General features: G+C 39.2%; 3 protein-coding genes and 1 long non-coding RNA gene across 8 annotated transcripts; 3 read left to right on the forward strand and 1 right to left on the reverse strand.

The window, feature by feature from the left end:
* Nucleotides 1–19,670: 19,670 nt before the first annotated feature.
* On the forward strand, nt 19,671–20,486 carry LOC149676463 (uncharacterized). Its single transcript, XM_089838749.1, has one exon. It carries the CDS (start codon nt 19,671–19,673, stop codon nt 20,484–20,486), a length of 816 nt encoding a protein of 271 aa, XP_089694875.1.
* A 1,217-nt stretch (nt 20,487–21,703) lies between these two features.
* On the reverse strand, nt 21,704–22,834 carry LOC149676464 (uncharacterized). The gene has a single exon (XM_089838750.1). The coding sequence runs from the start codon at nt 22,832–22,834 to the stop codon at nt 21,704–21,706; it is 1,131 nt and encodes a 376-aa protein (XP_089694876.1).
* Nucleotides 22,835–33,344: 10,510 nt separating this feature from the next.
* Nucleotides 33,345–42,273, forward strand: LOC149676465 (uncharacterized). 5 transcript variants are annotated; one of them, XM_089838693.1, is made up of 8 exons: nt 33,345–33,484; nt 33,550–34,101; nt 34,169–34,265; nt 38,383–38,529; nt 38,618–38,763; nt 39,574–39,694; nt 39,802–39,904; nt 40,011–42,273. In XM_089838693.1, exon 8 carries the CDS (start codon nt 40,251–40,253, stop codon nt 42,150–42,152), a length of 1,902 nt encoding a protein of 633 aa, XP_089694819.1. In that variant the 5' UTR covers nt 33,345–33,484; nt 33,550–34,101; nt 34,169–34,265; nt 38,383–38,529; nt 38,618–38,763; nt 39,574–39,694; nt 39,802–39,904; nt 40,011–40,250; the 3' UTR covers nt 42,153–42,273. The 5 variants fall into 5 exon arrangements, with proteins under 5 accessions (XP_089694819.1, XP_089694818.1, XP_089694822.1 ...); XM_089838692.1 differs by having other exon boundaries at nt 33,550–33,995; XM_089838696.1 differs by having other exon boundaries at nt 33,550–33,701.
* A 69-nt stretch (nt 42,274–42,342) lies between these two features.
* On the forward strand, nt 42,343–43,867 carry LOC149676466 (uncharacterized). Its single transcript, XR_016366669.1, has 3 exons — nt 42,343–42,374; nt 43,034–43,124; nt 43,196–43,867. It is a non-coding gene; the product is annotated as an uncharacterized LOC149676466 (long non-coding RNA).
* Nucleotides 43,868–72,089: the final 28,222 nt, after the last annotated feature.

Genomic DNA, 72,089 nt, shown 5'->3' on the forward strand with positions numbered 1-72,089 from the left:
GAATTCGGCAACTTCAATTGCCAAACGAAACATAAAAATCGGCACCGTGCACAGGCCTTGATTAACGTAGGCAACGTATAAATTACCAGAATAGGTAAAGTGAAGTCATTAAGTCAAAAGACGGTTGGGATTGAAAGACATTCAGTTGATTGAATTTATTTAACCGTTTTTTTCGGCTAAAGCCAAATAGGGCGACTTGTTACTAATCAGAGTTATTCTTTGAAGTTACAAACGGGAACTATGGTTTTGATTGTTCAGTCGGTCGGGAATTCACTTTATATTATGGAAAAAGTGAATATTAAGGTTCTGTAGGATTTCTTAACACATCAAAACAAAGCGAACTGCTACCTCGGCGCACTAGTGTGACAACGGACAGACACACACAGACAAAAAGATAGACTGCTTTTTAACTCTTTCCGTATTAATTTTGAATTGAGAAAAGAGATTATCTTAAATATTAAAATAAATATAATTAATATTTAATATTTTCTTCGTTAGTTGGTCGCCTTATTGAGCGTTACATCGTTTTAAAAAAGAATAATTAAACAACCTTCAGAGACTTGACTAATATTGACGTTTGAATTGAAGGATATGACTGTTGTTTCGCCTTACTCAAATAGGTAGTATATAAAGGATTCGAATCGCAGCTGTAGATAAGAACATCGCAATTGCGTGAACCTTGGAGGAAGACCCCTCCATTGGATGGCTAGACGTTTCTCGTAACCCTAGCCGATCGCCGCGTATGTCTTAACCTTAAGGATGATGGTGGTGCTAGAAGCCAGGTGTACAAACTGGTGTCCATGTGGGATGGACAAAAACAAAGACCAGAAGATGGTGGTGTTAGAAGCCAGGTGTACAGACTGGTGTCCTTGTGGAATGGACAAAGACGAGAAGATGGTGGTGTTTAGAAGCGAGAAAGTTCAGACTGGTGTCCATGTGGGGTGGACAAATGAACAGAGTTGTTAGACAGGCAATGGAGTAACAGCCTGTAAGTGGAATACAATTTCCGGGACTGTAAATGCGGTCTGGAAATTGAATACGTTTGCTCCGATTTGCAAACTGCGAACGCGGTCACGTGGGTGTAACAACGGACAGACAGTCACACAGACACGTCGAAATTAGAACCTCTCCGTGACATACGTCACTCGGAGAGGTAAAAAAACGTAAAAAACTATTAGCTTTAAACCGTGACGACGGTCCGGGTAGCTGTATTATTGAACTTTGGAATACGGTTAATCTCAGACCATCGCCCGGAAATCATCATCACAGGTGACTTTAACTTCCCCGCCATCTGTTGGCATACCGCAACGCCAAACCCGGGTTCGTCCCCTCTCCACAATGAATTTCCCAATCTTCTACACTCAGCAGCATTGACCCAACACGTCACGTTTCCGACAAGATTCCGATTGAACAGGCGTGGACTTTCTTCAAAACTACGCTCTTCACGTGCATCTCAGAAGCGGTACCACTCTACGATCACCAGGCCTCTCGCACTTCCCGACCTTGGATACCGCTTTATACTAAACGCGCCATACGGAAAAAAGAACGTCTGTGGAAGAAACTCCGTCGTGCTATCTCTTCTAAAGACAGCCTCACCCATGCCCGCCTTCAACCATTGTATAAATCCCAAGTGGGTCTAGTCAAATCTCTTCTCCGTAAGGCTGTTTCCAGGACCCAAGCGCGTAAATTGTCAACAATCAAGACAAACCCACGGGCTTTCTACCGCTTCATCCGTCATCAATTACGTTACCTGCCTTCGCGCCTCAATATCCTTTTGAACAATGGTACACCCACAGACTCTGATAAAGAAATGGCAAACTGCCTCAATGAAACCCTCTCTAAAAACTTTAACTCGAACCCTCCGGACCTAACTGACTTACCTACAAGCCTTCCAGCCCAAATGTCTGATTTTCTTCCTACATTAGCCGATCTAAAACTCATCCTCCGTAACCTTGACATAAAAAGCGCCTCTGGTCCCGACGGGATACCGAACTGTATTCTGAACCATTGCTCATCCTCAATAGCTATCCCTCTTTTAACCCTTTTTACAACATCCCTTACTGAAGGCACTCTACCATCCGAATGGCGCGTTGCGCACGTAACCTCCAAGGGTAGCAAAAGTGACGCCCACAACTATAGGCCCATTAGTTTAACCTCAACAGTCTGCAAAGTCCTCGAAAAGTGCATTCGTTTGCCACTCCTTCAGTTTGTCACACCCTACCTAAGCGAGTACCAACATGGCTTCCTCAATAATCGATCTGTGGAGTCAAACTTACTCACGGCTTTTTCTACCTGGCTTTTGGCCTATGATGAGGGTCATCAAGTCGAAGCATTATATTCAATTTACATTTCCAAAAAACAAAGTCATTCTTCAGATGAAAATCTTGAAGACTACCAAAATCTATCCAAATTAATAGAAAAGGTCAATGCGTGGTTTCAAATTTTCAATTCCTACACTGAAAATGATCCTGTTAAAATTAAATATGCGTTTGGTGTTCATTTAACAGAGCAGTTAGAGGTATTAAATGAAATGTCTAATGTAATGGATTGCATTAGGTGTAAAGGAACGAAATGCCTACACATTTTTAATAAAGGGTTGCTGATCTCTATTAAGTCTCTTAAAGACTTATATTAGTAGTAGGGACTATACAAATACGCATGAATCCAAGATGGCCGCCACCCCAAGATGGCTGCCAGATCTTTATCCAACAAACTTCCAACCAAAGATTAAGCTAAATTCCTACCTGATCAACCCTACCTTCTAGCATGCTATGACTCTTTAGAGGGGTTTTACCCATTTTTTCTCCCAAACAAGCCCGGCTTAACCCTCTGAGGGTGTAGTTCTTATTGCAAGATCCCCGTTTAAATTTAAGACCAAAGATTACGTTATTGTATGAGAAAATCTTACCTGACATACCCTGCCTTCCACCGTGCTATGTCGCCGTCTATGAATATTAACGGGGGTGGGTTTAACCCATTTTTCCCCAAACAAGCCCGGATTAACCCTCCAACCAAAGATTGGGCCATAAAAAAATCCTACCTGACTTACCCTGCCTTCCACCATGCTATTAAGGGGGGTTTAACCCACTTTTAATAGCCCCAGACTACCACGAGTTCCTACCTTGTGTTATTTTCAACACCCATGACGTCATCTTCTTAATCAAAACAAAAACAAGCTATATTCAATCTTAACGTCATCCCCCAATCTTACTCTGCCTGCTAGGGTGCTAGTAATGGGCGGTACCCCTTTAATAAACCCAAACCAGCCCGGAATTTGAAAAAGCTTACCTTCAGTCCTACCTTCCAGCGTGCTATTAAGGGGAAATAACCTATTTAATAACCCCCCAAACAAGCTAGGACTACCAGCCCTACTGGTAAAGCTGCTTTTAACCTGGGCGTCTATGACATCATCCTTCCAACTCAAACTAATATGAAATTATTGGCGCCATATTTAAAAAACTTCTCTCCAGCCCCTCCTAGCGGACTATTTTAGTAACCATTAATAGCTGTGACCCGTTCAATGGTCATGAACAAGTTCGAACCAGCCCTACTAGTAAAAGGTACCAAATTTAAAAAACTTACAACCAGACCCTCCTTCTAGCGGATTATTTTAGTAACTAATAAGGTAATTTACCCATAGAATCAATTAAAAACAAGTCAGGACCAGCCCTAATCGTAGAGGGTGCTTTCAACCTGGGTGACTATGACGTCATCCTCCAGACTCAAACCAAAACTAAAATATATTAATTATATAATTATACGAGCCATGCCTTCTAGCGGGCTATTTTAGTAACTATTAAGGGTATTTACCCATTGAACAAGTCAAAAACTAGCCCGGATCAGTCTAGGCTTATTGATGTAGAGGTTGTAGCCCAAGAAAAAAAAACCGAAACAAGTTCAATCCCTGCCTTTCAGCCTGCTATTTTATGCTTTAAACTGTACTTTAAATAGATGTCACCCATTGTGTTACGCGGGTTTTTAAAAATTAGAGAGAGATTGCAACTTTAGAGAACACGATTTATTTTCTGACCATCTTTCTTAAAATCAAAAATACAAGTGAAGTTGTTTACCCCATTTCGGTACAGTTGGGTATTTTTTTAGTCTCCTGTGGGGCCCAGGTTATTTTCCACTCCAGAGGGAAAGAGTTGAAGTGTCAATAAAAAAGGGGGGAGGGGATACCGACCCCTGTTAAAAAAAGGAACGCTTGTGTCAATAAAAAAAAGAGGGGAAAAAAGGAAAGCTTAGAAAGTGAGCGTGACAACTCTTCCCCACCAGAAAAGAAAACTGGCTGTCCTCAGACACGAAAAATTAAACAATGGATAAAATAAATTAAGAAGATAATCAAGAACAATGTGGCCATGGTGGCATTTTACCAGTATCAATGGTACTTAAAACTCGCGACAGCAACATCAATTTATAGTTATTATTCTTAGAATCCAAAGGAAATTACTGGATTAAATTACATTTGAAAAACCAATACAGTGGGAGTTAATTTCTAGCGTAACCGTTCTAACTATGCTAGTTCTAAACAATTCACCCCTCAAAAAAAATATAAATAATAATAATAACAAGAACAAAAATAAAAATGAGCGAAATTCAAAACGAAGGGATAAGAAAACTAATTAAAAATATACTAGTTAGGTTAAACGTGAATTCCATATCGTTCTGGTGCTTTTGTATTTCTTAAACTGCGTCTAAGACTCTGTTGGTGTTCTGAAGTAGTAATTGCGGGTTCGTCTTCGGGTTTTTGAGCTGGAAAGTTCGCTTCATCCTCAAAGTTCGCTTCATCCTCGCTGATCTGGGTATCTGAGTCGGAGTACCACTCTGTACCAGAATCGTTATCGGAACCGCTATCCAGGTTGGAGAAATTGTCATCGTATTTGTCTAGGTCATGAGTGTCTCGGAGGTGAAAAGGCTTCATGTGACACACGTTCACTGTAAAAATTCGGTGGGTCTTTCTGGTACGAGTGGAAGGAGGGTCCTGAACCTGGTACGTCAGGTTGTTTACGCGTCTAATGACTTGGTAAGGGCCTTTAAATTTTGCTAGTAACTTGGTTGATTTTCCTTTAATACGCCTAAAGTCCCGTACCATGATCAGATCTCCCTCTTGGTACGAGGTAGCTTCCTCCCGTCTTTTGTTATATTGATTGGCTTGTTTGTCTTGGGCTAAACAGATGTTTTCCCTCGCGATTTTTCGCATTTCGTCTAAAGCGTGCTCAAATGTGTCAGACCGAAAGTCACTAATTTGATCGTCGCTAGGATGCTGGATGGCGTTTTCTCCCGGTATTACTGGTAAGCGTCCGTAGACCAGTTCGAACGGGCTTCTTCGAGTAGTGTCTTGCTTAGCGGTATTTAGCGCGAAACAAGCGTAGTGCATTTGCTTGTCCCAGTCTGATTGATCATTGCGAACGAAATGAGCCACGATATTTGTTAAGGACCCGTTTGTTTTTTCCGTTAAGCCGTTAGTTTGAGGGTGATAACTTGTCGTAGGTAGGTGTTTTATATGGTGGGTGGAGAGGGTATCCGCCGTTTTCTTTCCCAGGAAGGCAGAGCCACGATCGCTTATCACTGCTTCCGGGGTACCATGCTGAAGAATAATTTTGGTTTCAAGAAAATCGGCCACGTAAGCGGATTCCGTTGTGGGAACGGCTTCAACTATGATCCACTTAGTTAGATAATCGACGGCTACCAATAGATGTTTGTTCCCCGAAGGTGTGGTAGGAAATGGTCCAAGGTGGTCGATTCCTATGACTTGAAAAGGTCTAGAAGGTGGGGGAATCGGTTGTAAAAACCCTTCTGGTTTTCTATTTGGAGCTCTTCGTAATTGACATTTAGGACAACTGGCCACATATTTCTGTATATATTTTCGGCATCGTGGCCACCAGTAACGATCGACAATTTTAAAAAAGGTTTTTTCTACGCCCAGGTGACCACCCGTTTCGCAGTCGTGGGCTAGACTCATGACTTCTCGCCGCATGCTTGGAGGGATTACCAAAAGGCTGGTTCGACCACCCCTATTTTTATAAGGGTTTTTACGGAATAGTATGCCCTGTCTCAGAGAAAACGGAGTATCTTCGTCACGAAGCTCGTAGGCCATGTCTGGCGGTGACTCCAATTGACTTTGTAGACGATCCATAATCCCCTTTAGCTTTGGTAAAGATTGTTGCGCTAGTGCAATTTCGGCTGGCGTATAACCCTTGACATGAGTGAATAAGAGAGGGATCTCTTCTGCAAGACATGTGTACGTCGGTGGGTCCACTGGAGCCCGTGATAATATGTCCGCGTTTTGGTGTAATTTTCCTGGTCGATGAATAATACTGAAGGTATACTCTTGAAGTCGTAAGGCCCATCTAGCGTACTTTGAAGTTAATTCCTTCTTCTTATCAAGCCAGGTTAGTGCGCTATTATCGGTAATGGCTTTAAATTCTTTTCCGTAGAGGTAGGGGCGGAAACGTTCCACAGCCCAAATAAGGGCCAAAGCTTCTAATTCAGAGGAGTGATACTTTTCTTTGGCAGTATTTAATCGTCGACTTGCATAACTAACTACGCGCTCTCTTCCAGTAAGGTCTTGTTGTGTAGCGGGCAATCGCGTATTGAGCAGCGAGAGGGGTTTATTTGCCTTAGAACTACAAAATAATTGAGTCCAACCGCACGTTGAGGATATAAAAAAAAACATAAGTTTATTTACATGAATTTAGTCAAAGAAAAACCTTTTAACCTCTCTCAACCATCTCTTGGTTAGAACTGTCTTTTCCTCTCCCTCAACCCCGGCTTAACGCCTCTCGCGGACAAAAGGGGTTTTGGGATGATAGGCGAAAAAACTTTCCATCACGTGGTCAGCGCGCAAAGCGCTGGACCCGTGGGTTTTTTGGGGCATCTCTCTTGAGATGACTAAGAGGTATTTTTCAGTAGGAAAAATACCTTTTCGATACTTTTATATTGCTTGGGGAGGGGAGCCAAATACGGGTGTTACAATACCCCCCCACCAAGCTTGGTTATACAGAGGATAAGCAAGGTGTAATAACTTAAAAACTATACATTAGCCAAGCCGATTAAAAGTAGATTAACAAGGCGTTATCATAAACCGACAAAACAAAACGAAAACAAAAGATTAAAACAACGACACACTATTGGGCGATTTGAGAAATTTTAACAATAGTGAGCACTAATAAAACACTTCGCGACAAAAATTTAAACAAACAAAATAAAACAAAAAACAATACGACCGAGCAAGGCGAGAAATTTCAATTCGGGTATCTTTTGATTGGGTTTGTAACGCGACGTGGCCTACCCGTACCAACGGGTGCGTGAGAAGGGGTTTTATCTCTAGTGGTTTTCGTTTGAATAGTAGCCTTAGTTTTACTAGTAGATTTAGTTTTACAGGTAGTGTTAGCTGGGGAATTTAGGGTGTCATCGGTAGAAACGACCGTAAGGTTCGAATCAGGAGGGACTGTTTGCAAGAGGTCGGACGTTCTGGCGTCATAGCGTTTTAGGTTTGTTACGTGATGGGTTCCTAACTTAACTACTTTGCTACCTCTCCTATCAATCAGAGAGTAATTAACGTCGGACGACTGTCCCTCAATTTCGTATGGGCCGTCAAAGCGTGGACACAGCTTTTTAGCAATTCTATCGTCTTTGTTAGACAAGGGGTGAGTTTTTAGGAGTACAAGGTCACCAATGTCATATGAAACGGGAACGTGTTTGGCATCGTATAAAGCCTTTTGTTTATCGTGGGCTGTAGCTCGAGCGGCCAGGACAACGTCACCGATCATTCCGGAGCGACTAACAAGCTCCTCGACGTAATGAGCTAAGCTTTCGGGTTCAGCTGACCCATCCTTTTCTAACACTCTTTGCAAGGGAAGTTTCATATCCCTCCCAGTTAACATAAAATAAGGGCTTAGGCCCGTTGTGGTGTTCATGGCGGAACGCATCGCCATTGCAAGAAGGGGTAAATTTTCATCCCACTTCTGATGTTGGTCTTCGACGTAGGTTGCGAGCATAGGCTTAATGGTTCTATTTTCTCTCTCCGTCGGATTGGATTGGGGGTGATAGGTTGTGGTATTGCTAATCTTAACGCCCCAATCGGTACAAACTGTCTTAAAATATTTCGAATTAAACTGACTTCCATTGTCAACGATTAGTCTACGTGGAACCCCATAGCGTGTGAACACCTCGTCTGTCATTTTGCGAGCTATTGAGACAGAGGTCCCAACGCGGCGAGGAAACAGTTCCACGTATTTCGAAAAATTGTCTACGAAGACTAAAAGAAACGTATTTCGCTTAGAGCTTTTTGGAAGGGGACCCATCAGGTCCGCTGCTATTACTTCCCAGGGCTCCGTGGGTATGATCGTACCTAACAAGCCAGCCGGCTGTTGGTTAGGCGCTTTATATTTTTGGCATTTATCGCAGGAAGCCACGTATTTTATGCAATCCGCGGCCATATTGTCCCAGTAAACCGTCTGTCGCAATCGCCATAGTGTTTTCTCCATTCCGAAGTGTCCTGACGTAGGATGGTCGTGGAGTTCAAACAAAACATTGGGACGGAGAGCGACTGGAATTACTGGGCGCCAAGCTATAGGGTTAGACAAACGTCCCGCGTGTTGACAAGAGCGGCTTTCCGCAAGAAAATAAAGGACACCATCCTCTGAGACGCTATAATGGGGCGCTTTACGCATAATGCGGCGCGTTAGCTTTGATCTTGGCGGAAGGTTACCTGTCAACAAATACACTTTTAAAGGACCTAATTGTGGGTCAACGTCTTGGGCAGAAGCCAAGAGTTTAAGGTCGCGGAGTAGAGCTGGCGTAATGGGCGGAGTTGTGGCACAAATTACTGGATTATCCGATACTCGGAAATCATTTGTGTCTGTAAAACTGCAGATATCTTCGAATCTCTCTGATTCGGTGTAAGATTGATCTGGGGTATCTATAGGGTTGCGCGACAACGCGTCAGCCACTAAGTTTTCTTTCCCTTTTCGGTGTACTACTTTAAAGTTGAACTCCTGGAGTTCGACCGCCCACCTTGTTAGTTTAGAAGAGGAGTTTTTCATTCGGGCTAACCATTGCAATGCGCTGTTATCAGTTACTAACGTAAAAGGAACACTGTCGACGTAATGGCGGTACTTATTAATACTCCATACGACTGCTAATAATTCTCGTTCCGTCGCATGGTAACGAGTTTCAGTGTCCTTTAATTTTTTACTTCCGAATGAAATAACTCTTTCTTTACCGCGGGGGTCAATTTGGTACAGCACGGCGCCTAGGCCTATCAAGCTAGCGTCCGTTCTTAGGAAAAAGGGGAGACCATAATCAGGAAAGGTGAGAATGGGGGGTTGGATGAGGGCGTCTTTAAGGGACTCAAAACTCTTTTCGCATTCATCTGTCCATTCGATTTTGGTAGTTTTGGCGCCCTTTGTGAGATTTGTCAAGGGGAGGGCCAACTCCGCGAAATGGTCGATGAACTCTCGGTACCAACCACACATTCCCAAAAAGGATCTAACCTCCTTCAGATTAGTAGGTCTCGGGTTTTTCCTGATAGCCAAGGTCTTTGAGTTCTCAGTTTCTATCCCCTCTTCACTAACCATGAAGCCCAGATACTTAATCTTTTTTAGTAGAAAATTGCATTTTTCTCTCTTACAAGTTAATCCAACCTGGCGCATGCGCTCTAACACCTGCTCTAGTACTTCCAAATGCTTCTCTATCGTTTGGGTTTTTGTCAGAAAGTCATCGAAATAAATTTCGGCACGCTCAGTCAAAAAGTCTTTGAAAACAAATTCCATAAGCCTTTGGAAAGTCGCAGGTGCGTTAATCAATCCAAAGGGCATGACATTAAATTCGAATAACCCTTTGTGGGTTACAAAAGCTGTGTATTGTTTGCTTTCTTCGCTGAGTTCTACCTGCCAAAACCCGTCTTTGAGATCGAGGACAGAGAAATATTTGTTTCCTAGCAATCTGTCTAGTTGAGCCCTAATTAATGGAATAGGATAGACATCGGGAATAGTTACGCTATTTAACTTTCTAAAATCTCCGCAGAAGCGAAAGCTAGGAGGCGGTGCTTCGGTAGTTGGATCCTTGGGAGGAACACTTTTCTTTTTAATTAGTAGGATTGGGGATTAATAAGAATGGAATATTAGTCCATTAAAATGAATTAAAAAGAATGCAATAATTTTGGTGTCATTGAAAACCTGTTTCTCAATTAAAAAACTCCATTCTTTAAAAGGTTTGTTCTAAACGTTTGAAAGCCTAATGAAGCATTACGTTCATCAATCTCTCCTCATATGTGAAATTCTGGAGACGTCTTTCATTCTCTGGACAATCGTTAAAGTCTACTGAGCCTTTCATTTCGAAAAAGCATCGCAATCTTTTAATACGACGTTTTGTATTGAAGACAATTATGATAATGTTAAATTTTGATATATGTTAATGGTTTTTTCCCCATTTGGGTTTTCCCAGAATCTTTTTTCCCGCGTGCAAGTGGGTTTTTTGATTCAAATTAACTTTTAAGCAGATTTACTTGTTGTTCGTTGTAATGTAAGTTAGAGAAAGGGAACATTTAAATATGATATACTGTTTAAATGAAATGACAAATGTTATGTAGAGTTCGAAGGTTCATATCCCAGGTGTGAGACAATGATGCAGGCTTTTCACGGATAAAGTTGGATTTCCAAGGTTGGTGAATCCTAGAACTTCCGTGAGAATAACCTACAAGTGGTGTTATCATACGGGATATGATACTCTATATTAGGTGTGATTCACAGATGTGGTTTTTTCACGGATAAAGTTGGATTTCCAAGGTTGGTGAATCCTAGAACTTCCGTGGAATTACCTATATAGGGTGATATCACACGGAATGTGATACTCTACATTGGAAAATATTAAATACTTCGTCGCTAAGTTTGATGTTTCAGAATCCAGCTGTGATACACAGATGCGGGCCCTTCACGGATAAAGTTGGATTACCAAGGTTGGTGAATCCTAGAAATTTCGTGAAAATGCCAACATATAGTGATATCACAGGGGATATGATTCACGATGTTATTGTTAGGTTTAGGGAAGTCAGCGCTTAAATAAAATGTTTATGAGTTGAAAATGGACATCTTAATTACCGAGGTAAACACTGAGCAGTAGGCCTATATAAAAATGTAACCCTTTTGTTAAATAACCCTGAAAATTATTCGAGGAAAGTTTATAGACGTCTTAAGAAAGGAAATAAAGTATTCTCGTGTAGACAACCATAGCTGCTTAACTGGAATAGTTGTCTTTCCATTCCAATAGTAGTTTCTCTGCTGCTTGGCTGACCTTTTGCGTTGTCGGTGTGTAAAAATAACACACCTGGAAATTTATCGGACTCAAGTAGTTATTTTTAGTAAAATTCCTAGCCGTGTACTAATTAACCTTCAGCGATACTCGAACATAGTTGTTACGCCTAATTCTAATATCGCGTGAGCCCAATTGAAATTTCAAGTGAGAGTTAATAATTGTCACCTCTAGTTTCACTCGACAGATGGCGTTTTATACGGCTACCGAAAAATCGTGGTTGTCTGCTCGTTAATTGTCACTTCCGCGTTTTTTCGTTAAGTCTAACCCAGGGAAGTGGATCTAGACCTTTTATAGTTTTACTATATCTATGGCTTTGATATGGAAAAATGTTACCAATCATACTGGCAAACCAAGAAAATTGTTGGAGTATAGCGAGAGAGTAGTTTCCACATGCAAGTTAGAGATATTGAAAACGTTTGAACAATTTACTATTTTAAAATAAACTTCCTGAGGTTGCAAAGCAATAAAAAGCGATAGATGCATATTTAGGTTGTTTAATGGGGTAGTGAAAGTCTTCTCGACACGGAGAGGTAATATTTTGGTTTTCTCAACTTGCAAATATTACAATGCTTTACCTCCTAATTTCATTAGAGTTTATGTCTTTCTTTTAGAATACGATTAAGAATGTGTTTAATGGGAGGGTATATAATAAAAAAATCAAATAATTTTTTATCGATTCTTCTACTAATTATAAGACCATTCTGCATAGTGAAACATCCAGGAAATATCTCCGAATGATTTTGAAATTCCAATTAGGTTCAGATTTTACGGAAACTTTTAAATAATGACCTCCGACCCATCGCGTAACGCCCTGCCTTCCTATTGACAAAATTCTCGTGGCACGCTCCATGCCGAATGAAATTTATCGCGATATTTAATAAAAGTTGCTTGCGATGTGACTATCGTGGCGCGAGATATACAGCGTGCAACGGAAATTTTGTTAACAGGAAAGCAGGGCGTTAAGCTATTAGTCAGTGGTGCTTATTTCAAATTATCTTAAAAATCTGAACCTAATTTGAATTTTAAAATCATTCGGAGACTGTAATTCCTGGATGTTTCACTGCGCATATAATAGTCTTATAATAAGAAAAATTTCTTTATTTTCCTCTTCATCCTTCCTTTAACGGCTAGGGGATGTCCAATAAAAGCAACAATTGAAACTGAGTGTGACTGTCTTTTATGTAAAAAATAGTTCAATAAAGCACACGAAAATTCTTCAATTTGAAACTCAAAGGAAGTCTTGTTATTTAAAAATTTTCGTCCAAATTTTATAAATAAATTTCAACTTTTAACTAAATATTAAAATTTATCCAAAGTTTCTTTAAACAGGGTCGTTTTCTTTCCTACACAATAAAAGCCTTAAAACACAAAATGACCTAATATCCCAATACCTCCCAAAGTTAGTATTTTTGCCATAGAAAATAAACGAAAGGAGTAGCAGACCAGCAGCGCAGAGAGACCAACTTCAAGTTTTTACCGTTCGGGTTCGTTTTAGCTGTTAGCTGTTATTTTCAGTTGTGATCATTCTTACCGGCATTAATTTTTTTTTCATTTAATTTTTAGGCTTTTCCATTTGAACGTCAGTTGTGAAATACGCCTTTGCCCATGCTTTGGTTGCGGTCGGCTTTATTATTAAGCCTCAACAGAGATAGATTTAATTTTAGAGGTAGGAATAGAGAACGGTTAGCGTTTAATTCAGTCCGACTCATAGCCCAGTATAGAGCCCCTCCCTCCAACACGTAATAAAAAGTTTAAAATTTCAGATTGGTTCACTTAAACTAGGCTTTTATGACGTTGCTTACTGGGACGGCGAAAAATACGTAATTCCTTTTTACCTTTGTCGCTATGACAAGCTTCTTCTTTCATATCCCACCGTCCGAGGAAAGGGGTCCGGAACTTTGACGGGCGCCCAGATTACTCTGTTGCCTATTTCTGCTTCTAAAATAAAAATCTTTCAATTGCCTCACATTTGCGCTAAACGCGGGAGGCTGTGGGCAACCCCAGGCTCCGTTTAGCGAAGCTCAATCGCGTAGCCAACCTTCCTAGCATAGAAGCCATTTCCTCTGAAGTGGTTTCTTAAATGGAATAGTCGAATATGTCTATTTGAAGGGATCTCGTGAAGCGCATATGCCATCATGAATGAGATTTTCACTAGGCTGCAATGAGTCGGGCTGAAGACCTAGGCGTAATTAATACGAGTTCTAAATATTATGATATCATGGCCTAAATAACAATATTTTCAAACCGCTTATCCTCTTCAAAAGACGCGAGTTTTCTCTTAAAGGGAGGGGAAGTGGAAATTAAAGTGATTTTTTATCGGTTCTTATAAGTCCAGTCTGCATAATGAAAAATTTAGGAAATACCTCCCATTGATTTTAATATTCAAATTCGGCTAAGATTTTAAGAATAATTTTAAATAAGGACCTCCGACCAATCGCGTAACGCCGTGCCTTTTTGTTAACAAAATTCTCGTGGCACGCTCCATGTCTCGCGCCGCAAATTGTCACATCACGCAAATTTTTTAAAATCTTGCGATAAATTGATTCAACACGGAACGTGCCACGAGAAAATTGTTTATAAAAGGACAGGGCTCTACACGAATGGTCGGAGATCCTTGTTTAAAATTATCCATGAAACTTCAAACTAATTGACGTATAAAAATCGTTCGGTGTTATTTCCTGATAATTCACTATGCAGATTGGTCTTATAGAAGAATCAATAAAAAATTACTTAATTTTCCACTTCACCATCCCTTTAACGAGCGTCTGAATTGTTTCAAAGTATCGCGCCACAAGACCAATAATTTATATATGCATAAAGTGCCATAAGATCTAACAAGCATTATTACGACAAAGATTCGATACTCGATTATGAATTATCGCCATTTAAATCGAAGTTGCCAGATTTTGAATAAAGGCTGATTACTCGTGACCTATTCATCCGAATTGAATTTGGTGAAAACTTTTCAAATATGAATCGACCCCATGGAATCCAAAAATCGAAATTATAACCTCGAGAATCCAATATTTTCAAAGTTGATAAATTTGACACTTCCGGTTTCCGGTAAAAGTATGAAAAGAACAACTGTGAAACGGGTAAAATATGAAAGGGAAATGCAAAACTTTTATAACGCACTTTATTCCAGAGCGCTAGCTTGAATAGTTTTTGAAATATAGTAAAATATGTGCGAAAACTGCAACGCGCAAAGACTTTTTTAACAGTCTGTACGCCACCAACGCCGGCGAGACCGACGTAAAAAGTTCAACTTGGCGAACATTTTTTCTCTCTTCGCCTCCTTCGCCCAGCGCGGTGGCGCGAAAATTTGCCAAGTGCGGACAGTGGTTTTTCTCGGCGTGCGTGGCGAGCGTAGCGTACGTAGCGTGGCGAGGGAAAATTTACGCCTAGTGCGGACGTACCTTTAGTCTCTAAGAACCTACGTCTCAAATTGCAACCTCTAAACTGTTTGGTAAACAACTCAACGTAAATATTCAAAGTGTCTACCATTGTGGTTGAGGCACTCTTCCAGAGGATTTTACGTGTCTTGCATTACATTTGCAACCACTAAACTCATGACGCATGGTAAGACTAATGGTATTGCCGTTAAGGCTTGATGTAGGGGATATGATTATGCCGGTAGTAATGCCCTTGTAAACTGGCACGAACAGTAGAATGGCTTAGTGCAACTTCATGTTCCACCGCTCTACTACTAGCATGAGATTGGCTTCATAACTATCTACGATGTCAAAGTCTCTATCCTCATTACAGACTATACAGTCTCTTCTACGTTCACGATCTTGCACTACCGAAATCACGAAGGTGCTCGCATCCGAATGCTGTCGGTGTGAAGACCGTTCGGCATAAAGCACTGCCTTTAGTTGAACGTTACCGCGAACTTCACCCAAAATAAACGTGCTGTCCAATTTGTCCTAGTTAGAACAGGTTGGCATTTTGCTAGGAAACGAGACTAACTACTGTAATTCTACTACTTAGCTGCTACACTGAAAGACCCTGAACATCAACTCAAAGTTGAGTTTTCAAAGATTGCCAGCTTGAGCAGGTCATGGTGTGTATAATGGTGAAGGTCGCTTTAACGTTCGACACGTGACACCACGGTATGTTTGGTCCTCCAATGTCCTGACCTAATAGGTCCAAACAATTACCATCCTGGTTTTTCGGCTCAGTGTTGCGGCTTTGGTTGCGGTATTGCCGGTCCCATTAGAAATACAAGGTCTGTAGTGTTACAATTGTAACAATACGCCAGTTAAAAAGGCACAAATACTGTAAAAAAACCATTGTAATAATGGTTGGCCAATTTTTAAACACTCCTAACCTTAAACTTTGGACAAAATAAGGAAAACATAAAGGTTTCTTTGGGAATAACTTTGAAGAAGGTCCGAGTTGTCTGTGCAACCGAGAAAAAAGGCCGTAGTGAAAAGTAATCGTCGTTACGTAGCAGTTAGGTTCGAATTTAATTAGTCTCGTCTCTTAGCAAAATGCCAGTGTATTCAAACCAGGGCAAATTGAATATGATGTTTACGAGGATTACTCAAGACGGCAAAACCTTGCGTGAAATAGTTGAAGCCGATCCATTATTTTTAGAAAGGTACTGTTCTCTGACGAGGCTATTTAGGGATGGTACCTTAATCCTTCATAACGTGCATTTTTGGGTGGGCATTCTTGGAAACCAAATTTTCAGACCCTCTCTCTCTGAAGGCATTTACTTGGACTTCCTGCGTCATGAGTTCGTTGCTTGTAAAGTTATTGGGAGACATGAACAGATGAAGAGTGCCTGCACCACAATGGTAGTCGCATTGAACATTTACGTTGACGTTGATGAGTACCAAACAGATTAGAGGTTGTAATTTGAGGCCCAAATTCCAAGACTTTTCGTAAGACTGCTTTAAAATTTTCTGTTGCTCCGCCCACTTGACTGGTATGCTAGGTGATATTTCAGAAGAAGAAAATTTAATAAATTAGGGATAGAGAGAGATGGCTAGCGATGTGGCTTAGTTATGGGCTAGAGACCCTGGTTTTATTGGCAACATTATTACATTGAATGTTGCCAGATAAAATTGTTGCTGGTGATTTTGCGAACTATGTAAATGATATATTAAAATTTAAATGTAAAAGTTTCATTTTGACACATTCCTTACCCTAAAATTTTGTATTTGGAGCCTATTAATGTATTATAGTGATAATGTAATTAATTTTAGCGATAAATAGGAAAAAATTTAGGCTGAAAGAACAAGTCGCGTAGTTTGATCTTATTTTATTATTTCAGTTCAGGGTTATCTATAGTTACCCAAAAAACATATTGTTTTCAATTAATTTCACGTTAAATATGGTTATTAAATTGAAATTAACGGCTTATCTTCTTTTACTAGTGTTATTTCAGTTTATTATACGAGTTTGAACAAGAAATTCTCCCTAACTGCAAACTTTAGAGGCGTGACTGTTTGACTCTTGCGGAACGATCACTATTTTGCCCCATAACTTTTAAATATCGCTCCTTTTCAATGGCTCTCTTTTCAAAATGGGGAAAAATGCTTTTAAATGACAATTTAATTAATCGTAAGAATTAAACAGGAAAGTGGAGGCTGGGTGAAAGATAAGTGTAGTTTTAATTTTAATTTGTTAGTTTAATTATAAGGTATCCATGAATTTACCCAAAACATTCGTATTTTGGGTTAATTTCACATTAATTATACTTGATCGAGTTTAATTTAACGGCTTATCTTAATTATCTAGTGTGGATTTAGTTTATAATACAAGTTTCAATAAAATATTAGCTTTAATTGCAATTACCCTAAAATTTTAATGTTTGCGCTTTTGATATATTTTAATGATCATTTAAATTAATTTGAAAGTGAAATAGGAAACTACTGTGGCTGTACGAAAAACTTGTGATGTTTTAATCTTAATTTGAGCGTGGTGCGTTAGAGTGGATTAAGCTTAAAATTTATTTGAATTTTTAACCCTAATTGCAATGTTTAGTGCAGTTTAATATTTTTGCCATATACTCATCATTATGGTACCCTAAACTTTTGAATTTCGCGGCAATTACTGTACTTAAAAGATAGTTTAAATTAACTTAAGTGTGAAATAGAAAATGTTGGGCTTTACCAATGGCTTGGGTAGTTTTAATCATAATTAAACAGTTTATTTAAATGTTATTTGAGCTTTTATCTAAAAATGTATATTTTGGTTTAATTTCACGTTAATTATATTAAATTGAGTTAAAAATAACGTAGGATTGTGTTTTGGCAGCGTACATTTAGGTTATAAAATGAGTTTAAATGTATGCATCACCTAAATTGCAATTTTTAGTGGAGTTTTCGATTCTCATTTTACGCTAAACTTTTGAATTTCGCGCCTATTATGGTACTTTGGAGATAATTTAAATTAGCTTAAGCGTGAAAGAGAAAACATGGGGCTTTACCAACGGCTTGGGTAGATACAATCTTAATCAAGAACATCATTTAAGAGTTATCTGAGTTTTCATCCAAAAAATGTATATTTGGGGTTTAATTTCACGTTAATTATACTTAATTACGTTGAAATTGACTTGTCGTCAGTGCTCATTAAGCTTATAAAATGATTTTCAACAATTAATTCACCTTAATTCTAATGTTTAGAGGAGTTTTTGATTATTTCCAACACATTGCGTTCAATTTTTATCATATCCTGTTCTAGGTTTGTGATAATATGTTAATGAATGATGTTATTATATAGTTTAGCTTGGATACCAGTAATTAAATCAAATACCTATACAATTCATAGCAATTTAAACCAATAAACAACGGCAATGTGGACTGTGGAAATAGCAAACAACGTAACCCTCCGTTTCTAACGTGGTTACGTTGAGAGAATCTGCTATGTAAACCTGAAAATTATTTCACTAATTAACTTATATAACGACACTGTCCTCCTGGATTAACCAGTACCACTGTTACTTATGAATTAAACAATCCACTGTTGGTAACAAATAGTTTATAAAATGATAACGTAACATCACAGTATGACTGATTCAATAGGATCAAAATTGTTTTAACGAATAGAGTAGTATCAGCCCAATTTTGTCGTCTGCTTATAGATAGATCCATAAACGATATGCCTATACTTCGGGACTAGCACACATGAAAATCTGTGGTCTTTGTAATTTTTTAGTGATTGGAAAAAGGTGCCGCCATTTTAATCGCAAGTTTCTATGCCTTGTACAGTAAACCATGGGCTTTTAGATTGATTATTGACTCCTTAGCCATCAACATGGAAAAGTCGGATTATTTTAATAGTTTAGAGGCACATGTTCAAAACAGATACAAGGTAAAAATTGAGTACATTAATAATGTAGACCCATATTTGTTGAAGAACCAAGATTGTAAAGTAGTGAAGCCTGATCAACATGAAACTTTCCAATACCTGCCACCTGTTTCCTTTTCTGATATTTACTGCTATTTAATCGAAGGAATATCGCCCTATAGCAAGGAGCAATTGAAAAACTATAAAAGTTTAACGGGTTATAATCAGTTTGTCAGTGGGTTTGTACGAGAGGTACTGGTGAAAACGTTTGATAGTCACATTCTAGTCCAAGGCACTGTAAGTATTTAGAAAGCTTTTTGGTTTTAAAGTGAACTGTTGTTCATTTATACCTATATATTCTAGGTTATGCACTCCCAAAGATTAAACGAGCCACCACTTAAACCCTGGGTGATTGTGAATGCCAATAACTCATCTATAACCTGCGGCCATTGCAATTGCATGGCTGGGTTAGATGAATCTTGCTCCCACGTTGCAGCCTTATTTTTTACGTGGATTATGCAGTCAGATTTCGGGAAAAAACAACCGTAACTGGAGTTAAAGCATATTGGTCAGTCCCCATCTTGAAGAATGTTTTATATGTGCCAGTTGCCGAAATGAATGTTAGTTCTGCCACAGCAAGGAGGAAACATTTGGACTCACTCGTAGCCCCCATAGAAACTGTAGAAAATTCATCTGTCATAGAAGATCCGGACAATTCTTTAACTGGTCACTCATCCAAAAAAGTATCTTGTGTATTGGTTCAAAACCATGTACCAATGGCCACTGACGCTGATCATAAAAGGCTTGCCGACAAGTTATTTAGTCATGGTGAGAAGGCGGCGTATTTCAGCACGAATCGAAATTACCAGGCCGAATATATTCCAAAATGTATTAACGAGGCTTTCCCTATTCTGTTAACGGAGCTCTTTGATGAGAAAACCAAGGGACTATCTTTCGATGATCTTTTAAAACATTGTGAAAGTATCAAGATCGATTTTACCGCGGAACAAGCCAAGAAGGTTTAGGAAAAAAGCAAACTGCAAAGCAAAAGCAAAATGTGGAATCATTTTCGAGCAGGTAGAATTACCGCCTCAAATTTCCATAGAGCCTGCCATAGCAACCCTGAAAACCCATCGGCTTCCTTAATCTCAGTAATTTGCTATCCAAATTCGCACAAGTTCGAAACTAATGCTACAAAGTGGGGCATTACAAATGAGGAAGTCATGAGAAAGGAATATGTAAAGGAAATGGAACAAAAGCACAATAATTTTCAATGGGAAATTGCAGGCCTTTGCCTTAATCCAAAATACCCTTTTCTCGGGGCGTCTCCCGACGGTTTCGTTTGTTGCGACTGTTGCGGCAAGGGAATATTGGAAGTGAAATGCCCCCATTCTTTAAAGGATCAATCGTACAAGGAAGGACTTCTTCAGCCAAAATTCTGCCTAACTGAAATCTCAAAAATTAACAGAAATCACGAATACTACTCTCAAGTACAGGCCCAGTTGTTTGTCACGGAAAGACTCTACGTCGATTTTTGCGTATGGACAAATGTAGATTTCTGTATTGACAGAGTATTCCCGGATGAGGATTTCTGGAAATCTGAATGCCCAAAGGCAGAAAAGTTTTTTAAAAAAGCTATCTTACCCCAATTAGTCGGAAAACATTTCACTGATGATCCTTCTCTTAAAGAAAACCAGCCAAAAAGGAAGAGAGGGAAAAAGAACGTAGGAACCGAAAATAGTCAAAACCAACCTTTAACCCCTTCAGGCCCTAAAACTTTCACCACTTTCAAATCTGTCAACCCTAATATTCTATCTCCAAGCAAACGATTTCCGCAAAATTTGTCTCTCACTATTTTGGATAAAAAATAACCGAAATAAGAATGGAAACCAAAATAAAGTGGATAGTCAACAAAATACAGGGTGTTTGTGAAAAGTCCATCAATAATGAAAGGGCGTATTTATTGGGCCATTTTGAGTCGAAAATGTTCTATGACATTTTGCCGTCCGAGCCACGGTTTTCGAGTTATGATTTGAATATTTTAGGGATGACCCCTTCATTAAATTAGCGCTGTCTTTCAATTTCTTAATTAAATTTAAGGGGTCATCCGTAAATTACTCCAATCATAACTTGAAAACAGTGGCCCGAACGGAAAAATGTCATAGAACATTTTCGACTCAAAATGGCCCAATGAATACGCCCTTTCATTATTGATGGACCTTTCACAAACACCCTGTATAGTTGAAGCCCAAAACAAAGTGGATAGTCAAGAAAACAAGGGTGAAAAAGAAAATATATCTGTAAGTCAAGGTGAAGTTGAGAGTCAAGGGAAGATGGGTGGGAAACAAAAGATATTTGACAGTCAAGAAAATAAGGATGAAAAACCAGATGGTGTTCAAAGTCAGAAAAAGGGACAACCACTTGGAAGTCAGGAAAATGAGGGTGAAAAGCAAGATGAAGTTGGACGTCGAAGCAAGAGACATAAAGTTGAAAGACAAGGTGCCTTTAAAAACAAAGAAAAGGACGATGACAGTCATGAAGCGATGGATAGTGATGGAAATGAGCCATGGTGTTATTGTAAAGAGCCTGAATCTGGCTCGATGATTTACTGTGAATCTGAAATCTGTACAATTAAGTGGTTTCATATTCAGTGTTTGAATATAAAGAGAATTCCAAAGGGAAAATGGATTTGTAAAGAATGCTCCAAAGAGCTGAAAAAAAGAGTAACAAAAAAGAGGCAATAAAAAATGTAAAACTTTGTTCCTAATAACTGTAAATATGCGAATAAGAATTGATCTCAGATTTCAATTTGTGATAAAAATTTCATTAACTTGATAGTTGTGATAGAAAGAATGTAAACATTTGTTCCTTTAAAACACAAGTAATCGCGTAAGCATTACAGTATTAACCTTTTACTGAAATTAAATTTAAAATTCGTTAACTTTTAAACTTTTGTTGATTATTTCGCAACCACTACGTACAGTCAACGTAAATGAATCCTTTCTCGCGACTGAAAAGTAGTAGCGAGAGAGAAACGCTTCATTTATGCTGACTGTACAAAATATAACAGTTCGAAATGGTCCGACCGTTATTCAATAGAAACAACTGACGGTGCCAAATTAGTTAGTGCACCACAAACTACTGCTATTTTATCTATCGTGGCTACAGATTCACCAGGGGCTCGCTTTAGAAATTCAACCGGCAGTTTAGAATGTAGTATTTTGTATTTTTGACGAAGTAGCCCTATTACTCTCTCAACATGAATTCTTACGTTAGCTAATTTACGAGTAGCTTCTATATCACAAGGATCTAACTGTTTCTTTCCATTTACAAAGGTTGGGTACTTGATACTAGCACAATAAAAGCCAACAGAGTCGTCTATGTCAAATCCTCGATCAGCAAGAATCAAGTCGCCTGGCACTAGTTTTTCTAATAAACCTGAATGCTCAGTTAAATATTTGTCGCTGACACGACCACCCCACCCTTTAGAAATGAAACTGATAGACCCTTGTGGAGTTATTCCAATTAAGAACTTAATAGTATTCTGGTGTTTATAACTGGACCAGGTTTCGGCACGACATTTAACATTAGATGGTTTATCAGTAAATACTTCAAAACAATCAATGATTACAGCGCATTTTTTGCCGAATTTTTCACGGAAGCACATGGGCATTGTTGCCTGTAATTCGTCTCTTTCCGGCCATCTAACGAATTTATATAGGCGATTATGTAGAGCATTTAGGCAATTGTGAAAAATTCGCCCTACTGCGGTTTCAGATATCCAAAATTTATAAGCTAGTTCTTTGTTAGTTGAAGCTAGTCTAAGTTTCATTAATGTTAAAATCAACTGTTGGAATGAACTTAACTTAGAATTTCTAAACATATAAGGTTCAATTTCCTCTAAAATATCTGTGAGATATTCGAAGCATTCTACGCCTGTGTAAAATAAAACTTTATCCTTAGAATCATTAAAGTAAGAGGGATTGAATCTTAACTTTTCTATCTCCACATCTCTCTTGGTTACATCAGATGTTAACTTGGCTATTTCTTCATCACAACGCGTCACAGTTTCATTAACCTCTTTCAATTGGGAAGTTAAAGCATTGATCATTTCCCAACATTCCTTCAACTTAATTTCTAAGGATTCTGCTTCAAATTTAGGGCAAACTCTTAAAATAGTTTGCGAATATGATTCAGCAACGTGTGGTGTAGTTTGCATGCAAGAATCTGTTAATTTAGTTTCAGTTTGACCACTAAAGTCTATTCCATTTGGCTCCGTTTGACCACCAAAGTCGATTCCGTTGGATTCCGTTTGTCCACCAAAGTCAATTCCGTTGAATTCCGTTTGGACTCCAAAGTCTCTTCCGTTGGATTCCGTTTGGACTCCAAAGTCTCCTCTGTTGGATTGCATTTTCCGCCAAACGTCAGTTACACTGGAATCAGATTGGCTCAAAACATCTACCCCACTGGATTCTGTTGGTCCACAAAATAATTAGAACATCTCGGTAGTAGTTTGCTTATTAAAGTATGACATACCAGTTTCAATCATAGAAATATCATTTCTATGTTCATCAAGTGAAAAACTGGCCCCAAATGTACTTGAAAATAGGTTATTATCATCATTGACTTTGGCAATAGTCGATATTTTATGCTCAAAGCTATCGTAGCGTAATTTCTTCTGAGCTGGTGTTGATGTTGCCGCTGGGAGATTGTTTGATTTAAAATTATCATTTAAAGCTATACTGGAGTATTGAAACCTTGCTCGTCTAATTCTCCTTTTGTAACGCTCTGCTTTGGATGGGTTTTTGTTTTTAGTGTCATCGAAACATGGTAACCAATCAGGATTCGTTCGGTCGTAAAGTTTGGCTGGTTCGCCTAAGAAATGTATTTTAATTATTTACAGCACCTTATTTGGTACGCAAAGGGGCTCTTCTAGACGAACGAAATATTAATTAACAGGTAGTTGAAACACTCACCTGAGTAAAAATGCTTTGAACAGACACTTAACTTGGCCAATGCATCACTTTCGCTAAGCCTTAGGTTTTGTATCCACAGCTTACGTCTACGGGCAGATAGCTCTTCTGTTTTGATTCCCTGGTTTCGTATTATTCCGGGAATGCAAAAAAACCTAATTTCGCGAACCTCAGGCAAATTCTTGTCACGTTTTTCACCGGTACAATCTTTCACACAACACTTCTTATGCTTTCTAGCCATAATTTGCGATTACAATGGCGGCTTACTACTTCCTCCTTGAAATCATTCAAAATACTAGGTTTCGTTTTAGTTGGAAACTGAACTGAACTGAATCTTTCCCCAAAATATCATAGATGACGTTTCAGCAGTGGGAATCGATACTACTCTATAATCTGGTCCTCTACATTGGTTTAGTTTCAGGAATTGTATCACACACCTTCACAATTAGTAGCATTTAAGTGAGATTAACAAATAATGAAACCGTGTATACCTGTCCTCAAATGAGAATGTTGACTTAACTGCGCTAATATTAACACCACTTTTTTAACTGCCGTAGGGAAAACACATTGAGCATTTTGTCATCTTTCCTGTAATATTTTGAAGTTGAATTCTTCACAGGGTGAAAACACTACCGTTGATTTCTAAACCATAATAATTTGGATATATATGCCATTTTTTACCAACAAACGGTCATGATCAATACAGTATTAAGTTACGCGTAAAACCTAGGCCCTAGGGTTAGGATTTGCAGCATGAATCGAAGCAGACTGCGTATTTTTGTAATTCCAATCCAAAACAGTGCTGGAAATAAGCTTTCTTATAATCTTTAAAAGGAAAGACACTATAAACACTATATTACATAGACAAACTAAATCTTAAGCCTTGGCCGTAAAGAACGTCGAAAAGCTTACTTTAAATGATATAAAAACCTCTATTAACTGTAATTATTTACCTGAATTACTTTTCTAGACGAAAATTCGACCTGATAACGACGTATTTCTTATTAAGGGTGCTACAGTTAATTAGAAAATACATATAAAGGTGCTCAAGCTCGGATGAAATACCAAAGTAATTTGTTAGCGTCTACTGCTAAGAAATTATTAAAATCAGCAAGAAACCCAACATTTGAAATTTGTCAACGTAACTTGTTAGCACCCACAAACTTAGGACCTTCTAGTTGTCAACGAGAAGGAAATGAAGAAAATAGGTTTAAGCGCGCTATAAGGTTAGGCTGACCTCTGACCCAAAAGTAATTTTTTGACGTACTGTCTTAATTAGTTAAATTACAAAAATTAGAATTCATTAATTAAAAATCGAAACAGGTAAGTTTCCCATTTAATATATGCTTGTTAATTTAGAAGTATTCCGAAAACTAACTTCGCTATACTTTTTCCGTATGGCCTATGACCATTTCGTTAAAAAAACGAAATTTTTTTAATGCTTTTTCTATGGGACGCTAACCCCAAAAGGTGTGACTTTTTCTTTAACATTACGGAAGGGTGTCATGTCATATCTACAAGGGCCTACCGGCCCTGTAGAATTTTGACAAAATTCTTACGCGATTCTCATAATTAGATATATTTTAAATAATTATTAAGCCAATTAATAATTACGAAAAACAATAATAATAATTAATTAAGGCCAGTTTTAAGATTATCCCTTTGAAGCTTTAACATTGACATCTAATACATATTTTGCAAAATTCTTTAAAAAAAACTTAATTAGATATTTTAAATAATTAATAACCCAATTAATAATTAGATATATTAACTAATTTTTAACCCAATAATTAGATATTTTAAATAATTAATAACCCAATTAATAATTAGATATTTCAATTAATTAACAACTCAATAATTGGATATTTTAATTAATTAATAACTCAATAATTGGATATTTTAATTAATTAATAACTCAATAATTGGATATTTTAAATAATTTATAATTAGATATTTTAAATAATTAATAACCCAATTAATAATTATATATTTTAAATAATTAAAAACCCAATTAATAATTAGATATTTTAAATAATTAATAACCCAATTAATAATTGGATATTTTAAGTAATTAATAACCCAATTAATAATTGGATATTTTAAATAATTAATAGCCCAATTAGTAATTAGATGTTTTAAATAATTAATAACCCAATTAATAATTACGAAAAATAATAATAATTAATAACCCAATTAGTAATTAGATATTTTAAATAATTAACAACCCAATTAATAATTACGAAAAATAATAATAATTAATAACGCAATTAGTAATTAGATATTTTAAATAATTAATAACGCAATTAGTAATTAGATATTTTAAATAATTAATAACGCAATTAGTAATTAGATATTTTAAATAATTAATAACGCAATTAGTAATTAGATATTTTAAATAATTAATAACGCAATTAGTAATTAGATATTTTAAATAATTAATAACGCAATTAGTAATTACATATTTTTAATAATTAATAACGCAATTAGTAATTAGATATTTTAAATAATTAATAACCCAATAATTAGATATTTTAAACAATTTATAATTAGATATTTTAAATAATTAATAACCCAATAATTAGATATTTTAAACAATTTATAATTAGATATTTTAAATAATTAATAACCCAATTAATAATTACGAAAAAATAATAATAATTAATTAATTAAATAACCATACTAGTTAAATATGTGAAAAAAAAATGAAATTTCCTATAGCCCCTGAATGAGTACTTCCCCCGTTGAAATTTGGTGTTCAGCGGTAAAACATTTCTACAGGCGCTGCTAGAAAATACATTATACATTTTCAGCTTGAATTAGGGTTTTCCCTCATCACTTCCACCATCAGCTAATATTATCATAATTAAAATTTGAAAACTTCCTATTATCAAATCCCCTTGAAAATTTAGTTCCCTTCCAGAGATAATTTTGTAATTGAAGTAGAAAAATAGGCTCTCTAATATTTGCTAAGGAAAAATAAGGAGGAAGGAAGATGGAGGAAGGAAGGGAAATGAGAATAAGGAAGTCCTTGTCAAATCGAAGGAGATTAATTACGGAGCCCTAGAGCGGAAATATAATTTTATTTCTGCCACTAATAAAAATCGACATCCTAGGAGACAGTCTAGGCCTACACCTCCAAAATATTACAAAGAAGAAAAAATGAGGGGGGGGGAACTCACGCTAGAAAAGAAAGGGTGAATTACAATGTAAATTTGAACTGATTATAATGTCACCATGATAATAATCTTAATGTATAAAGTCAGCGTACTAATAATCCGTCGGAATGGTTCGTTTATATAGAAATTCAGGGTTCATACGAAATTTCCAAAGCCAGTTTCCCTGATATTTCCAGGTTTTCCAGATCACATAAATTTCCAGGTGCATTTTTTTCTTTACATCCCAAGGAGGAGCGTTTATAGTTTCAAATATAGGTTACTAGACTATACCTACATCAGCATACGTTTATCCCTCTTAGCTAGATTTAGCGGGACCAACATACACAATTACATTAGACTATGGGTCCCACTGAAGTGTATTTCTTTCAATTTATTTAAAATAATTTCCCTCATATCTAGAAAAACAATGTATTTTTCCTGATTTTTCAAAGTACATTTTTCATTTTCCCTGATATTTCCCTGAACTTTTTCCCCTATAGCAATTTCCCTGATATTTTCCTATTTTCCCTGTTCGTATGAACCCTGAATACAATGCACCTAACTTTGAAATGAAAGGCACAATTTAAATACTGGTATCTCCTGGCTGGCGGCGAATAAGACATACCCAAAGACAAGAAAGAAAAGAAAAAGAAATCATGTGTTTTAAGGAAATATACTTTCTCTCTCTCTCTCCTCTCTTTCTCTCTCGCTCTTTCTCTCTCTCTCCTCTCTCTCTCTTACTCTCTCTCTCCCTCTCCCTCTCTCCCCCTCTCTCTCCCTCTCTCTCACTCTATTTCTATCCGCCAGCTCTATGTTTTATGCAAATTAAACGGAGCGGGGGGGGGGTTTGAAAATAATAAAAGAGAAAACAGGAATATTTTTAACGTAGTTCTCTCGCGTTGGCGGCGCCACCGTACATAAGCGAATTACACAAAAAAAAATGGGGATATGCCCCCGCCGGTTTAGCAGCTAGCCCTAGCACCGAACCGATGCCGTGGAAATGGGAGCTAGCTGCTAAGCTGCCCCCCTATAAGACATTAGCTCTCCCCAAGCCCAACCCGACCCCCGAGCCCCGACCAGCGCCAGGAGTGCATTCTCAGAAGGGATATACACGCCATCACGCCAGAAAGAGAAAGCGCCAAGGAAACTCAGGCACCACGCGCAAGATCGATCCAGTGGACACACCCCCTTAACCCCTTCCCCCTTCTCTTACCCAGCGTTACTAGATTAAATGGTTGTGAATTAAATTATTTTCTTCTTATCGTCAAAAGAATTAGGGCTAATCATTTACATTTGAGAATAGCTGTCGTCTACTCCTTGTTTGCCTAAGTTACGTTCAACATTGGTGCGTGGTTACCGAGTCGGACAGTATCTCACGTGACTCGTGTCGAGCTCGAGGGGTCAGCCAGTTTACTTTCGTCCATTATAACAATAATAATCTAGGCTTTGTCTATGAATGGATTTCCACACTAAGTCTGTAGCTCGTTTACATGTGGGTCCCTTTACAATGCATAGAGGGGTGCAGGGGGCTAGCCCCTATGCCCCCACAGCTAACCTACAGCGCCCCCTATGCTAACCTACAGCGTCCTATGCTTACCATTACCTATGAAGGGATTTCCACACTAAACCTGTGGCTTCTTTACAGGTGGGTCCCTTTACAATGCATAGAAGGGTGCAGGGGGCTAGCCCCTATGCCCCCACAGCTAACTACAGCGCCCCCTATACTAACTATTACCACCGTTAACCTCTGATGGAAGTTTTGATGGAAAAGAGAAACCGGGTTTGACCGCGGAGGAAAACTCCTTTTAACAAGTGGGGAGAGAACTTGCAAACTCCACCCGGTGCCACAGTCCGGGATCGAAATGAGGCTATCCTCGTAAATTAACTAACTTAAAATAAAAATTAGGCGAGACACCGCAGCAGTCTATACTAACTATTACAGTTAACCTCTGATGCAAGTTTTGATGGAAAAGAGAAACGGGAACTCCTTTAACAAGCGCATGGGGAGAGAACTTGCAAACTTTACGCGGAAGCGTTTGTTCCCAGATTTTTACCCGGTGCATGCCACAGTCCGGGATCGAACCCGGGATGCTCTTGCTACGAGGCGAAAGCGCTAACCGCTACGCCACCCCACCTTTTTTAATCAATATTAAATTATCTTTAGAGAACCTCAAATGATTTTTTTTAAACACGGATAGTAAATTCAATCGTATTCTATTTCCAACAAAAAATTCCCCAACCATTTTTCATCGTTAGGTAACCATGACCATTTCGAACCTCCATCCCATCCCATACCATTTCTTCAAACGCTACCCTTTTTTCTCTCTCTCTCGATCCTGAGAATTTTTGGCCCCGGTCGATATAAGAGGAAGGGTTAGAAACTGGGCGAGGATATTTTCTCACGGGCATAAAGGGTTATACGGACAGAGAGAGAGAGAGAGGGAGAGAGAGAGAGGGAGGGGGAGAGAGAGAGATGGAGAGAGAGAGGGAGGGAGAGAGAGAGTTTCGCTATGTTTTTAAAAGGAGATCATTTAATATGTCAGTATGACAATATGATGATGAGAGAGAGATAGAGAGAGGGAGAGAGAGAAAGAGAGAGAGAGAGAGGGGGGAGAGAGGGGGAGAGAGAGTTTCGTTATGTTTTTAAAAGGAGATAATTTAATATGTCAGTATGACAATATGATGATGAGACAGAGAGAGTTTTTTGTTTTTCAAATGGATAGTTTATTTACAATACATTATGAGATAGTTACAATTAATCAAAATCAGGAACAAATGAGGAAAGTCTCCGTTACAAGTATGAGATAGTTACAATTAATCAAAATCAGGAACAAATGAGGAAAGTCTTCGTTACAAGTAATCAGGTAAAAATAAAACAAATACAGCAAAGGGGTAGTAAACCCCACAGAATTAAATCAAAAGAGGGGAGATATGTTAAATGTTAAGTGAGATAAACAATACTAAAATACACAAAAAATCACTATTAACAACAGTGAGAAAAAAGAACACAATCTAAACTAAAAACTAGCTATGAGACAGAGAGAGAGGGAGAGAGAGAAAGAGAGAGAGGGAGAGAGAGAGTTTCGTTATGTTTTTAAAAGGAGATCATTTAATATGTCAGTATGACAATATGATGATGAGAGAGAGAGAAAGAGAGAGAGGGAGGGAGAGAGAAAGAGAGAGAGAGGGGGAGAGAGAGAGTTTCGTTATGTTTTTAAAAGGAGATCATTTCATATGTCAGTATGACAATATGATGATGAGAGAGAGAGAGGGAGAGAGAGAGAAGGGGAAAAATCTTGCCCATCATCCTCTCGCTCCCAGCACTCGGACACTCGGACACACCAAAGAGAATATACCAAGAGGAGCAGAAGCTTTGTAAATAGGATCCGGCTCTGAATTTCTAGAAACTAGTTCCGGTTGGTTGTTTACGTGACCGTGTTGACTGCTTAAAAATTACCTTTTGTACGTCAACGCGGTTAACCCAGAGATCAGACCAACCCCAGGGCTCCCAGCGCTTAGTGCACAAAAAATAATAGGTATTATAGGTCTGAAAGGAAAATTATAGGATATTTATAGGTCCTAAAATCATCAATTTATTGGTTCAAACTTATGTTATGTAAATTTTATACGTTTAAAATTACAAATTATTGGAGTTTTACAGAAAGAATGTTATATATTCGAGAGTAGACTACATCCAACTTAACTTAAACATATTTATAAAAATATGAAAAGTAGACTTTCCCGCCTTGCCCCTGTAAAGTAGACTTTCCCGCCTTGCCCCTGTAAAGTAGACTTTCCCGCCTTGCCCCTGTAAAGTAGACTTTCCCCCCTTGCCCCTGTAAAGTAGACTTTCCCGCCTTGCCCCTGTAAAGTAGACTTTCCCGCCTTGCCCCTGTAAAGTAGACTTTCCCGCCTTGCCCCTGTAAAGTAGACTGTCCCGCCTTGCCCCTGTAAAGTAGACTGTCCCGCCTTGCCCCTGTAAAGTAGACTGTCCCGCCTTGCCCCTGTAAAGTAGACTGTCCCGACTTGCCCCTGTAATGTAGACTTTCCCGCCTTGCCCCAGTAAAGTAGACTTTCCTGCCTTGCCCCTGTAAAGTAGACTTTCCCGCCTTGCCCCTGTAATGTAGACTTTCTCGCCTTGCCCCTGTAATGTAGACTTTCCTGCCTTGCCCCTGTAATGTAGACTTTCCCGCCTTGCCCCTGTAATGTAGACTTTCTCGCCTTGCCCCTGTAATGTAGACTTTCCCGCCTTGCCCCTGTAATGTAGACTTTTCCGCCTTGCCCCTGTAAAGAAGACTTTCCCGCTCGTCCCTCTCGAGGGGAAATCGGGGAACGAATAATCTTTCTCTCTCGTCGAGGTTCGAGTGGGTGCCATCAATTGAAAACACTTCAAGGAACCTCCTTATCTTTAAAGAAAAATTACGAAACACCGATTTGGAATATTTGTAGGAAAACCCCAACGCCGTTTTGGTTCGGTGCAAATCTTCTTAAGGCTCCTTCAGACGATTAAATTTTTGGACTAATCCCGATGGTTCAAAAAGTTGGATAGTATATATACCTTGAGTTTATTATATGTACCATGAGTTTATATTATATGTACCATGAGTTTATAGTATATGTTCCATGAGTTTATAGTATATGTTAAATGAGTTTATATTACATGTTCCATGAGTTTAAAGTATATGTTCCATGAGTTTATAGTATATGTTCCATGAGTTTAAAGTATATGTTCAATGAGTTTATAGCATATGTTAAATGAGTTTATATTATGTGTTCCATGAGTTTATAGTATATGTTAAATGAGTTTATAGCATTTGTTCCATGGGTTTAAAGTATATGATAAATGAGTTTATAGTATATGTTAAATGAGTTTATAGCATATGTTCCATGAGTTTCAGGATCTTCATGATTTAAATTATCCGCGAGTTTTTTAGCTCGAGTGCATCGACCTCTAGGCCTTAGTTTAAAATAGGTGTAGTAGGCTGTAGGCTATTTCACACTTATTTGAAACTAAGGCGTAGAGGTCCGTGCAATCGAGCTCGGATATTTTAAATCCTGAAGATCCTGAAGTTTCTTCGTCTCTTCTCAGCACGTACAAAGCTAGGTTACATAGAGAAATAGCTTTGCGCGTGCTGACAAGCGATGTTGTAACAGAGTATAAACGGAATAAGCTATCGTTCGAGATAGGGAGTTGCCTATCCTTTAGCGTGAAAGCATATATGACGCTCACGCGCATTTTTTATCCATGATTATACCCTCTTCTGTTTTCTCTTGGTGATAGTATTCAAGTATCCCTCAATTTATTCCCTCTGCTTCTTTGTCCTCTCGTATTGTACTAGAATCTTGTACCACGGACGGGGTTCGAACCCACGTCCTGGTGGCTTCAAGACCCTATCCCCCGAGCCTTACCAGCCCATGAATTTATTGGTAAATAGTAGGGATGCAACGATGCATCGGCCAAGAATCGGCTTCGGCCAGAATCGGTCACTTGGCCGAATAATCGTATCGGCCGATTTTTCTAAGGTAATCGGCCGATTTTTTTCGGCCGACTCTTTCTGGTTAGATCTGATCTTTTGAGCTAGTATAAAGGAACTAACAAGTTTGCAATTTAACAAATAACGTTAACGTGTCTGTTACTTTATTACTCCCTCTCGCTACTTCGAAGAGCCCAAATTCTTCGTCAGACCCCTTTCAAAAACGTTACCAGTACCAGTCGCTTTCTAAGAGCGTGGCGCACATGCGCAATCGGCGCAACCGAGAGAGAAGAAGTTTGTTTACGTTTTTACAAAGCTACAGTAACCACGCTGAATGCTGATCTCTAGTCTAGTGTGATCCTCTTACCGTATTTTCGGGTTTACCCTCTTTGAATTTCCTTCTCAACGGATCACGTGACGTCTTAATCCTCGGCTGTGCGCCGAGGTAGATGCGCGGGAGAGCCATGGTGCCCGGCCGTTATGGTTTTCCTTCCTCCTTCTATCTTTGACCCTCCTTTCGATTTGTGCTCACTGCTACTTCCCACCCGTTCCACAAACAATGTCGCTCTGTCACAGTCTGCATTTTATTATTGTCAGCTATCCCTCTAATGTGTTTGGTCGGGTGTCATTGTATCTAGCGTGTATTCCTGCGGTCCCTTGTTTACTTAAAGTAATAATACTTGAAGTCTTGAATGCTACTTCTTGTTTTTTAAAGGATGAGAAAGGAAAGGGGTTTTTTCAGGAAATGAAACTTAAAACTCACGCTTAAAATTCTTTTTCTCTATCCGGAATGCAAAGAAAGAACTAATCAAAAACAAGTTGTAGCAAAAAGAATGGACAAAATGTTTGTTGAATTAAATGAACTAGTATCTCGGAAACCAAACCAGATAGATTATTGTCCTTGGACATTTTTGACAAGTAGCACTCCTATACTAATGCCTAAAACGTATAACCTTGAGGCTTCGGCCGATTAATCGCCCGAAGCCGATTTTTTGGAGACCGATGCATCGAACCGGCCGATTCCCAAAAATTACGAATCGTTGCATCCCTAGTAAATAGCTATGAAAATATTGAATTTCGTAGGAGCTGTATATCGGACCACTGGACAACGCAATACCAAAGTTGCTGACCAATTTGTTTCGATTGTTCTACAGGTGGTTTCACTCATTTGGCGATCGAGAACTGCTGTTATTTGGGGGACAGTTACGCGTCGAGTCCCATGGGCTGCGACACGCCCACCACCTTCTCCGAAGTTCCTGTTTTCTAGGTTTTTATGAGTCCTGGCAAACGAAGCTCTTGATTATTTAGTTTCTTTTCTCCAAACTTATCCAGAATTCCTCTTCATCCTTTGTTCCTTGAAAGGAAATGAATCCTTATTTTGGGATGGGGCAGCATTAACTTTTAATTGGCATTAACTTAAACGTGCCAAATGGAGGGGGGCGGGAGACTCTTCATAATATATCCTGGCTAAGCTAATGTAAAAGGTATGAGTCTTTCAAGTGGTGTTGTTGTTTTCGTTAACTACCTGTCTTATCATCAAAATTGATAAGCGGAATTAAACTCAAAAAATATTTCGTATCAGGTTAATTCTTGGGAAGAATGACCTTCTCCATTTTGGAAAGGTGAAGGATTACGAATGATAACACTGATAGTATAAGCCCGTTGTGAGGTTGACGCCATCGCTTCGAAGGGAGGTTTCAAAACGATCATAAAAACTTACCAGGAAAAACAATGGAGTCAGGCGCTTCTCTAATCTCCGATAAAAAGAACTTATCAAGGTAGATTTATTCCTAACAGAGGGAAAGATAGGTTCAATTCGGCGCAAATTATGCGGATTCGACAACAAATCCGAAATCTAACAAACATCACGTCATCCATTGAACGGTTGAGGGAGATAAAAGGAGTCACCTTGGTTTCGTTGAATATTACAATGGTGTATCGCAATTTCCAGGTTTAAAAAGTGTTACTGGGGGAGAGGCGAGCGTCAGAACGGTGCTCATCAATGTGCGATTAGGAACTAGGTCCAACAAGTCAGAGACATCATAATGGTAAGTGATGCAGTTTAGAGTTCTTAAGTAAATTGCGCGAATCGCAAAAAATTCCGATTGTACGTGAAAAATAGGATATTTGTTTTGTAGAACTTAGAGATGTGAGTCCGTAATTTAACGTCCGTAGATTACCGGTAATTTACCAAATACCGCGTAAATTACAGATTTATATCTTACCGTAATTTTAGAGTGGTAATTTACCGGTAAATTACAAAATTACCGCGGTAATAAGCATGTTAAAACATAAAATACCATAAATTACGGTAATTTTAAAATTTTAATCTGTAATTTACCAGTAATGTTTCGGTAATTTACCCGGTAAATTACCATTTTTGAAAATTACGGTAATTTCACATTTCTAGTAGGACTTCAGATCAAATAATAAAGAGTTGTTATGGAATCTCGAGTTTAGGAAAAGTGGAACATTGGTTTCGTTTCTGTTTTATAGAATTTCGCGAGAATGCCAATTTCCGCACAATTTTAGAGAACTATAGCTCAATTCCGCACAAAATTTTTGGCCCACTCGCGCACAGTTTTACATAGAAATTTTAGTTCACCCTTTTTTACCATAACCCATTTCCGCAAAGATTTGGGCTTACAGGATTTGTACAAAATACTTTTGGTTTGCCCTGACTAAATTCTACAAATTTCCCTGACCATTTGCAATAACGTGCGTGAATATGTGAAAACCAATCTAAATTCACTCGAATCCATTTCGAACGAGTTGCTATTGTTATAAAAATAAGCCAATTAATTCGTTTCAATTTAACAGTAACTAAATAAAATCACAAATACCCGGAGCGAGTAACGACAATTTCGGGCTCTGCTCGAATCTCAGACAACACATTTTCTGGTCACCCTTATTTGACCCTTCCCTGACTTTTTAGCTACATTTACAATTTCCCTGACTTTTCCCTGACCTTTTAGGCCCATTTCCAATTTTCCAGACCTTTTCCCTGACCTTTTAGGCACATTTACAATTCCCCAGACTTTTCTCTGACCTTTTAGACCCATGTTCAATTTCCCTGAATTTATTCTGACGTTTTAGCTACATTTTCAATTTCCCTGACCTTTCAGGCCCATTTCCAATTTTCTAGACCTTTTTCCTGACCTTTTAGGCCCATTTTCAATTTCCCTGACATTTTAGGCCCATTTTCAATATCCCTGACATTTTAGGCCCATTTTCAATTTCCCTGACTTTTCCGGGTTTTCCAGATCGTGTACGAACCCTGGCTTAGCTTTGGTTTGGGTAGGGTTTGGTTAGGTTAGGCTATTCAGCAATAGAGGCTTGCTTTTTATTTTAAACTTGTGATTTGACCATTGCAATATCACCATCGATATAGAAAAGGGTATTAATAGACGAAAACATTGAAACAAGTGTTTTTATGTTAAATAATCAAAGTAAAAGATGCATTTTACTTTAATTCCGTTTGTAAAAACTGCATTAAAAACAAATGCATCGTTAAATAGCATCGAACATTTTACGATCATAAAACTCACATATTGGCTATATTCAGGCCAATGGGATTCAGTCCAATGGGATTCAGTCCAATGGGCCAGCGGCTTAAGTTTCAGGGTTTTAAAATGTATTCAACAAGAAAATAAAAATGTTTTACTTGCGATATGTGCTGAAATGTGCTTTGCAAATTGTGCTGAAAGGGGTTTATGGGTTTTTAAGGTGTCAAAAACAGAACTGCGCGGAAACGGGCCACCTCCGAATTTCAGATGAGAAAATAATAGGAGTAAAATTCCGCATATTGCAGGACTATTGTTGTAGAAGATCTATCTAACTTTCGTGGGGAAAGTACCGTGGGAAATCGGTGGGATGTGGTGATTGAAAATGGAATTCGATAGCTTCTGTTCAAGGGACAATTCTCAATTAAAGGCTAAACTTTACCACTTTAGCCCTTAGCACATTCTAAATACATAGTTTTGTTCAATAAATATCATCAGAAGTGAGATGAGATTAGAAGTACTGAGCTAACCAAATTCTTCACTCGGCGAAAGTGAATATTCTTGATAACACACCAACGGTTGGCCCTCTAGTAGCGGTGTCTGAATTTTCCCTCTTCAAAACGTGAGACGCTCGTGGCGGTAGACGGCCGAACTAGATTCAAGGAGCCCCGTCCGTGTTCGGCCGCTTTAGGTTGAGAGGAAGGGGGTAGGAAATGTTTTTGGAACTCGACCAATTTTTTTCTCACCCTCGCGATGGAAGCGGTGGCATAAAATCCTCAAATTTGTTCACTAGTGCCAGGATCTACTACCAATGCTAGAGCCCTTCACTTCTAGTCTCATCTCACTTCTGATATCATTTATTCAAGGTTAATTATAGGATAATTTGTTAAAATTAAGGTGCGCGGAAATTAATTAAAATATATATTTTCCATGTTTTTCTATATTTTACCCTTCATATTATTGGTTAGATATTTTATGGTATTTGGTGGCCAGGAAGAAGGAACTAGTGCCCGGGTTTTTATGCTCATGAAAATATTGATTTAAGTTTGTTTCCGCCGCGACTTAAATGTAATTAATTATCATATAATTAACCTCCAAGAAATGATATCATTATTTTAAATTAAACTTAGTATATGATGCCTTTGAAAGGTGAAAAGTTTACGAGAAATAGTCTTTAGCTTTAAGCCTAATCTAAGGCTTAATTTCGTTGCTAAGCCTAGTTTGAAACTTTGAATTGAAAAATTTGTATCTCGGCGAAATGTGAACCGATTTTAACGGAACTTGCCTTATTTTAAAGAGAAGGAGATCCCCTAGTCACCTAACCTTAAATTGTACTTGAAAAGTGTATTTAAAATCGAACTAGCCCTTTAAAGTCCTAGAGGCAGTCAGCCAATAATTATTTCGAGGCCAATAAGAGATCACTTCGGGCCACACACACTTCTTATATTATGCAAATCAATTGAGACTATTTCCGGCTATTTGAATCGAAATTGGAAAGTTGAACTGTAATTATGACGACGCAGAAACGCGTGTAATCACGTTATATCACAAAGGATAGCTAGTCTCATACTTCGAAGCACTCGCTTCTCTATTCCAAGCTACATTCGAGTATTGAAATGTAATGGTCCATTTGATCACCGCAGAGATCTTAAGAACACCGCGGGAAAATGTAAATTGGCTGCCATTTATGGAGTGAGGGATTTTCTTTTAACATGGATAGCTGGATTACGCCCGTGATAGGGTGGGCCGTGGTTCTGGTAACTGATTATCGTCCGCTTCATGATTGAGAGAACTAAAGGGCACAATTATAAAATTCTTTTAAATTTTTACTCCACGTTTACATAGTCAGGTCTCCAATTTGGTTAAAGTGTTAGTGACATAATTTTCGTCTTCCGCAAATTTAAAGTGCGAAAAAATCCTCGCAAAATCTAGTTTATTATGACATGTTTACTTCATTTTATTTGGTTTCATAGCAATTTATAATCTTGCAATCAAAGTATTGTACAGTTTGGAAAAGGCCTAGTTAAAATTTTGTGGCTCGTTTGATGACGTAGTAAAGAGAAATTTTCTCTCTAGATGTCGCTCACGTGACGCCTGTCAAGCCTATTTTATTCAGATTCGCCCCGCGGCATTAGTAGACTCGAGAGTCTCAGGTGCTTGGCTTTTCCGCGAGATGCCGCGAGTGACGTATCAAGGAAAAAACCCCGCCAAAAATCTCCTCCTCAAATTTGCTTTTGCCCCCCATATTTCAAGTTTTCGAAGCGTTTTTCGCTGTTTTTTCCCTTATATATAAATATTGATCAAGCATATTTTTTGGAATCAGAGGAGTTTAAACTCTCAAAAAAAAAAAGGTTTTCTTTAGATTTGAGATCATTTTTAAATCAGGTCGCTATTCCTTTTAAATAGTTTTGAAATTAAGCCAATTAAAATTTCCATAAACAAACATTAACCTTTACGCATGTTCTGTGTCTAAAAACGGAATGAATAGTAGCCGACGAAACTCAGTACTCGGAAAAAATGGTAAGCCAAAAGTCTGGCAGCATTGCACCTCAAAAATAGCGCTAGGTTTGAGCGACCACCGTAGGGGCGATGTTACCTCAATATGGACCACGACCATTGGTGCTGATTCCTTGACTAAAGAGGTTCAATTGAAAATTTTCAGGATTTGGGAGCTGGTTGATGAGACAGTGGCAGTCGTCATTCGTGAGCGTCGAAGAGCAGCTAAGAGTCGGAGATCCGCTCCACGGAACGGCGGAGTGAAACACCCCTCGAATCTCCATTCTCCCATAAAGAAACAAAGTCATTCGAGGTAACTTCATCAAATTCGAGAGTTCTTTCTTGAATTATGGTTTTGCATCTTAAAAATTGCAGCCATTTTAATCTTTTTTGATTTGCAGGTGGTCGTTCCTTCTGGGCGGGGTCAAGGAAGGCTCCCAATCTCATTCAAAGTACAACAATCGAGAGACGGACATCGAAATGTTAAAGTTAATTTACAAATAGTTTCTGATCTTAAATCTCAATCGAAGGCAACGAAATTCAAAAGGTAGAACTTTATTTAAGAGAGGTTCAGTTCGGGAAACAACTTGTTCAGGGTTAGCGCTAAATTCCCAGATTCCCCAAATGACTAATTCAAAATATTTTCCCCAATTATTCTTTTGGCCAAAAGCTAGTTGTCGATAGCAGAAGTTTATGACTTCTTATCCTTTGAAGTATTGGACTCTAACATTTTCCGGAACCATCTCTGTTAGCCAACTTCTTATTAGGTCCGATCACCGCGTCCTCTACGGCGCTTCTCTCATTTTGAGGTGGCAGGCTGATTTGCGCGCCAGCAGCGGGCAAGTAACGAAACTTTAAGGTGTGTCCTGTGGTTTGAGGTAACGAATCAGAAACGGCTCAAACTAGTGTAGGGTCGTAGGCCCACGGATTTTTATGGGTTTTAAGAGTTCTAGACAGACGGCTTTTCAAAGATTGGCGCTGAAGAAGATTTAAACACGCCCCACAGTTGAGTGGCACAGCCTCACGGCGTGGAATTTTTTCCAGTAGATTAGATGGTTTTCCTAGCGGGGAGGAAACTTTCGACTCTCTTTTACGATTACCATAGGCAATTTTGATTTGTAGGGATGGATACTATATAATTCCTTAGTGTCCAATACTTTCCAGGATAAAAAGTCATCAACTTCTGTCGATAGAGATAATTCTAAAGAATATTAAAGAGTTACAAAAAAGTCAACTCTTCACACAAATTTGTAGCGCAATTTAGCAATTTTCGTAAATCCAAGAACTGTTGTTTCCCACTAAATTCCAATTGCCTTCCCTTGCTAAAATATTTTTAATGTCGAGGTATTTTTTGTAGGTCAATTACAAAACTCAATGTATATTCCAGGACTTCAATGACCCACGGTCATCTCTAACACGCGCACCATCAAACAACGGAGTCTTCGGCCTCTCTAAATTCCGTCAAAGACATTTTCCAGGTAATTTCACGAAAGAGAGATTTTCAGTTCGGGTAAACTACGTCGAATCGAGTAATTGCGGATGTTGAAGGTTCCACCTCATTGATTCATCTGTCTTACTCTTACAGCGGGCGATCATTTCTCGAGTTGGGAAAAAAGAACTCGAGGCCAATGGTGACATTTTCAACGTGCAGGTGAAAGTCCCCACCCTGATGGACCATTTCAATCCAAGTGAGTGCAGTTTAAAACTCCATAGCTATCAATTGATCAATTTTAGATGAAATATGCTAGAGCTCTTCAATGTTTGGTTTTGAAGGCGTGTCTTAAATGTTTTTAGACTCAAAATACGAACGCGCTGAAATGTAATGAGCGTCAACCGACAACGAGGAACAAGATGGAGCTCCCGAACACTATTACTTCCCTGTCCCTGACGTCACCACACATAAGTGTACTTCCCCGTGTAAATACGGGAATGTGTTGCGAGGAACAATGTCCCGAATCACGCAGTCCTTAATATCAAGGTCCACAATCGCCCTTGAAACAAGAACTTTCTTAGGAATCAAAACCTTGGAATCTGATGGCGGTGTTCAGGAGGATACTAGGCATTCCGAATATACACGAAGCTTCGCGGGATGGTGACGTAAATAGAGTAAAGACATTATTAGCGAGAGGGGAAGACCCCGACAAGAGGGAGGGGGAAAATGGACGCACGGCTTTACACTTCGCTTCCGAAAATGGACATGTTGAAATTGTCAAAATACTTCTTGGAAAAGGATCTCGAATTGAGGCCATCGACAATGAAGGCAGAACACCCTTATACTTGGCATCCTGGGAAGGCAAATTGGACGTCATCACTCACCTGATCCAAAACGGGGGCCAAGTCAACCAGGCCAAAATTAATGGCGCCACACCCTTGTTCATCGCTTCCCATAAAGGTCACTTGGAGATCGTCACTCACTTGATCCAAAATGGGGGGCAAGTCAATCAGGCCCATGAAGATGGCTTCACACCCTTGTACATGGCTTCCCAGAATGGTCATTTGGATGTCGTCACCCACTTGATCCAAAAAGGGGCGCAAGTCAATCAGGCCCATGAAGATGGCGCCACACCCTTGTACATCGCTTCCCAGAATGGTCATTTGGACGTCGTCACTCATTTGATCCAAAAGGGGGCGCAAGTCAACCAAGCCCATAAAGATGGCACCACACCCTTGTACATCGCTTCCCAGAATGGTCACTTGGATGTCATCACCCACTTGATCCAAAATGGGGCGCAAGTCAATCAGGCGCGTAAAGATGGCATCACACCCTTGTACGTCGCTTCCGAGATGGGTCGCTTGGACGTCGTCTCTCACTTGATCCAAAATGGGGCGCAAGTCAATCAGGCCCATAAAGATGGCTTCACACCCTTGTACATGGCTTCCCAGAATGGTCACTTGGATGTAGTCACTCACTTGATCCAAAATGGGGCGCAAGTCAATCAGGTACAGAAAGATGGCGCCACATCCTTGTACATCGCTTCCCAGAATGGTCATTTGGACGTCGTCGCTCACTTGATCCGAAATGGGGCGCAAGTCAATCAGGCAATGGAAGATGGCGACACACCCTTGTACATGGCTTCCTATAAGGGTCACTTGGACGTCATCAGATTGTTGCTGGAAAACGGCGCCGACATCCACTTGACTAACAATGTTGGCCGAACCGCCTTGTCCTACGCGATAGATTCCGTTAAAAAACAAATTGAAAAATTGTTTGATGATCACGAAAAAAGGAAGGCAGAAGAAAAAGAAAGTTCGAACGAAGGAGCGAAGAGCGAGGCGGCGGGATCGAGATCCGTTCAGACTGAAGAGACTTCAAATCCCCCCCTGGATGTTTCCGTCTTGAACGAAGAGGTGGAAAGATTGGAAACTCAACTGTCGTCGCTCAGGATTAAAAAAGAGAAATTAGAGAGTGAGATTGAAGAACTGAAGCGAGAAAGATCTGAATTAAGCGGATCGAGTGAGACGCCGGACATAAACAGCGCTGGCCCTTCGAGAAGTGACATTGACGAGATTGATGCCCGGGAAAGGGATCTGGGCCAATTGACGGAGACCCTATCCAAGATGAACCTTCGCAATGCCGAAATGAGGATGAAACTCAAAAACAGTTCTGCGAGGGCGAGTCAAGGTCCACAGTTCAACTTGGTGAATCAAGGGACCATTAACATCGACGGGTTGGTGACCATAAACAACATCAACACCCCGATAGAACAGAAAAACATAAACCTGGGAGACAAATCTGGGGTAACTAATTCGACTGTCAATAATCCACCTTATTCCCTATCGCCGGAAGTTAGGCTTATCTCGGCATTCGTGGAGGGGAATAACGGTAAGAAATTAGTCTGTCGTCTGCTACAAAGGCCAAAAATATGTACTGTAGCAGACGACAGACGAATTTCTTCCCTCCACGAATCCCGAGATAAGCCTAACTTCCGGAAATAGGGAAAGTCTTGACCAGGGATAGATTTAATTTTAGAAGTAGGAATGGAGAACGGAACGGTTAGTATTTACTTCAGTTATTCCGACTCATAGACCACTGCCCAGTATAGAACCCCAGCTCCCTCCCTCCAACACGTAGTAACGAAAATAGTTTAAATTATCTTATTGATTTTGAAACTTAAACTACGTTTTGATGACGTTGCTGTCGTGGACTGCGAAAAATACGTAATTCATTTTTTTACCTCTGTCGCTATGACCTGCCTTTTCTTTCATACCCCGTCCCGTGGAAGGGTATCTCGGACTTTGACGCACTCTCACATATTACTCTATTCTCCATTCCTACTTCTAAAATTAAATCTATCCCTGTCTCGACGCTATCTGAGAATGCGCTTAAGCTTCTACATCCAATTTAAAGAGGTAGACTTTCCATTAACTTTTAAAATAAAACAAGATTTTTGAAATGATTTAAAACGAGGCTTCACCCTTTTAATCTATTGTGAAATTCGAAATGCGCGGCATTTATTTTCTTTTCCCTTTGACGTCATAAATACGTAAGAGCTTGGTTCACGCGCGAGAACTCGCGTGTCTCGCGCTGAAATTAAAATTTTCAAACTAGGCTTAGCAAGAACAAAATGAACATAACAGGAGCCGCTAAATATGCGCCTGTTTCTATCAACTGATAAATTTCCACCTTTTCCAAAAAATCACTAAAATGGACATGTTTGAACCCCCATATTACTGCTAAATATCTCGTTTATTGCCACCTCTCACATTTTTTTACTATCTTAGTTTCATTCTACCCTAAAAGGAGGCCACACTTAAAATTACGGTTAAGATTGAGCTTAGTCTTATTTCTCTTACATTTTTTACCTTCTACGTCACAGGAAACTAGCATCAACATCCAGTCGCCTTAAATTTCGACGATTTTGTTTTGAGAAGACAAATCTCTTCTTGTTTCATCCTAGTTTTCGTAAGGTCGGTACAATTTTGAAATTTTTAAAAAAGTTTCATTGTAACAGAGACGTTTCATTGCTTTTTATTTTCAGGATCAACGTCACTCCGTAGAAGTTGGGAAGGATGAACGTGTACGCGAACGCGGGGGATCATTACGAATGAAACGACACGAGTGTTCGTCGCGTACGCGTCATTAGTCCAGATGGATGAGGTCGAGATATCAATTGCAAATGAAGGGAAATAAACCTTAAGAGTTTGAGCGAGTGGAGGACAACGAGAAAGAACTACGTTTCCCATTTTGACCCCCTTCCTAAGAGAAGCAAAGTGACCGCATGCCAACTCAGGAGGCCTGACCTCGGGGAAGGGGAAACCTCATTCAACCCACCAACCTTACCCCTCACCTTACCCAACCTCATACTTAACCTAAACCCAATATTTACCTTTATCAAAACCTACCTACCCCCCTTCTACTGAGGAGACAGGCTCTGCTTGAGATTCAGGACATTGTGGTCAAGCACAACCCGTAAAGGTTGTTAAAGGGGAAAATGGACAGACGACCACCATTATTAAATCTCTTTAGATTATAGTGGACAGTTGATTCTCTCTTTGAGTATCTTCTGGCAGTTCTTTCTCGTGGTTCCTTTACTTTCCCTTCATCTGGAATTGTTATCGACCACTGTCCCGACAACTGGACACCACCTTCTTCCCCCGACTAAAAGGTGTCCGCGAAAGAGTCTTCCCTCTTCTACACCTTGACCACAAACGACCTTTGACCTTCCTCATCACCAACTCCCGTTATCCATTTCCTCAGTTCGGGATTCGACAATTCTTCAATTTACCGAATTGACGCCATTTTCAATTTATTAGTCTTTATTTATTTTGAACAATTTCAAGAATTAGTGACGAGATTCACGAACAATTAAAACTATTTACGGATTTCAAAATATTTAAATGCGTTTTCAAATTTTATTAATTTGTGTCGCGTGTCTTGGTAAACGAACTTCCCGTGTAAGGTATCGTGATAATTCCGGACCAAATAACTCAATCATTTCAAATCAAAATTTTCGCCAAATATTTCAACTTTGTAAATAATTCACTAACTTTTTTATTCGCAAATTCAACGAAGACTAAAATTTGCAGTTTGTTTTGAATAATGTCCAGCGAACTCTAATGGACATTTTCAAGAACGAAAGAATCAAATTATTGCGAAATTTATTCATGCATCTTTTTCTCATGAATTTACGAGTTTTTTCTCTGAAAATTAAAATATATTTTTTGTAACGATTTAATTTGATTGAAAGATTTAGGAGAGCAAAAATCGAAACTTTTCGAAGTTTTGTTTCAAATAAGAATTCAACAAACTTAATTATTTTCTCAATGTATAATATTTCCAATTATTTGAAAACCCTTAATTTATTGTTGTTGAAATTGAGCGCTACTTTCCCCTTTAGTTCCCTGGAATTCTCCAAAATATTCCAGGACTTTTTGAATTATCGTGGAATTAATTTTTTCCAATGTTATTTTTTAACCTTAATTTTTGGTGAAATTATAATTTTAATTTTGTCAATTTTAAACCCAGGGTCCTTGCGCCAAACCTAATCTTAACTTGTCAAGGAACGGACCTATTCCTGCAATTAATAAAAAAAGTGTCTTTGATAACAAAGCCTTGAAAATTAAAAGATAATTGGTCTAAATTATTTGTCTTAATTAGCGGATATTATAATTTTCAGTTTTAAAAGCAACATCTATCACTTGAAAGAACTAAGCCTACTTAATCATATTTCTTTTTCCACCAAAATATTTCATTTAACGAAAATATTTTTCAACCTAAACGGAAGAAGAACCAGCCTCAGTCCTACCAGAAGTAAGAGAGGAGGGAAGTGCTCTAGCATTGGTGGTAGTAGATCCTGGACTAGTGAACAAATTTGAGAGGATTTTATGCCACCGCTTCCATCGCGAGTGTCTACACTAGAGAGAGAGAAAACAAGGTTGGTCGAGTTCCAAAAATATTTCCAACCCCCGTTCCCCTCCAGCTAAAGCCGGGGGTGTAGACGAAGCGGGTGCTGCTTGAATCTAGTTCGACCCCCGTCTACCGTCGGGAGCGTCTCACGTTTTGGAGAAGGAAATCTCAGTAACCGCTACCAGAGGGCCAACCGTTGGTGTCTAATCGAGAATATTCACTTTCGCCAAGTGAAGAATTTGGTTAGCTCAGTACTTCTAGTCTCATCTTACTTCTGGTCCTACACATGGCCTGACATAATATGAAAACCGGAGCCTCCGAAATGAACTAGGCGCATGCATGTCGCGAAGCGAGAATATTTTTTAACCAATTTAGTTCGCCGTGGTTTTACGCTTGGGGGCGCTTATATTACCGTAAAATAAACAAAGTTTAACCCCGTGACCCTGTCGACTGCTTAAGTATTTGGGCCAAGGTCGCGGATTGTAAGTCTCTCTCTTACTGAATTATTTTAATTGAAATAATTTATTTTGTTGTCATCAATACAATCTAACCGAAAGATTCAATAAAAAGTGAATAGCCCCAATTTTAAGATGAAACTTTTCTCAATCATAAACATTTTATGGAGGACCCCTAAAATATCAAGGATAATTTAAGGAAGACCCCTGTCACAACAGTAATATAAGCGCCATCTAGTACACATATATGGTAAAAATATTTTCCTTAACAAACTGGATATTTCCCCACATAAAATTTGACATGCATGGGCCTACTTCATTTCGGAGGCTCCAATGAAATATTTAATTTTTCGTTCGAGGCGTGTTACAACAGGGAAAGTTGTTAAGCGACTATTTAAAAATTGTTGTCGGAATTTTGAATGGAATTAAATTTCAGAGCCCAATTAGGTTCATGATTAATAAAATGATGACGCAAATGACTGCATATTACCTCTCCGAGTGACGTATGTCACGGAGAGGTTCTAATTTCGACGTGTCTGTCTGTCTGTCTGTGTGTGTGTCTGTTGTTATTGACTTACACCCCAGGGGACCGCGTTCGCAGTTTTCAAATCGGAGCAAACGTTTTCCCAAATTCCGGACCGCATTTACCGTTCCCGGAAATTTGGAAAATTGTATTCCACTTACCATAGCTATTATCCATTACCTGTCTAACACCACCATCCTCTGGCCATTTGTCCATCTCATATGGACACCAGTCTTTACCCACTGGCTTCTATAGTCCACTATCATTTTGGCTCTTTTTCCATGCCACATGGACCCCAGTCTGTACACACTGGCTTCTACACACCACCATTTTCTGGTCTTTGTCCATCCCACTTGGACACCAGTCTGTACATACTGGCTTCTACACACCACCATCTTCTGGTCTTTGTCCATCCCACATGGAACACCAGTCTGTAAACACTGGCTTCTATTCCCCACCATCTTCTAGTTTTTGTCCATCCCACATGGACACCAGTCTGTACACACTGGTTTCTACACACCACCATCTTCTGATCATTGTTTTTGTCCATCCCACATGGACACCAGTCTGCACACCTGGCTTCTAACACCACCATCATCCTTAAGGTTAAGACATACGCGGCGATCGGCCAGGGTTACGAGAAACGTCCGGCCTCCCTAAGGTGGGGCTTCCACCAAAGGTTCACGCAATTGCGCTGTTCTTATCCATTGCTGCGATTCGAAACCCTTATATACTACCTATTTTAGTAAGGCGAAGCAACCGGCGTATGCTTCATTTCAAACGCCAATATTGGTCAAGTCTCTCAAGAATGTTTAATAGTTCTTTTTTAAAACGATGTAACGTTCAATAAGGCGAATAACTAACGAAGAAAATATTAAATATTAATTATATTTATTTTAATATTTAAGATAATCTTGTTTCTCAATTCAAAATTAATACGGAAAGAGTTAAAAAGCAGTCTGTGTTATTGTCTGTGTGTGTCCGTCCGTTATTACACTAGTGCCGCAGTGAGCTGCGTTAGAAGTTCGTTTTGTTTTGATGTGTAAAGAAATCCTACAGAACCATAATATTCCCTTTAACCTTAATATAAAGTGAATATGATGAAATATTTTTCGTAATTATGATGCATTTAGTGCTTTTGTAGCTTTAAAGCTCTGTTTCATTTTGATATTCCAAAGATTTTTTTAATATTATTATTTGAAATGGCTGTTTATATATTACTTAAGCTATACTACATCTGTATATAGAATAATCCTTGGTTTAGTGATTTCATGAAGAAAGCTAAGATCTAGACTCCGGCGGGTACATCTAGTATTACTTGCAATAAGCTTAGTGAAATATAGAATAAATAATTGAGGCCTAAGGTGAAGTAAACTTAGGGTTTTGATTTTCGTGTCTGAAATGAAGAGACATCAACGGTTTAGAGTGAGCCGAAAGTTAAATACACTCTTAAATAATCAGGTGAAGATTTTATAATAGAAGAAAAGATCATGATGGCAATTAGATTAGTAGAGCTAAGCTACAGAGTTTTTATTCTCTTTATGGTGCGCATTGACTATCAGTGCGTCTAGCTACAATTTAGCTTTGGTATTATTTAACGTTAACACTCATGTTGGCAAACTAAGAATATTGTTGAGGTGAGACGAGGCGATAGTGTTTACACTGCTAACCAGTTGTGAATGTAGCTATCAGAATATAGGGTAAACAGCTGAAGCGTAGACTTTATTTCCTGTTCTTTTTGCCATTAACTGATTTCCATGTGTCCAAGATTTATCCTTATTGGATGTAAAATGTCGTCTGCTTTACTGTATATTCGCTATGCTTGGAATACTGCTTCAATATTTCGTAAATTTTTACTTCAAAAAAGAGAAATAATTCCATATCTAGGTAAATAACTATGTAGTAGTAGACCTCTTGACTCGGAGAGGTAATATTTTGGTTTTCCCAACTTGTTTTAATTTTTTAATTTCTCGTGAATTTTAGTTCTGAATCCAATTTTCCAAAACATTTCTATGACGCCATATTTTCAGATCAACTTTTTAAATTTCTTAGATTAGACTTCATTCTGTCTTTAATGCGTAATAACTTCAAGATATAATCGTCTCTTTCTACTTTTCTGATTTTTAATTCTAGACAAAGTAAATTCAGGGATAGATTTAGTTTTCGAAGTAGGAATGGAGAACGGAACGGTTAGTATTTACTTCAGTTATTCCGACTCATATCCTACTGCCCAGTTTAGAGCCCCTCCCTCCAACACGTAAAGAAAAGTTTAAATTATCTTATTGGCCCACTTAAACTACGTTTTGATGACGTTGCTGACGTAATTCCTATTTACCTCTGTCGCTATGACCCTCCCGCCTCTTCTTTCATACCCCTCGTCCCGTCCCGTGGAAGGGGGTCGGGGACTTTGACGCACGCCCAGATTTTCCAGTTCTCCATTCCTACTTCTAAAGTTCAATCTATCCCTGGTAAATTATAGTCTTCGTGAGCTACGTGCATCGATCGAAAATGTATGTTTAAACGTTAGGAAAAAATGCTGATAAGAATGACTAAGATTAATAAGTGATCTTTGCGATTCTTATCTGTTACGAACACATATTTTAGATGGAAATTTAACATCCTAAGTGAGAGAAGCCCAACGTGACGTCGACGATTTAATTTTAGAATGTGTAACAACTCACGTAAATCATTTTACGTTTCAGCTAGGTGTGGTTGGGGGTGGGCAGTGCGTGTTTGTTTCGTATGTGCTAATGTCCCTAGTACAGTATTCATGTTTTCTAACTCGATAAGGTAAGATTCAAGATGGCCCAACGGTTAGGGTACATCAGCACACCTAGCTAAAAAGGTCTTTTCGTCTATCCAGACTCCACACTTAATCCACAAACATACACACTCACAGATCATAATCGTAAAGCCAGAATGTCTTAAACACTCGTAGATAAAACCTATAACAACTAGATGTATAAATATACACTAGCTGTTATTCCCTTGGCGTCGCTCGCGTGTAATAAGAACTTACATCAAAATGATACAAAGAATCGGTAGATTTTACTGATTCGACCACCTAATATTTTGGTGTAGCCCTACCATAGGGGCGAATTAAGGCACTCGGCGTTGCCCGTCAGCCCCTAGGGACACGCATTTTTTATTATTACTTTTCACGCGGACATTATCTTCCATAATTAAGAAGGGTTTTTAAATTTCTGGCCGCCATTTAAAAAGATGGCGACAAATCGAACCCAAAAGACCATTCAGCCAGTCTATAGGTTAAAGGAAAGATGGCGGCGGATTGAGGGGGGGGGCGAATCTTTCTTAGTACGCGCCTACTACTTATTAAGAGTAACGTTCCTGAAAATTTCCAGCTTTCTAGTACAAGCGGTTTGGGCTGGGCCTTGAGTATCAGTCAGTCTTTGATTTATATAGATATAGGTAGATTGGAGGATCAGATGTTTTCAACGACAACTATAAATAAATACCAGCGACCCAGCCTTTACACATGGTGCCCTTTCCGTATGAAAATGAATTTCTCATTCTAGCTACCGTTCCCGCATTCCCCATCCCCCGGCGCCATCCCAACAACCCGTTCTATAAAGAAAATATTTCCCTCTATAGGCGTTCCAAGAAATCGGCTTCGTTACAGGTGTCAATCAAATTAAACCTACACTTGAGGGTTACCGCAATCTAACCGGGCGAATTCTTTGACGATAACAACATGGATTTATATGATACCAATCTTATTTCTTTCCCAATACTTCCAAAAGCCGGAAGAGGATCTTTTCTTAACAAGGGTCCAAAACAACTTGTTCTACGTCCTGCTGTTAACTCGTACCATAGCACTAATGTATTTCCTTAAGCAATTCTTTCACATTACGATTTCTAAGGTGGTTATGGATCTTGCCTTAATCGGTTTTTCGTGTGTCCAGGGCCACGCACATATACACACAAAACTCCATCGCAAAGCTAGGTGTGATTACATAAAAAACACCTAGCAAAATCATTGGAATTTACGCAGTGCAAGAACTCAAGTTGGGTGTTTTACCGAATCCTTTCTCTTTCAAACGCTTCTTAAAAATTTATGAGATGCGATAAGTGAACTTCAACTTTCAGTGCGTGATCCGTTCAATACTGTTGAGGGTAACTCTTCGAGGAGATGATCACTAAAACTTTCTGTTCTACTGTTAAGGATCACTTAGAGGTTACGGGAAATCATTTTAGCACTGTTAAATGCGTCGAGTGAAGATTTTCTTTCATTGGTAATTTTGTATGTGATAGGGATTCATTGGTGGATTAAACTGGATTGGGAGTAAGGGTTACTTATCCTTATATCACTCGATAGATGAAGCCTTGCAAACGATGGGGCTCTAATCTGGCCGGGGCCATCTTGTTTAAAAGAGAAAGTAACATGAAAACCTTTAGGTGCGCGTTGCTCGTTGCTATTGTAGTATTAGTATTGAATCGCAGACCACAAATCTGTAGAAATCATGTCGATTAATTTTATCAATTAATGTTGGTAAAAGATGGATCAAGGAGTGTAGTTTCGAGTGTCCGCAATTAGCTACTTGCAAAGGTTTTCATTAATTTGGGCAAACGAAGCTATTGATGATTATTTTGTGTGCTCGAAACTTCCCCAGAATTCCTCCTCGAGTCATTTGTTCCTGGGAAGTAATTGAAACCTTATTTTGGGAGAGGTCTGGAGTAGCAGCATTAACTTTTAATTGGCTTTAACTTAAACGTGCCAAATGGAGGGGGGCGGGAGACTCATCATATCCTGGCTGAGCTTATGTAAAAGGTACGTGTATTTCAAGTGGTTTTTTTTATTTTCGTTGACTACCTGTCTTATCTTCAAAATTGATAAGTGGAATTAAACTCAAACATATTTCGTATCTGGTTAATCCTGGGAAGAATGACACTCTTCAGTTTGAAAAGGTGAAGGATTACGAATGATAACACCATCAGAGAGAATTTTTAATAGGGAGTGGTTTTTTTTATTTTCGTTGACTACCTGTCTTATCTTCAAAATTGATAAGTGGAATTAAACTCAAACATATTTCGTATCTGGTTAATCCTGGGAAGAATGACACTCTTCAGTTTGAAAAGGTGAAGGATTACGAATGATAACACCATCAGAGAGTGGAAACTGAGGAATATTATGTATCTCAAAAATCACGTGATCAAAAAAACTGGCCAGGTCTATTTCCGGTACTATTTTTCGTGGCCCCTCCCTCTAGGGTGGATCTAGAATGTTGCGGGAAGGTCTCCAGGGGAAATGGACACTACATTTTTAAAATAACTCCAGATGGCCCCAATCGCACTCGAAATCGCGAACCCTTACTGGGTAATTGTACAACCAACAGTGATTGAGGACAAACTTTAAAATTAAAGGAGAGTCACGTGACTGGAAATTAACCTGGCCAGTTTTAGCATCGCAGCCTACTTGTTTCAGCTACATTGTATTTAGCACTGTCAAGGGCAAGAGCTTCCACTCCCTATTATAAATTCTCTCTGACACCATTAAGCCACGATAATACTTACAATTGAAACTCATGAAGAGGCCGTAACCGTCGCCTCGAAGGGAGCTTTCAAAACGATCAGTTCCAAGTCTGAACTTATACCACGAAAAACAATGGAGTCTTACCTCCGATAAAAAGAACTTTCAAGGTAGATTTATTACTAAGAGAGAAAGAGAGATAGGTTAATCAATTCGGGGCAAATTATGCGGATTCGAGATGGAAATGGCGTGACTTAATCTAACAAACATCACGTGATCCATTGAACGGTTGTGGGAGATAAAAGGAGTCACCTTGGTTTTTGTTGTGTGTCGCAATTTCCAGGTTTAAAAAGTGTTGCTCAGGGAGAGGCGAGCGTCAGAACGGTGCTCATCGATGTGCGATTAGGAACCAGGTCCAACAAGCCAAAGACATTAAAATGGTAAGTGAAGCTGTTTCGAGTTCTTAAGTAAATTGCGCGATTCGCAAAAAATTCCTTTTGTTCGTGAAAAATAGGATATTTGTTTTTAGAACTGCAGGTCAAACTATAATGAAGTTATATAGGATATTTTAGGAAAAATGGAACATTGGTTTCGTTTCTGTTTTAAAGAATTTCGCGAGAATGCCCACTTCTGCACAATTTAGAGAATCATAGCTCAATTCCTCTCATATTTTATGGCCCACCCGCGCACAGTTTTTACATAGAAATTTTAGATCACCCTTTTTTACCATAACCCATTTTTGCAAAGATTTAGGGTTACAGGGTTCGTACAAAATTTTTGGAATGGAACTCACTGACTTTTCCAGGTCCACTGACCATTTGCAATAACGTACATGGCGTAAATATATAAAAACCAATCAAAATTCATTCGAATCATTTTCGCCCGAGTTTTGTTATTGATATAGAAATTAGCCAACTATTTCGTTTCAATTTAACTTTAACTAAGTAATCATAACTAACCAGAGCGCATATTTCGGCCTCTGCTCAAATCTCAGACAACACATTTTCTGGTCACCCTTTTTCAGACTTTAAATTTCGCTCCAATATATTTTTCCTGGCGTTTTAGGTACATTTTCTATTTCCCTGACTTTTCCCTGACCTTTTAGGCTTAGGCCCATTTTCAATTTCCCTGACTTTTCCAGGATTTCCAGGTCGTGTACGAACCCTGGCTTAGCTTTGGTTTGAGTAGGCTTTTGTTAGGTAAGGCTATTCTACAATAGAGGCTTGTTATTTAATAAACTTGTGATTTGACCATTGCAATATCACCATCGATATGGAAAGGTGTATTGATAGACGAAAGCATTGAAACAAGTGTGTTTTTGTTAAATAATAAAAGTAAAAGAAGAATTTTCTAATTCCGTTTGTAAAAACTGCATTAAAAATAAATCCGTAGTTAAATAGCATCGAACATTTTATGATCATAAGCCTGACATTGGGACTCAGTCCAATGGACCAGCGGCTTAAGTTTCAGGGTTTTAAAATGTAATCAACAAGAAAATAAAAATGTTATACTTGCAAACCGTGCTGAAATGAGTTTTGCAAATTGTGCTGAAAGGAGTTATTGGATAAAGAACACGCATGAGGAAATTTTTTTACACTCTACAGGATAGGCAACTCCCTATCTCCGACGACAGCTTATTCTGTATATACTCTGTTACAAGATCGGTTGTCAGCACGCGCAAAGCTAAGTCACTATGTAACCTAGCTTTGTGCGTGCAGACAAGAGACGAAAAACATCAGGATCTTCAGTATTTAGAATATCCGCGAGTTTTTTTAGCTCGAGTGCACGGGCCTCCAGGACTTAATTTCAAATAAATGTAGTGGGCTGTAGACCATTTCACACGTAATTCAAACTAAGGCCTAGAGGTCAGTGCACTCGAGCTAAAAAAATTGCGGATATTTTTTTGTCTCTTGAGGATCTTAAAGTTTTGTCTCTTGAAGATCTTAAAGTTTTGTCTCTTGTCTGCACGCACAAAGCTTGGTTACATAGAGACTTAGGTTTGCGCGTGCTGACAACCGATGTTGTTGCAGAGAATATACGGAATAAGCTGTCGTTCGAGATAGGGAGTGGCCTATCCTTTAGAGTGAAGACAAATTTCAAGTTCACGCGCATCCTTTATCCGTGATAGAACAGCGCGGAATCGGGCCACCTCCGAATTTCAGAGTAAATTTCCCCTTACTATAAGGCTATTTTTGTAGAAGATCCACCGAACTTTCGTCAGGAAAGTATCGTGAGAAATTGGTGTGGTTAGGTTTTGTTCGGTTAGGTTAGGTTAGGTTTTGTTCGGTTAGGTTAGGTTAGGTTTTGTTCGGTTAAGTTAGGTTAGGTTTTGTTCGGTTAGGTTAGGTTTGGTTTGGTTAGGTTATATTTTTAGATATTCTATGGTATTTGGTGGCTAGAAAGAAGGAACTGGTCGGGTTTTTATCCTCATGAAAATATTGATTAAAATAGTTTCCGCCGCGACTTAAATGTAATTAATTTTCATATAATTAATAATATAATAATCCAAGAAATGATATTTATTGGAAAAACTGTATTTGGAATGTGCCAGCCAGACCGTAAAGTTTTTCCCAATTAAATCGTAACATTTTTATTACGTTTACTACTAAGCATATGATGCCTTAAAAAGGTGAAAAGTCTACGAGAAATAATCCTTGGGTTTAAGCCTAATCCAAGGCTTAATTTAGTTGCTAAGCCTAGTTTGCAACTTTGAATTGAAGCGCGCGAGAGGCGAGCTATGGCCCGTAAACCAACCTCTTACGTCATTTTGACGAGGAATTGAAATAAGAAATCGATTAGTGGGTGAACCCCAGTTTTAGATAAATTTAAAAGATTCGAATCTCGGTGAAATGTGAACCGATTTTATCGAGAGTTGTCTTATTTTAAAGAGAAAGGGACCCCGTAGTCACCTACCTTTAAATTCTACTTGAAAATTGTATTCAAAAACAGACTCGCCCATTAAAGTCATTGAGACAGTCAGCCAATAATTATTTCGAGGCCAATAAGATACTCCTTTGGGCCACACACACTTCTTATATTATGAAAATCAATTGAGGCTATTTCCAGATTATTGAATCGAACTTGGAAAGTTGAACTGAAAATATGACGGCGCAGAAACGCGTGTAATCACGTTATATCACAAAGGATAGCTAGTCTCATACTTACGAAGCACTCGCTTCTTTATCCCAAACTACTTTCGAGTATTAAATAGTATTGGTCCATTTGAGCGAAGCAGAGATCTCAAGAACTCCGTGGGAAAAATATAAATTGGCCGCCATTTATGGAGTGAGGGATTTTCTACTAACATGGCTAACTCGATCACTTCCGTGAGAGGGTGGGCCGTAGCTCAAGAAACTGGTTATGGTCCGCTTCATAATTGAGAGAACTGGAGGGCACAATCATAAAATTCTTCCAATTTTTACAAAACTTTCATCCACGTTTACAAATTGAGGTCTCCAACTGTTAATTAAATGGTTATTAAAATTAAGCCAATTAAAGTTTGCCATTATCAAAAACTAACCTTTACGGATGTTGTGTGTCTAAAAACGGAATAAATAGTAGACGACAATCAGTACTCCAAAAATTGGTAGGGAAAAGTGTCTGGTAGCATTGCACCTCCGAAAATAGCGCTAGGTTTGAGCGACCGCCGTAAGGGCGGTGTTTCTTCAATATGGACCACAACTATTGGTTCCGATTCCTTGACTAAAGTGGTTAAATTGGAAATTTTCAGGGTTTGGGAGCTGGTTGATGGGGGATTGGCACTCGTCATTCGGGAACGTCGAAGAGCAGCGAATGAAGACGCGAGCTTAGAGTTGGTGGTCCGCTCCACGGAACGGCGGAGTGAAACGCCCCTCGAAAGTCTTTCGAGGTAACTTCATCAAATTTTTAAAGTTCTTTCTTGAATTATGGTTTTGCATTTTATTAATTGCGCCCATTTTAATCTTTTTCTAATTGCAGGTGGTCGTTCCTTCTCGGCGGGGTCAACTCCTTCAAAGTGCAACTATCGAGAGACGGATAAAGAAATGCTAAAGCTCATTTTCAAATAATCTTCGTATCTTTAATCTCAATCGACGACAACGGAATCGAAAAGGTAGGACTTGATCATGGAAAAGTTCAGTTCAGTTCGGGAAACAACTTGTTCAGGGTTAGCAATAAATTCCCAGATTCCCCAAATGATTCCTTCAAAATATTTTCCCTAATTATTCTGTAGCTCAGAAGCTATTTGTCAATGTCAATAGGGATATTTCTTAAGCATGATTATTGAGTTACAAACAAGTCAACTCTTCATTTGAACAATTATCTTTTAAACACAAATTTATCGTGCAATTTTGCAATTCTCGTAAGCCCAAGAACTGTTGTCAAGTTGTTTTCCACTGAAATCAAATTGCCTTCCCTGGCTAAAACATTTTTAATTTCGAGGCAATTTTTGGCGGTCAGTTACAAAACTCAATGTATATTCCAGGGATTTCAATGACCCATGGTCATCTCTAATGAAACAACGGAGTCATCGGCCTTTCTAAACTGCGTCAAAGACATTTTCCAGGTAATTTCACGACCGAGACAATTTCAGTTCGGGCAAACTACGTCGAAACGAGTAATTGCGGATGTTGAAGGTTCAAAGTTATTGATTCATCTGTCTTACAGCGGACGACCATTTCTAGAGTTGGGAAAACAAGAATTTGAGGCCAAGCTGGCGACATTTTCAACGAAAAACACCGACGCACAGGTGAAAGTTCCCACCCTGATGCACCATTTCAATCCAAGTGAGTGCAGTTTAGAACGACATAGCTATCAGTTGATCAATTTTAGATGAAATATGCTAGAGCTCTTCAATATTGGGTTTTGAAGGCGTTTCTTTCTTAAATGATTTTAGACACAAAATACGAACGCGCTGAGATGAAATGAGCGTCAACCGACAACGAGGAACAAAATGGAGCTCCCGAACAATGTTACTTTCCTATCCCTGACGTCACCAGCCATTAGTGTTCTTCCACGTGTAAATACGGGAATGTGTTGGGAGGAACATTGTCCCGAATTACGCAGTCCTTAAAATCAAGGTCCACAATCGCCCTTGAAACAAGAACTTTCTTGGGAATTTAACCCTTGGAAATTGATGGCGGTGTTCAGGAGGATACTAGGCATTCCAAACTTACACGAAGCTTCGCGGGATGGTGACGTAAATAGAGTGAAGACATTATTAGCGAGAGGGGAAGACCCCGACAAGAAGGAGGGCGAAAATGGTGGCACGGCGTTACACTTCGCTGCCCAAAATGGACATGTAGAAATCGTCAAACTACTTCTTGAAAAGGGAGCTCGAATTGAGGCAATCGACAATGAAGGCAGAACACCCTTATACTTGGCATCCAGGGGAGGCAAATTGGACGTCATCACTCACCTCATCCAAAACGGGGCCCAAGTCAACCATTCCAATAACGATGCCGTCACACCCTTGTACGCCACTTCCCATAATGGTCATTTGAATGTCGCCACCCACTTGATCCAAAATGGGGCGCAAGTCAATCAGGCAGAGGAAAATGGCGCCACACCCTTGTATACCGCTTCCCAGAATGGTCATTTGGGCGTCGTCGCTCACTTGATCCGAAATGGGGCGCAAGTCAATCAGGCCCATAAAGATGGCTTCACACCCTTAAACATCGCTTCCTATAAGGGTCACTTGGATGTGGTCACTCACTTGATCCAAAAGGGGGCGCAAGTTAATCAGGCAGAGGAAGATGGCTTCACACCCTTGTACATGGCTTCCCAGAATAGTCACTTGGATATCGTCTCTCACTTGATCCAAAATGGGGCGCAAGTCAATCAGGCCAATAATAATGGCGCCACACCCTTGTTAATCGCTTCCGAGAATGGTTACTTGGATTTAGTCACCCACTTGATCCAAAAGGGGGCGCAAGTCAATCAGGCCAATAATAATGGCGCCACACCCTTGTACATGGCTTCCCATAATGGTCACTTGGATGTGGTCACCCACTTGATCCAAAATGGGGCGCAAGTCAATAAGGCGCGTAAAGATGGCACCACACCCTTGTTCATCGCTTCCCAGATGGGTTACTTGGATGTAGTCACTCACTTGATCCAAAAGGGGGCGCAAGTCAATCAGGCCGATAAAGATGGCTTTACACCCTTGTTAATCGCTTCCTGTAAGGGTCACTTGGACGTCGTCGGATTGTTGCTGGAAAACGGCGCCGACATTCACTTGACTGACAATGATGGCCGCACTGCCTTGTCCTACGCGAAAGCTTCCGTTAAAAAAGAAATAAAATTTTTTTTTTGATGAACACGAAAAAAGAAAGGCGAAGGAAAGAAAAATTTCGAATAAAGGAGCGAAAAGCGGGGCGGCGGAAAAAGACAGCTTCGATCGGAAAAACGAGGCCGAAATAAAGGAACTGAGTAGTCGGCTCGAAACGAAAATCTCCGAGAGGGACGCCGAAATAGCTTGTCTAAAGGTCATCATTCGACAACTCGAGGACAAGGTTGAAGAACTGACCGATCGCAACACGGAGCTGAGTGACCGCAACACGGAGCTGAGTGACCGCAACACGGAGCTGAGTGACCGCAACACGGAGCTGAGTGACCGCAACACGGAGCTGAGTGACCGCAACACGGAGCTGAGTGACCGCAACACGGAGCTGAGTGACCGCAATACGGACCTGACCGGTCTCAATGAGCAACTGGTCGGATTAGTGGGCGATCGGGACAGGGAGATCGAAATACTGAATCAGTTGATCGGGCAACTACACCTGGAGACAAACTTTACCTACGTCTACGCGCCAGTGAAAGTAATCAGCCACAACTACGCGGCCGACGCCGGACAATCAAATATCAACATCGCATCAAACCAGCGTTGAATTTCATCTAAATGGTGAGTTGAGGCGCTTTCAAACTATTCAATATTTCCTTTGGTTCAGTTCACACAACTAAAGTTGCAACCAAAATTAACAAATACTGAGTGGTGTTTGCAATGGACCCAAAAATAAGGTACAAAACGAAACAATGTTTTTATGCGAGGGAAGACAAACAACTGGAACTTATAATAATGACGAGTTCATTCCTTTTTTTCAGGATCAATGTCGCTGATGAAAACAGTTGCGGAGAAGAACGAACGTGTACGCGTACGCGGGGCACCATTCCAGACGTAAAACGCCACAAGTTTAAGGACTTGAAGTCATGGTAGCGTCAGAAGTCCAGACGGAGGAGGTCGAGATACCAACTACAAATGAAGGGAAATGAACCTTAAGAATTTGAGCGAGTGAAAGACCGCGGAAAGAACTTCTTTTCCAATTTTGACCCAGTTATTAAAAGAAGCAAACTAACCACCAACTCAAGAAGCCTGACCTCGGGGAAGGGGAAACCTCATTCAACCCACCAACCTTACCCCTCATCTAACCCAACCTCATAATTAACCTTAACCCAATATTTACCTTAATCCAAACCTCGCCCCTTCTACTGAGGAGACAGGCTCTGCTTGAGATTCAGAACATTGTGGTCAAGCACAACCTGGAAAATGGACAGACGACTACCATTATTAAATCTCTTCAGTTCATTCTCCCTTTGAGCATCTTCTGGCAGTTCTTTCTCGTGGTTCCTTTCACTTTCCCTTCATCTGGAATTGTTCGACCACTGTCCCGACAACTGGACACCACCTTCTTCCCCCGACTAAACGGTGTCCGCGAAAGAGTCTTTCCTCTTCTACACTTTGACTACAAACGACCTTTGACCTTCCTCATCATGGGACTGCCTTCCAGTGAGTCCTAAACTTCCGTTACTCATTTCCTCAGTTCGGGATTCGACAATTTGATTTTGACGAAGTGACGCCATTTTGAATTTATTAGTCTTCATTTATTTTGAACAATTTGACGAATTGACGCCATTTTCAATTTTTTAGTCTTTATTTATTTTGAACAATTTGACGAATTAGTGACGAGATTCACGAACAATTTAACTAGTGATGCCACGAATATTCGGTTACTATTCGGTATTCGGCCTATTCGGCCATTTTTTTCGTATTCGGTATTCGGCCGAATATTTCGTAATATTCGGCCGAATACCGAATCTCCAATCATGAAGGGAAAAAACGGCAAAATGACTCAAAAACTATTTATTTCAATAACAATTTTTACTTTAATATTTATAATCTAATATTTATAATCACAATATTTCCAAACAGGCGATTTTTTGTTTGCAGATGACATTTTGTAAAGCATATAGTGAAACGATCTACTCGCAAATGAACCAAAAACCTATAGACGCTATAGACGGGTCCTATAGAGTAATGTCAGTTCTACTATGCAAACGTTTACCATAGAGTAGTGTCGGTAGAGGGGGGAGTAGACTGTGTATCCCTCCCTCTAGGCGCGCTTTTGTAAGAGGGGATACTGTACGGGCCTGGTAGGGGGGATGACACTTAGTTAAGAGATAGAAGGGTATGACGTTTGCATACGTAGAACTGACATCTAGCTCTAGCTCAATGTCATCCCCCTACCAGGCGCGTAAAGTATCCCCTCTTACAAAAGCGCGCCTAGAGGGAGGGATAAACAGTCTACTCCCCTCTCTACCGACACTATACTATAGTGTTAAAGAGAGCACGTTGAAAAATCGTAACTTCCCCCTTTTCATTCCCTCCTTCCCGAGTTTATCACCAAAGTTGAAAGCTTCCGCGCAGGCGCGCTGTAGCAGAGGCGGTAGAGAGGGGATCTCAATCTAAACAGTGTATCCCTCTCTCTGCTTGCGCTCAAATACTGCGCAGAGCAGTAATCGCGTTACAGCTAGTGCCGAGAGGAGAGAGAGTTTTCCCACGTGACCCTACATTTCGCGTAGCCGTCTGCCTATTCACCTCACCATTCCATACCCTTCTTCTTCCATGATGAGACCTGTCCCATTGCGGTCCGTGCGGGGCATGTACGTATTTCGCGGAACGGGTTACAGCTCATAACCGGTTTCGCGCGAGTTGCACATATCTCACGCCCGAATATTCGGTGGCCGAATAGTCGGTGCTTCGGCCGAGAGCATGGCCGAATATTCGGTATTCGGTATTCGGCAAAATCAATATTCGCGGCATCACTTATTTAAACCATATTCGGATTTCAAAATATTTAAATGAGTTTTCAACATTTTATTAATTTGTGTCGCGAGTCTTTCGAACGAACTTCCCGTGTAAGATTTCGCGATAATTCCGGACCAAAAAACTCAATCATTTCGAATTAAAGTTTTCGCCAAATATTTCAACTTTGTAAATAATTCACTAACTTTTTTATTCGCAAATGCAACGAAGACTTTATTTTCCGTTTGTTTTAAATAATGTCCAACGAACGCTAATGGTCATTTTCAAGAACTAAAGAATCAATTTATTTGCGAAATTTATTCATGCAACTTTTTCTCATGAATTTACGAGTTTTTTCCTATGAAAATTAAATTATATATTTTTTGTAACGATTAAATTTAATTTTAAAGATTTAGGAGAGCAAAAATCGAAACTTTGTTTCAAATAAGAATTCAACAAACTTAATTATTTTCTCAATGTTTAATATTTTCAATTATTTGAAAACCCTTTGAAATTGAGCGCTACTTTCCCCTTTAGTTTCCTGGAATTTTCCAAAATATTCCAGGACTTTTGGAATTATCGCGGAATTAATTATTTCCAATGTTATTTTTAAGTTTAATTTTTGGTTAAATTTTTATGTCAATTTTGTCAATTTTAAACTTAATGTCCTTGGGCCTAACCTAATCTTAACTTGGCAAGGGACGGACCTATTCTTCCAAAATTTTAATAAAAAAAGTGTCTTTGATAACAAAGCCTTGAAAGATAAGTGGTCTAAATTATTTGTCTTAATTAGCGGATATTATAATTTTCAGTTTTAAAGGCAACAAAAATTAGTTGAAAGAATTAGGCCTACTTAATCGTATTTCTTTTTTCACCAAAATATTTCATTTAACGAAAATATTTTTCAACCTAATCGGAAGAAGAACCAGCCTCAGTCCTACCGGAAGTAAGATAATTGACTAGGAGGGAAGGGCTCTAGCATTGGTGGTAGTAGATCCTGGCACTAGTGAAGAGATTTGAGAGGATTTTATGCCACCGCTTCCATCCCTGCGTCTACACTAGAGAGAGAGAAAAAAATTGGTCGAGTTCCACTTCAAAAACATTTCCTACCCCTAAATTCCCCTGAAGCTAAAGCCGGGGGTGTACACGGACGAAGCGGGTGCTGCTTGAATCTAGTTCGGCCCCCGTCTACCGCCACCCGAGAGCGTCTCACGTTTTGGAGAGAGGGAAAATTGAGAAACCGGTACTAAAGGGCCAACCGTTGCTGCCTTATCAAGAATATTCACTTTCGCCGAGTGAAGAGTTTGGTGAGCTCAGTACTTCTAGTCTCATCTCACTTTTGGTCCTACACATGGCCTGACATAATATGAAATTTTTAATTTTTCGTTACAGGCGTGTTACAACAGGCAAAGTTGTTAAGCGACTATTTAAAAATTGTTGTCGGAATTTTGAATGGAATTAAATTTCAGAGCCCAATTAGGTTCATGATTAATAAAATGATTACGCAAATGACTGCATATTTTTACCTCTCCGAGTGACGTATGTCACGGAGAGGTTCTGTAACGATCGTGTGTGTCTGTCTGTCTGTCTGTGTGTCTGTTGTTACACCCACGTGACCGCGTTCGCAGTTTCCAAATCGGAGCAAACGTGTTCGCCATTTCCGAACTGCTTTCACAGTCACGAAAATGGCTCCTCTACTTGAGTTCTCACACCACCATCTTCTGGTCTTTGTCCATCCCACACGGACACCAGTCTGTACTTACTGGCTTCTAATCACCACCATCTTTTCATCTTCGTCCATCCCACATGGACACTATTCTGTACATACTGGCTTCTAATCACCACCATCTTCTGGTCTTCGTCCAATCCACTTGGACACCAGTCTGTACATACTGGATTCTAATCACCACCATCTTCTGGTCTTTGTCCATCCCACTTGGACACCAGTCTGTACATTATGGCTTCTAAACACCACCATCTACTGGTCCTCCGTCTATTCCACATAGACACCAATCTGTCTCATTGGCTTCTACTCCATTATCATCGTTTGGTTTTAGGATATACGCGGCGATCAGCTAGGGTTACGAGAAACGTCTAGCCTCCCTAAGGTGGGATCGCCACCAAAGGTTTTCGCAATTGCGCTTTTTCCTTACTATTATAATGGAAACGAATCGTATATATACCCCAAAATTAGAAGAAAGCGGGCAAGAGGGGTACCCTTCACTTTAAACGTCAATATTAGCAAAGTTTGAGATGATAATAGGTATAACTTTATTTTAAACGATTTAACTATTATTAATGTTAATTATTGAAGATTAAAATAATTAAAAATAATTATATTTATTTAAATATTAAAGATAATCATGTTTCTCAACTCAAAATTAATACGGAAAGAGTTAAAAAGCAGTCTATGTTTTTGTCTGTGTGTTTGTCTGTCCATTGTTACACTAGTGCGTCGCGTTAGCAGTTAGCCTTGTGTTGATGTGTTAAGAAATCATACAGAACCTTAATATTCCCTTTTTCCATAATATAAAGTGAATATGTGGAAGTATTTTTCGTAATTATGATGCATTTAGTACTTTTGTAGCTTTAAAGCTCCGTTTCATTTTGATATTCCAAAGATTTTTTTTAATATTGTTATTTGAAATGGCTGTTTATATATTACTTAAGCTATACTACATCTGTATATAGAATAATCCTTGGTTTAGTGATTTCATGAAGAAAACTAAGACCTAGTCTCCGGCGGGTATATTAAGTATCATCCGCAATAGGCTTAGTGAAACAAAGAGTAAATAATTGAGGCCTGAGGTGAAGTAAACTTTTGTGCTTTGATTTTCGTGTCTGAAATGAAGAGACATCAACGGTTCAGAGGGAGCCGAAAGTTAAATACACTATTAAATAATCAGGTTAAGATTTTATAATAGAAGAAAAGATCATGGTGGCAATTAGAATAGTAAAAGGGCTAATGGTGAACGGGTAGTAGCTACAGACTTTTTATTCTCTTTATGGTGCGCATTGACTATTAGTGCGTCTAGCTACAATTTAACTTTGGTGTTATTTAACGTTAACATTCATGTTGGCAAACTAAGAATATTGTTGAGGTGAGACGAGACGATAGTGTTTACACTGCTAACCAGTTGTGAATGTAGCTATCAGAATATACGGTAAACAGCTGAAGCGTAGACTTCATTTCCTGATCTTTTCCCCATTGACTTATTTCCATGTGTCCAAGATTTATCCTTATTGGATGTAAAATGTCGTCTGCTTTACTGTATTATTCGCTATGCTTGGAATACTGCTTCAATATTTCGTAAATTTTTACTTCAAAAAAGAGAAATAATTCCATATCTAGGTAAATAAGTTTGTAGTAGTAGACCTCTTGACTCGGAGAGGTAATATTTTGGTTTTCCCAACTTGTAATTTTTTAATTTCACGTGAATTTTAGTCCTGAATCCTAGTTTCCGAAACATTTCTATGACGCCATATTTTCAGATCAACTCTTAAAATTTCCTAGATAGGATTTCATAATCGTCTCTTTCTACCATAGCCCATTTGATCACGCTAGCTGCACGCGCTCTAGAAGCCCGTCCAAACGATTTTTTTACATGTTAACTCGCGAATGCGGCGCGTCACATAGGTTCGGTCTAAACTTTCAAACCCGTCTGGTTTTAACATGGGCGTCTATGGGAGGGGACCAGTTTTTTCAACGTTTTTGACAATATTAGTGCATCTACTGGTTCAAATCTCTTGAATTTTTAATGAGACGTGTATTGAAAGGTTTGATATTATCCTGTAAAATTTAAAGTCTTCAGCTATAATAGTTTTTTTTATAAAAAATAAAAATCATCACATAGTAGAGAAATTGAACCTTCAATTGAGATTTGAACCAGTGGATGCACTATTTGGGCCAAAAACGTTGATAAAACTGGTCCCTCTCAAAACCAGACGGGTTTGAATTTTAGACCGAACCTATGCCTATGCTATTTTTATTCTTAGGGTCGATTGAGCGGGCTTCCATAGCGCGTGCAGCCAGCGTGATCAAGTGGGCTATGTTTCTACTTTTCTGATTTTTAATTCTAGACAAAGTAAATTCAGGGATAGATTTAATTTTAGGAGTAGGAATGGAGAACGGAACGGTTAGTATTTACTTCAGTTATTCCGACTCATAGACCACTGTCCAGTATAGAGGCCCCTCCCTCCCTCCAACAGGTAACGAAAAGTAAGTTTAAATTATCTTATTGGGTAGCTCACTTAAACAGCTACGTTTTGATGACGTTGCTGACGGGGACGGGCGAATTCTTTGACGATACCAATCTTATTTCTTTCCCAATGCTTCCAAGAACCGGAAGGATCTTTTCTCAACAAGGGTCCCGACCAACTTGTTTTACGTCCACCCGAAGTCAGAAAATTGCCTTTAACTCATACCATAGAACTAATGTATTCTTTTCGCAATTCTTTCACATTACCATTTCTAAGGTGGTTATGGATCTTGCCTTAATCGGTTTTTCGTGTGTCCGGGGTAGAGATGTGAGAAATACCGCGTAAATTACAGATTTATAACTTACCGTAATTTTAGAGTGGTAATTTACCGGTAAATTACAAAATTACCGCGGTAATAAGCATGTTAAAACATAAAATACCATAAATTACGGTAATTTTTGTAATTTCATAGTTTTAATCGGTAATTTACCAGTAAGTTTTCGGTAATTTACCCGGTAAATTACCATTTTTAAAAATTACGGTAATTTCACATTTCTAGTAGAACTTCAGATCAAATAATAAAGAGTTGTTATAGAATCCCGAGTTTAGGAAAAATGGAACATTGGTTTCGTTTCTGTTTTATAGAATTTCGCGAGAATGCCAATTTCCGCACAATTTTAGAGAATCGTAGCTCAATTCCGCACAATTTTAGAGAATCATAGCTCAATTCCGCACAGTTTTAGAGAAACATAGCTCAATTCCGCACAATTTTAGAGAATCATAGCTCAATTCCGCACAATTTTAGAGAATCATAGCTCAATTACGCACAATTTTAGAGAATAATAGCTCAATTCCGAAATTTTAGAGAATCATAGCTCAATTACGCACAATTTTAGAGAATCATAGCTCAATTCCGAAATTTTAGAGAATCATAGCTCAATTACGCACAATTTTAGAGAATCATAGCTCAATTACGCACAATTTTAGAGAATCATAGCTCAATTACGCACAATTTTAGAGAATCATAGCTCAATTCCGCACAATTTTAGAGAATCATAGCTCAATTTCGCACAATTTTAGAGAATCATAGCTCAATTACGCACAATTTTAGAGAATCATAGCTCAATTCCGCACAATTTTCGAGAACCATAGCTCATTTCCGCACAATTTTTATTCCCCACTCGCGCACAGTTTTTACAAAAACATTTTAGTTCAGCCTTTTTTACCATAACCCATTTCCGCAAAAGATTTAAGCTTACAGGATTTGTACAAAATTTTGGGAATGAAACTCCCTGACTTTTCTAGGTTTTTCCTGACTAAATTGCACAAATTTACCTGACTAAATTGCAGAAATTTCCCTGACTTAATTGCACAAATTTCCCTGACTAAATTGCAATAGCGTACATGGCGAACAGAGTATATGAAGACCAATCAAAATTCACTCGAATAATGTTTGCACGAGATGTTTTTCTTATAAAAATAAGCCAAATAATAGCCCCTTCCAAAAAGTTTGACTGCCTTGTGCATCTTGGTGTTTAAGTTCTTCGCGCATGCGCACTTAGAGCTAAAAAACGTCATATCTAGGCTGTGAACCAGGCTATGCGGGGAAACTACTTCCTGTTTGTAGGAAGAACTGAACTGACTCAGACTAAGAACATTTTTCCAAAACTTTTTGGAAGGGGCTATTCGTTTCAATTTAACAGTAACTAAATACAAGTCACGTAAAAAAAAATTTACGTATTAGCTAGGTGTGGTTGAGGTGGGAAGGGCGTACTAGTTTCGTATGTGCGAATGTAATACATTATTCGTGTTTTCTAACTCGCTAACTTCGAGATGGCCCAACGTTTGGTGTACATTATGTTCTTACCACACCTAGCTAAAAAGGTATTTTCGTCTATCCAGACTCCACACCTAATCCACAAACATACACACTCATAATCGTAAATCCAGTATGTCTTTCACAACGTAGATAAAAACCTATAACAAATACAAATTGAAGGGTCAGGAGATATTTTCAACGACAACTATAAATAAATAGCAGCAACCCAGCTTTTACACACAGTGCCCTTTCCGTATGAAAATAAATCTCTCATTCTAGCTACCTTGCCCGTATTCCCCATCCTCCTTCGCTTACCTCAAAAACCGGAGTAAGGAGAAAATATTTTCATCCGTTTCGATACGGCCGTCCGTCAAATGAACCCTAAACTTTATCCTCGCCGCAATCTAACCGGGTGAATACTTTGACGATGCCGATCTTATTTCTTTCCCAATGCGTTGAAGAGCCTAAAGAGGATCTTTTCTTAACTATAGGTCCAGACAAACTTGTTTTACGTCCATCCGAAGTCGGAAAATTGCCTTAAACTCATGCCATAGCGCTAATGTATTTCCTCTCGCAATTCTAACACATTACGAGCTCCAACGTGGTAGCGGATCTTGCCTTAATCGCTTTCTATCCACGCTTGTTTTTCGTGTACCCGGGGTTAACTCACAAACACACCCACATAGAATCCATCAGCGCAAAACTAGGTCATTATATAACCACACCTAGCTAAAAATCACAAATACCCAGAGCGAGTTCCGCCAATTTCGGGCTATGCTCAAATCTCAGACAACACATTTTCTGGTCACTCTTATTCGGAGTTTAAATTTCCCTCCAATACATTTTTCCCTGGCTTTTTAGGCCCATTATCAATTTCCCTGACTTTTCCCTGGCTTTTTAGGCCCATTTTCAATTTCCCTGACTTTTCCCTGGCTTTTTAGGCCCATTTTCAATTTCCCTGACTTTTCCGGGATTTCCAGGTCGTGTACGAACCCTGGCTTAGCTTTGGTTTGGGTAGGGTTTGGTTAGGTAAGGCTATTCAGCAATAGAGGCTTGCTATTTATTAAACTTGAGATTTGACTATTGCAATATCACCATCGATATGGAAACGTGCATTGAATGACGAAAGCATTAAAACAAGTGTTTTTATGTTAAATAATAAAACTAAATGATGCATTTTTTATTAATTCCGTTTATAAAAACTGAATTTCGTTGCTAAGCCTAGTTTGAAACTTTGAATTGAAGCGCGCGAGGGGCTGGCTCTCGACCTCTTACGTCATTTTGACGAGGAATTGAAAAGAAATAATTTCCGCGCATTGCGATTATCACATTAGATTAGTGGGTGAACCCCAGTTTAAAATTATTTCAAAAAAATCGAATCTCGGTGAAATGTGAACCGATTTTAACGAAACTTGTTTTATTTTAAAGAGAAAGGGACCCCCTAGTCACCAACCCTGAAATTGTACTTGAAGAGTGCCACGACCATTGGTAGCGATTCTTGACTAAAGTGGTTAAATTGAAAATTTTCAGTATTTGGGAGCTGGTTGATGGGGGAGTGGCACTCGTCATTCGGGAACGTCAAAAAGCAGCCAATGAAGACACGAGCTTAGAGTTGGTGGTCCGCTCCACGGAACGGCGGAGTGAAACGCCCGTCGAAAGTCTTTCGAGGTAACTTCATCAAATTTTTAAAGTTCTTTCTTCAATTATGGTTTTTCTAATTGCAGGTGGTCGTTCCTTCTGGGCGAGGTCAAGGAAGGTCAAAGTGCAACAATCGAGAGAGAGACGTCGAAATGCTAAAGTTCATTTTCAAATAGATTCTTATCTTAAATCTCAATCGACGACAACGAAATCGAAAAGTATTGAAATAATCTATTCTAGTGTCGTTGTTAATGAATGCGTTTTATTTCAATCCAAGTTAATTTATAATAATATTAAAGTATAACATTAGTACAATATAAATTACACACTAGCTAAGCCTAACTATAGCCTAACCGGCAAACACCAGAACTCAAGAGTAACTAACCTAACACCCCAAATGGGAATCGTCAAGTAAACAAAGGGGGCGTGGCGTACCGGGGTCAAGGGTCGAGTTGCGAAGCTTATCTCTAGTCTACAAAAAAAACTTTATGTCTAATACTCCCCTTTGACTAAGATAATCTTACGAAATGGTATAAACTGCATAATTAAGTTAACATAACTTCATTAATACACAAATTTCTAGAAATTTTCTTTTAGGTAACAACTTTGTGAAAATATCTGCAATATTATCATTTGTACGTACAAATGCTAGGTTAAACAACTCATTATTTAAACAATCTCGAACAAAATGAAATCTCAAATCTATGTGTTTAGAACGGTTATTCTCAATTACATTCTTAGCAAAATCATTTGCGGCTTGATTATCACAGTACACTCTGGTGAGGCTTAATTTCAGTTCATCGGGGCAGCACTGTTTGTGAAGTTCCTGCATGATCGGCGACAACCAGGCTATTTCTTTCGCTAATTCCGCTAGTGCTATATACTCGGACTCCATTGTAGACAAGGCAACGCAGGACTGCTTGCTTGATCGCCACTGGACTGGGTTATTTCCGATGTTGACAATGAACCCACTGGTGGATTTGCGGTCCTCTGTTTAATAGTCTTCATTTCCATATCCATTGCTTCTTTCCAATGTTCCTTTTCGTCACTTTCTATGGCGTCAGCGTAACTTCTTGGGATTTCTATGAGGTTTGCCTCTACGTTTTCCTTTAATTTCTTCTTCGTAGTGCTGAAGTCGAATTTCGTAGCATCGAATACCTCTCCCCTTTCTTCTAAATACGCTTGAATATCTTTCAGGCATTTGTATTTTCTCGTTCCTCCCTCAGGACGATAATATACATAGGTTCTTCCGCCTGTTTTTCTTGGCTGTAGTTCCCTCTTCCATATCGTTGCAGGAGCGTCCTCAATTTCTTCCTGGCTGGTTTCGGTGGACCCTGTTTCCCCGCGCTCTTCTGACGAGGTGTCGTCATTTTCTTCTGACGATGTGTCTGATGTGTCTTCCAAGCTTTCATATTCGGCTTCTACATTGTGCAATTCTGGCCAATAGTCATTGTACACCGTGACATTTTCGTTTCTGCATTCCGTGGGTGCGATGGCTTCTATTCCTCTCTTGCCTTCATCGAAACTGACATGTTTAGTCTCTGCGGTAAAGTCTTCCTCAGGAAACCATATGCGATACCCTTTTGTTTTGACGGCGTACCCAACAAAAACTCCCATCCTTGATCTCCTTTCCAATTTGCTCCTCTGGGGTTTGTGCAAATGGGTGAACGCTAAGCAACCAAAGCGCTTCAAATGACTAGCTGACAACTTCCGACCAATCCATTTCTCTTCTGGAACCACTCCAATCACCTTGGAATGTGGTAAGCGATTATTGAGGTAGGTGAATGTTTGTAAAGCTTCCGCCCACATATGTTGAGGTAAGCCCGAATCTTCTAAAAGTGCTTGTACGCCATCCAACGCAGTTCGGTTAAATCTCTCTGCCACGCCGTTCATTTGTGGAGTATAGGTATTGGTCCTTTCCATTTGGATCTTCTTATCTTTAATCTCAATCGACGACAACGGAATCGAAAAGGTAGGACTTGATCATGGAAAAGTTCAGTTCAGTTCGGGAAACAACTTGTTCAGGGTTAGCAATAAATTCCCAGATTCCCCAAATGATTCCTTCAAAATATTTTCCCTAATTATTCTGTAGCTCAAAAGCTATTTGTCAATGTCAATAGGGATATTTCTTAAGAATGATTATTGAGTTACAAACAAGTCAACTCTTCATTTGAACATTTATCTTTTAAACACAAATTTATCGTAAAATTTTGCAATTTTCGTAAACCCATGAACTGTTGTCAAGTTTTGTTTTCCACTGAAATCAAATTGCCTTCCCTGGCTAAAATATTTTTAATTTCGAGGCATTTTTTGGCGGTCAATTAAAAACTCAATGTATATTCCAGGGATTTCAATGACCCATGGTCATCTCTAATACGCGCACCATGAAACAACGGAGTCTTCGGCCTCTCTTCTAAACTCCGTTAAAGTCATTTTCCAGGTAATTTCACGACCGAGACAATTTCAGTTCGGACAAACTACGTTGAAACGAGTAATTGCGGATGTTGAAGGTTCCAAATCACTGATTCATTTGTCTTACAGCGGACGACCATTTATCGTGTTGGGAAAACAAGAATTCGAGGCCAACGAAAACACCGACGCGCCCTTGAAAGTCCCCAGCCTGATGGACCATTTCAATCCAAGTTAGTGCAGTTTAAAACGACAGAGCTATTAGTTGATCAATTTTAGATGAAATTTGCTAGAGCTCATCAATATTTGGTTTTGAAGGCGTTTCTTAAATGATTTTAGACTTGAAATGCGAACGCGCTGAAATGAAATGAGCGTCAACCGACAACGAGGAACAAGATGGAGCTCCCGAACACTGTTACTTCCCTGTCCCTGACGTCACCAGCCATTAGTGTACTTCCCCGTGTAAATACGGGAATGTGTTGCGAGGAACAATGTCCCGAATTACGCAGAAATAAATCAGCCAAACTCTGATCTCGCAAAGAAACTTTCTTAGGAATCAAAACCTTGGAATCTGATGGCGTGGTTCAGGAGACAACTACGCATTCCGGAAATACACGAAGCTTCGCGGGATGGTGACGTAAATAGAGTGAAGACATTATTAGCGAGAGGGGAAGACCCCGACAAGAAGGAGGGGGAAAATGGACGCACGGCGTTACACTTCGCTGCCCAAAATGGACATGTTGAAATTGTCAAACTATTTCTTGGAAAAGGAGCTCGAATTGAGGCCATCGACAATGAAGGCAGAACACCCTTATACTTGGCATCCAAGGAAGGCAAATTGGACGTCATCACTCACCTGATCCAAAACGGGGCCCAAGTCAACCAGGCCAATAAAGATGGCATCACACCCTTGTTCGCCGCTTCCTGTAATGGTTATTTGAATGTCGTCACCCACTTGATCCAAAATGGAGCGCAAGTCAATCAGGCGCGTAAAGATGGCATCACACCCTTGTTAATCGCATCCCAGAATGGTCACTGGGATGTCGTCACTCACTTGATCCAAAATGGGGCGCAAGTCAATCAGGCCCATAAAGATGGCGCCACACCCTTGTACATCGCTTCCCATAAGGGTCACAAAATCCAAAAGGGGGCGCAAGTCAATCAGGCCAATAAAGATGGCCTCACACCCTTGCACGTCGCTTTCCAGAATGGTCATTTGAACGTCGTCACCCACTTGATCCAAAATGGGGCGCAAGTCAATCAGGCAAAGGAAAATGGCGCCACATCCTTGTACATCGCTTCCCATAATGGTCACTTGGATTTCGTCACCCACTTGATCCAAAATGGGGCGTAAGTCAATGGGGCTCGAAACGATGGCGTCACATCCTTGCACGTCGCGTCCGAGATGGGTCACTTGGACGTCATCAGATTGTTGC

The sequence above is a fragment of the Phalangium opilio genome, unplaced genomic scaffold (assembly GCF_054372755.1).
Source record: "Phalangium opilio isolate 3A_F unplaced genomic scaffold, DU_Popi_V2 ptg000046l_1, whole genome shotgun sequence".
In the NCBI taxonomy this organism is placed as follows: Eukaryota; Metazoa; Arthropoda; class Arachnida; order Opiliones; family Phalangiidae; genus Phalangium; species Phalangium opilio.

Bases quoted from the DNA above. Each gene is read 5' to 3' on its own strand.
- LOC149676463 (XM_089838749.1), top strand. From the start codon at position 19,671: ATGTGGAATCATTTTCGAGCAGGTAGAATTACCGCCTCAAATTTCCAT.
- LOC149676464 (XM_089838750.1), bottom strand. From the start codon at position 22,834: ATGCAAACTACACCACACGTTGCTGAATCATATTCGCAAACTATTTTA.
- LOC149676465 (XM_089838694.1), top strand. From the start codon at position 40,251: ATGGCGGTGTTCAGGAGGATACTAGGCATTCCGAATATACACGAAGCT.